Below are 72,089 nucleotides of genomic sequence, written 5' to 3'. Positions count from 1 at the left end.
ACAGGGTCTCGTTCTGTCACCCAGGCTGCAGTGCAATGGCATGATCTTGGCTCACCGCAACCTCCACCTCCCAGCTTCAAGCAATTCTCCTGCCTCAGCCTCCTGAATAGCTGGGATTACAAAAGCACGCCACCACTTCCAGCTAGTTTTTTAAATTTTTTAGTAGAGATGGGGTTTCACCATATTGGTCAGGCTGGTCTTGAACTCCTGACCTTGTGATCTGCCTGCCTCAGTCTCCCAAAGTACTGGGATTACAGGTGTGAGCCACTGTGCCCGGCCATCATTTTTAAATAAAACAAAGAAATAGGGTTGTTTAAAATTTCTTGTAAAGCTTATTCCAAAAGATAAAACACTTTAAAATTTTCTGGCATTTTGTCTTCCATTCTCTCTTACAAATTCATTACTTTTAGAATAGTCATAGAATGTACAGATATTTTCCCCACATATAATAAAGTTTATACTTTTATACATTCTGAATCAATTGTAGGTAATGCTTAGATGCTAAATTATGAGAGATTGGAATTCTAAAAAATGTCTGTACTGAAACCCTGAATAAAATACTAAGCACTTACATAAGTTATGTTAGCCAAATATAATAAAATTGCCCAGGAAAATGACCTGTTTCTACAAATGTTTGTCTTAATGTACTTGTCTTTAAAGACAAATCCTGCCTACCCAATTTTTCAACAAGTCTGTCTATTGATATTTTGAACAGTAGGGATCTGAAAGAATTAGGATCTATTTTACATGGACTCTATAAAACCGTGGCAGTTATATAACTGAAACTTACTTCACTCATTCCTAAAAACAACAACAAAAAAGGAATTTATTGTCTAGAAATCAATGGATGAAATTAGTCAATGTTAAATAGGAAATATGGATATGGATATGGATGTAGCTGTATGCCGCTTAAGGACAGACATACAGCTTCTCCATGGTGGAGAGCTGTACGGTGGAGAGCTGTATGGGTGCACTGGGGTGCAAGGCAAGGCTGTTTGGCTCAGGGAGCTGCGGGACAGATCCAGTAGTAAGTGTCCACTTACCTTTGCTTGTACCCCAGTGCACTCTCCACCATCTCCACTCTGCAGTATGCCCAAGGAAGCTGACCTGTATAGACAGTATTGATACAATCCTGTGCCTTTGGTGAGTTTTGGCCAATGGAGAGGTCAGATAGGATATGGGAGGGAAAGTATGGGGTCAGGACGTATATTTCCCAGTTCCCTCCCTTGGGCTGCCTGTGTCCTTAAACAGAAGGTCACTACTCCTCTCAAGATAGCCTGATCTTTCCAACTCTCTCCCCTTTTGGGCTCTGGTAAATTCTCCCTCGCCTCATCATTAACAGTCTATAGTTGCTGCTAGCCCTAGGTCGGTGTAGTTCCTCATGGTTTTCCTGTAATTTACCTACATTTTAATAATTAGTCATTTTTTATAGAACCATTCTTAAATTATCCTAATTTGTGTGGGCCGTGTGATTTCTGCTTAGGCCCTGACTGTTACATCTCCTTTTGAGAAAGTATTGCTCTCCTGAGAAATATCTCCAACCCATCTGAGTGCAAACACTTACCCACTGCCACAGTTAATTGGGTGCAGAACAAATACCAGAGAGCAAAGGAGAGTCTCTCCCTAGAAATTCAGAAATGAAACCAAGAAATTACAACTCAGTCTGGGTGTTCTTTGAACAAAAGAAATGACAGCCCCAAGCTTTTGGATGGCCAGAAAACAAACACTCAGCCCTTAGGGAATGAGAAGAAAGCCAATGTGTAGAGGAGTGAAACAGGATCTTGACAGTTTTCAAATTCCTGATTCAGTTGTTCCTGAGACCAAGCTTCAGTCTTGCCACTGGCTTCTGAGAGACATGCCAGTGCACTCTTACAATTCCTTCTCTTTGACTTCATCTGTTTTGAGATGAGCTGCTGCTTCTTGAAACAAAACAGTCCACATACAGTCAGCATATTAAACTCTCACTTGTAATGCCACAAAGGCCCTGAAGAGAAGATAAAAGGATTTTCATGTTTTTCTTTTAACAAGACAGAAGCTGAGCCTCAAAGAGGCTAAGTGACATATTCGAACCACACAGCTAGTAGTAAGTGATGGAGGTGAGATTTGAACCCCAAATTACAAAATCCAAGCTTTTTTTTTTTGCGAAACCCAAGCTACATTGTTGTATTAAACAGGGTTCCCTAGAGGGAAAGAACTAATAGGATAAATATAGATAGATATAGGTCTCATAATAGGCTGTCTGCAAGCTTGAGGAGCAAGAAGAGCCAGTCTGAGTCTCAAAATTGAAGAACTTGGAGACCGATGGATGTTCCAGGACAGAAACCATCCAGCACGGGAGACAAGATGCAGGCTGGGGGGCTAGGCCAGCCTCACCTTTCCACGTTTTATATTTGCTGGCAGCTGATTAGATTGTGCCCACCAGATTAAGGGTGGGTCTGCCTTCCCTAGCCCACTGACTCAAATGTTAATCTCCTTTGGCAACACCCTCACAGACACACCAAGAATCAATACTTTGCATCTTTCAATCCAATCAAGTTGACACCCAGTATTAACCATCACAATTGGATACATTCTTGGTTTTGGAGAGGCAAAAGTATTTCTACCATGCTTATGCAGAACCTGAGTTAGTTTTTTAATATGCAAACCTATCACACCACCCTTCCTTCCTTCATAAGCAGCTTTCAAGGGCTATTACCATTGCTCCAACATCAGTCAGACGGCCCAACATGATCCAGTACCTGTTTGTCCTTCCAGCTTCATCTCGTGCTACTACACCAGTGAACGTTGTACTCCAACCCACCTGAAGTGTTTTAGTTCTTTCAAAGCACGTGGTCTCTCTCAGTGTCATGCATACATTCTCATGCATACATCTTCCCCCACCACCTACCCCCGATTTTATCTGAGTCATTTCCTAAAGAAATTAGTTGCCTGTCCTACCTCTCATCAAGCCTGGGTCAGGCACCATTCCTGTGTGGTCCCACAGTACCCTGAGCTTCCCATGTCAGATTCCTAATTCACTGAAATGTATTCTAAACTCCTTGTGGGTAGGGCCACATCTCCCTATTGGATCCCCTATACTGAATCCAGTGCCTGGCATGGAACAGGTATTCAATAAGTACTTGATGAATTAATGAATTTACTATATTACTGTTTGAATGTTTTACTCTTCAATTTAGAAAATATATATATATATTTATATATATATATTTATATATATATAGGCGATGCGCAGTGGCTCACACTTGTAATTCCAGCACTTCGGGAGGCTGAAGTGGGCAAATGGCTTGAGCTCAGGAGTCTGAGACCAGCCTGGGCAACATAGCGAAACTTCATCTCTACAAAAATTAGTCGGGCCTGGTGGTGAGTGCCTGCAGTCCCAACTACTCAGGGAGGTGAGAGGACGGTTTGAGACCAGTACACAGAGTTTGCAGTGATCATGCCATTACACTCCAGCCTGGCCAACTCTCCTCTCTCTCTCCTCTCTCTCTCTCTCTCTCTATATATATATATATATACACACACACACACACATATGTGTGTATAAATATTTTTCAAACTCTAGAATTCAAAGTATGTCTAGTGCTAACACTATATAATCAATACATGATATATAGCTTATTTTTATCTCTATTTCCCTGCTCCACTCTTCTTATTCAAGCTGTCTAGAATTTTAATTGAGATTATTATTACATTTTTTACATTATATCTCTACATCTTTAGAAAAACTTTTTTAATAAGAGAATTACCTTCACTTCAAAAATGCGTTAATCTAGTTATTGAACTACAGGCTTTACAGATTTTGTTTCCTATGTTTTTCTCTTTCCTCCCTTCTCTGATGAGTGTCTGTTGATTGTTTGTAAATGATTAACTGAGTGATTTGGGCTTGGAAAACAAAATTTTACAAAGCTCATTGCTTGTTGAAAGCTCTCTCTTGTACTCTTACTTTGAATATTACATGGTATAGAATTCTAGGTTCAAAAGCATTTCCAGCTGGGTGCGGTGGCTCATGCCTGTAATGCCAGCATTTTGGGAAGTAGAGGCAGGAGGATCGCTTAAGCCCAGGAGTTCTAGATAAGTCTGGGCAACATAGTGAGACTCCTATCTCTCCCCCTACAACACCTCCCTGAAAAAATAGCTGAGCGTGGTGTTGTACCTGTAGTCCCAGCCACTAGGTGGGGGCTGAGGTGGGAGGATCTCTTGAGCCCAAGAGGTAGAGACTGCAGTGAGCCTGATAGTGCCATTGCACTCCAGCCTAGGTGACAGAGTGACACCCTGTCTCAACAACAACAAAGCATTTTCATTTAGGACTTTGAAGACTTTGTCCTATTTTGTTTCCTAGTATTCTAATCTGTATATAAGGCTGACACTGGTCTGATTCTCAATGTTGTAAATAATCTATCACTCTCTCCTAGAAACTTTTAAGATATTTTTTCTTTCTCCTTCAAGTTCACAACTTTTACCAAGATATATCCAGGTCTGGAACATTTTTCTTGGCACATTGTATGACCTTCACATCTGAATGTATGTGTGTGTGTGTGTGTGTGTGTGTGTTTGTGTTCAGTTCAAGAAAATGTTTTTATATTATTTGTTTTTTCCATTTTTATTCTTAATTATACTTTTGTATTTTTGTTCTTTTTACATCAATATCCTGGGAAATTTCCTTTTTTTTTTCTGATCATTAATACTCTTCGGTTCTATTTATTTCACAGTTTAGCTTTTCTCACATTTTATTTCAGTAATTATGTATGTAGCTTTCTGTATTCTTCTTGCCCTCTGATTACCTAATTTTCATGGCATTGATTCTTGGGACTATGAACACAGTGTCTTATCAAATTTCTCTGAATTTACTAATTTTTAAAAATTATCTTTTACTTTTCGTGGCTTTATTACAGTCTTTCTCTTTCAGGCTGTTAGTTTTTTTCCAGATATTTTATGATATGGGGTACCAAAATCTGTATTAGTCAGGGTTCTCTAGAGGGACAGAACTACTAGAATATATGTATGTAGGAAAGGGAGTTTATTAAGGAAAATTGACTCACATGATCACAAGGTGACGTCCCATGATAGGCTGTCTGAAAGCTGAGAAGCGAGGAAGCCAGCAGTGGTTCAGTCCGAGCCCCAACACCTCAAAAGTAGGCAAGCAGGCAGTGGACAAAGCAGCCTTCAGTCTGTGGCCGAAAGCCCAAGGGCCCCTGGTAAACCACTAGTGTAAGCCCAACAGCCCAAAAGCCGAAGAACTTGGAGTCTGATGTTTGAGGGCAGGAAACACCCAGCACGGGAGAAAGATGGAGGCCAGAAGACTCAGCAAATCTGCTCACTCCACCTTCTTCTGCCTGCTGTTTCTAGCTGCACTGGCAGTCAAGGGGATGGTGCCCACCCAGATTAAGGGTGCATCTGCCTCTGATTCACTGAGTCTGCTGACTCAAATGTTAAACTCCTTTGGCAACACCCTCACAGACACACCCAGGAACAGTACTTGGCATCCTTCAACCCAATTAAGTTAATACTCAGTATTAACCATCACAGTAGGCTAATTAGTTTAGCTAATCCGTATGAGTTTCCCAAGCATTTGTCTTCACCTTTTTTACAAAAGGACCATCCTTAGTTAAAAAACAAAACAAACAAACAAAAAACACCAATTGTGGGCTCTGGGCTCTATAAGTAAATCAGCTGGGCAAGGCACAATCATGCAGAATGATCTCAGTGTTAGTGGTAGGAGCAAGCCAGTGAGCCAGGGTGCCTTTTGATTGCCAAAGTAAGAAAGTCTTTATTGAAGGTTATAGGACTATTTTTGCTATTTATTTTCTCTTTCATTCCTTCTTCCTTCCCTTACTCTCTTTCTTCCTTCTATACTTCTTCGTGGGTTTTGCTTATTTTTTCTTGTTTTATTTCCCACAACTTGGTGGCGGTGTAGCTTGAGCATACGCTGGTCATTGTCTCCAGATGTATCTCATCTTGTCAGCAATTCTGCACAGGTGTTACTCAGTATGAAAGCAACCCCTCCACTCTTCCTCTATTGGCAACCAGAAATCAGCTCCCTGGCCTAGAACCCTGAGACGAGCCATAGTCTCTTTCTAATCCCACAGCTCATGGTCTACCCCTCTGCTTCTGTAACATTGTCACCTTCTTCTGGTAACCTATATTCTATAGTTGCTCTCTCAGCTAATTCTAACACCCACTGGGGGCTCATTAAGAGCAAAGGGAAATTTGAAGTCTCCTATCCACTCCTGCTCAGATGTAGAGCTGCTTTGTTGCACTACTCTGGGAGTTACCATTCTTATTATTTTTTACTGTAAATCATGTGTTTGAATGCTATGACACCAGCTCTACTGCTAGTGACCCTTCCGTTCTTGTGGTATGAGTAACCATCACAAGACCCCACTTTAAATTTTAGATAAAAGTGGCACACAAGCCTACACTACTGCCCGTAATGTTGAACCTTCCTGCTATTAGCATGATTTTTATGCTGAGTCCAGAAAGACACAACTTTAGAGATAGACAGAATCAAAGTGGATATTATATAAAAATTAAAGTTGACAGCACTTACGAACCTCTAAAAATTGTAGCTCTGCCAGGGAAGAAAGTACATAAGAAGAATCAGACTAGGATCAGGCAAGAAACAAGTTATCTAAATCTAATCAAGTAGTGATGCTGCTCAGGTGAGAGCTGCAGACTTAGAGTTGGTTAATACATTACATATGATTTGAGTCTAGCAGATGTGAGCTATGCAATAACTATGTTTGGGAATCATAGACTATTTTACATGAGGTCCCTAAGTATTATCACAAGAAAGATCACCTGAGATGTCTAATACCCCAAATTTCCTGCCTGGCCAAAAATCTCATATTAATATGCAACTTCAGCCAGTTGAGCATTTAACCCCAAAGCTATTTGAGAAGGCAACCTCAAATGTGTAGGATCATTTATTTTTATGTCACTAATGCCTTACCCTTGAAGTGCTTTAGAATTAAACATGCAATAGTTATTAGACTTAAGCATCATCAGAATCATCTGTAGGTCTTATTAAAACACAAATTGCTGGGCCCCATCCTAAGTTTCTGTTTCTGGAGGCCTGAGGTAGGGCCAGAGAATTTGCATTTCTAACAATTTCCCAGGTGATGTTGATACTGCAAGTTATGAGACCACATTTTGAGAAATTAAAAACTAGAAATAGAAATGAAAATAACACTGATAATAGAGATATTTTATGTTAGCTTTTGGAATAATCTTTATACATTATTGTTTTAATTGCTCTTAATATTTAAGATAATTTAGAATATTAGAACATCTAAAAGATCAGCCTTATGTTTCAGTTAAAATATCTGAATTACTGATTTAGACTTCCAGTTTTAAGTTGAAAGGATAAGAATGTTCAACCACATGTGAAAACTGTTTAGAATGTTTAAGAGATTTAAACATTATTATAATTAATTACTAAGTTCAATTCATTAGATTTACCAGATGTATTTTGGTACTTTGAGAAAATTTACTTATTGGACAAACTACTTAAAGAGAAAATTAAATATGCTAAATTTGTAAATGCTGTTTACAAAGCTTACGAGAATTTACCGCCCAGTGTGGTGGCTCATTCCTGTAATCCCAGGGCTTTGGGAGGCCAACGCAGGCAGATCACTTGAGGCCAGGAGTTCAAGACCAGTCTGGCCAACATGGCAAAACCCCCTTTCTATCAAAAGTACAAAAATTAGCCTGGTGAGCTGGTGCACACCTATAATCCCAGCTACTCAGGTGACTGAGCTACAAGAATCACTTGAACCCAGGAGGCCAAGGTTGTAGTGAGCCGAGATCATACCACTGAACTCCAGCTTGGGCAACAAAGTGAGACGCAGTCTCAAAAAAATTTAAACAAGTTGTAAAATCTCTCTTAAGAGTGATGTTAGAATTTGAGATATTAATAAACATATAAATAAATAAGATTTTTAATTTGAACTTCAAAGTTTAAGGAAGAACTAGGACTTAATTTGAAATATCAATGAAATAAGTAATAATTTTAAAATATAAAGAAGCCTCCAAGTTATATTTGCTGTGCACAAAAGCCACCCTCAAAAATGTCAAAGTTGCATTGAAATTCCCCAAATTATGGGGGAAATTTTTTGTGTTCCTCTCTATTCCAATACTATTTGTGGTGTTAGGGAAGATGTCATGCAAGGACGCCTGGTTCACATGCTTCTTGTACCAGTTTGTTTTTAACAACTTTCTCTTTTCTCTAGTTCAGGGATCAGGGAGGGAAGTACTGCTTCTGCTTGTTTAGCTCACCTGCCAATCCTATTTTCCTCACACCTGAAACCCTACGAAGCACTCTCTAACTCTGGTAAGTGAATCTTTGCTTGCCATTCTGTATCTAACATTCTGTTAGCTCCTGGGGTAAGTTTTAAGGACTGAGTTGGGGGAAAGTTCTAGGCAGGGCAGTTAATATATGCCACTTTGTCCTGTAAGCATAATTAGCATGTCCTGGGTTTTATCAGCTTATAATAACAATATGATATTTACATTAGTCCTTCGAAATCTTATGTTTCTGTCATCCTGTTTGACTAGCAGAAATTCTAATATGTTCTTACGGTTTCAATTTGTAACTGTTTCTGAGACTCCAAACCTATAAATCATGTCTGGTCACCCTTAGTACTCATTGGCAGAGTAGAAGCTTAGTTAAACTCCCCGAGGCTGGGCTCTAAAACAATTGCCTCAATGATAATTGCATGGGGAATAGTTCAGCTCTAGCTGACAACTGAGGATACCTGTAGAGCCTTTCCTCTGCTAAGCTCAAAGAGTATTGTTCACTAAGCTGCACAGGCCCCAAAGCGTTGTAGGTTACCTATGGATGCAAAAGCATGAAGACACACATGCACACACACTTGTGCATGCTTGTGCACACATTGCCCCTAAGGTGTATTCTTGCAGTCAGACTGACTAAATTTAGTCCTGGTGCCAGTTTTACATGGAATAGGGAACCACAGTTCCTTTCCAAACCTTAGGCTTTGCCTCCAAATCTTCACATAGGTTCAGACTCCCTATTTAGAAACTCTATTGTCTTTCTTGCAATATGTAAACAGTCAGCTGCCACTCTCATCCAGCAAATGTATATTTATATATAAAACTTATGGGGAGGGAGGTTGAGTTTCCAGTCCCTTTTTACTTCTGGAGAAACTTACCAGTCTTATGTGTAACCTACTGGATACAAAACAGCATTTAAAAGGAAGGACACAACAAGCTCTGCCTAGCAGTAGTATGTAAGCACCCAAATTCAACTGGATATCTGCAGGAAATGTGACACGCATCCCACCCAGAGCCAACAGAGGCTTTGCCCTGAAGCCTATCCCACAGCTAAAATGAGCATCATACATATGTGTGAATATTTTAATACAATATTTCATTTCATTTTTCCATGGGAAAATTCATTCTCATCTTTACAACTATAGACTAGAAATGTTGAATCCCTTAGCGTTTAGCCAGTTTTGTTTACTGAATTTACTTTCAAATATGCATACTTCTACATATTTATTAACTCATAATTTATTTTTTCACAGTCATTAATACCAAAGACATAAGAGTTGAAGATATTGATCCTGAAGTGGTATCCATCACATAATTGCAAAAAATTGACTGTTCTTTCCTGGATTCCAATGTATCATCAGAGAGAAATGAGGTAGACTAATAGCTTAGCATAATTTTACTTTATAATAGCAGAAAATTGGAAAATACTTTTCCTAGGTTTTTTTTCTAAAGTAAAGAAAAAAATCTTTGGAAAAAAAAATCACACTTAGGTGAAATTAGAAAGCTTCTAACAGCAAAGAAGAGGAAATACTTGCTTAACAAATAAGAAAACCACTTGTCACATAATAAAAGTCCAGGGGCAGTGCAGGATTTGGAGTTAGTTGATTGATGGCTCATTCTGTTATTAAGATTTCTGGTTCATTTTTTTTTCTGCTCTCACAAACACACACTTTCTTCATCCTAAAGCTAATTCTCCTCACTTTCATAACATGGCTGACACCAATAACTGGGGCTGTACGTGTCTTCTTTCAGGAAAAACAGTAGGAAGAAAATCCTCTCTCAAAAACCCTGAACTATAAGACTTTGCCATCAGTCAGCTTGGACAAATTTAAGTTACTAGCCCACTCCTGGACTGATACAATCTGCTATGGTTTGCCACGCATCAATGAGGCTACATCAGTACTTGTTACAACTTCCCTAATGAAAGGAGAGATTTGCAGTATTTGGTAGAAACACAGATTTCTGAGACCCAAACTTGGACCTAGTTTGTGGATTAGAATTTCAGAATAAAAATCTGTTCACCTATGTATTCAGCAAGCTTCTCAGGTAAGTCTTATAATCAGTGGAAATTTCAAAAACCTATAGATGAATCAGAATCCAAAACTAAAATTCTCTGAGTCATATAGAGGAAGTGTGGAAACGTCAGTAAATTGGAGTTCTGCTAGGATGGAAGACCGAATAGACACTGGATACCGACCAGCAGTTAACAACTAGAGCAGCAGATGTTGTCTGCTTTTCTTAGTTCTCCACTTTGAGCCCTCCCCCTTGGTGATACTTTTTCTGTTTGGCCTTCATAGACATTCCTTCCCTCCCAACAACAAAGCATGAAGCTCTCATACCTAATTCCAAATATGGATGCAAGACTGGTAATATCTAGTTAAAATATTGGAGCCTAAAAATCAGTGAGTGAGAGAAATCTTTCTCTAGACTTTCCCCACACTCTGAAAATATCAGCTCATACGTTGTGGTCTCATTGGTTTTCACGAAAAGTCAGTGCATCAGTGAATACAATCCTGCCGTGGAGACTCTTACTGAGTTATAGTGGTTCTTCCCATGGTCTGCATTAAGGGCATAGAACCTAGCACATTATCATTAGTAAAATAATAATATGTGAACTCTCCTTAGGTTGAACATCTATCGTATGTAAAAGGCATAGATTTGAGCATACACCCTGGAGACACAGGAAGAATAAAGTTCCCACAACCAGAAATAAACATCCTTTTACTCTCTGACACTAACAATTTTAAAGGCATTTGTCATTAGAGCAGATGCTGGTTACAGTGCCATTGGTTAGATGTTGTAAATATAACTAACTATATACTTACAGAAGAAACAATCATTAAGCCTGTGATTGCTTTCTAAATGTAGTTTAGGAGATGAAAATGGTGGCAAAACCAACTCCCAATTCACTGTTCCATCATAGCTTGCCATCATTTCACATCATCATTTTTTGTCATACTCAGACCCCACACATGTCCTTGTTGGAAACAAACTTCCTTTGCATCACTTGCTGGGAGAAGCCTCTCCTGGCTGCCTGAATGCGCAGCCAGACAAACACAAACGGCTGGCAAAGGTCAACGAGAAAGAGGGAATCAAATGTTCCTAATAAACTGAAATTCTCCTCATATTTTCCATAAAAGGACAAAAAAATCATCCAGCTTTTCTGTGAAAATGGCAACTTGACCCAGAGGAACAGTTTCATGTTTAATATCTATGATAGGAGCATCGTTTTATTATCCTTTGATATGTAACTCTTGTACAAGTCACTGTATGGTCACATTATTCATCCTGTACAAAATTAAGTCTCTGGCTGGGGCTCCAGACTACTCACATAGAAATATTATGTGTGCTTATATATGCTCATTATTTTATACACATTACATTGCGCAGAAAACACATTGTAACATGTTTATAGACCAAAAAAAAAAAAAAAAAAAAATGAGTCAATGTGTAATCCAGGACGTGCTCTCTAATTAATCTCATATTTTATTCACAATTCTTGACCAGCACTTGCCCACAAAGAATTTTTGTGAAAATACATATTTTCTATTCACCTTCCCATCCCAAAGTATTTGTCTTCTTTTCCCATTCAATAGGTAAATTTTGTATTTTAAATTTTCCTAGAATGAAAACTCTGTTTGGGCAAAAATTTTTGTCTCTTTTACTCACCACATATCCCCTGTGTCTAGCAGAGCACTTGGTATAATATAAGTCAAAACATGTATAATTAAGCCAACCAATTTTATCTCCTATCCAACCCCACTATTATTGCTTTAGTACAGTAACGGTCTATCATAGGAGTTGCCTAACTACAAACAGTGGTCCAAATTTAGCCTGCTGCCTGATTTTGTAAACAAAGTTATATTGAAACAGAGCCACACCCATTTATTTACATACCATCTATGGCAACTTTCACAATATAACATCAGAATTGAATAGTTGTGACAAAGACCATCTGGACCACAAAGCCTAAAATATTTACCATCGATTCTTTATAGAAAATGTTTGCTGACCCCTGGTCAATTGCAATAGTTTGTGAGTAATCTCCCTTAACCCAGTAACACTATCTGCCTTCTTACATACACTCCCACCCTAGTCCGTTCTTCACTGGGCCCAGAGAAATTCTCAATGCAAATATGATCTTGTTAATTCCTTGACTTCTTCCCTGAAATATTCATCAGCTGATCCTTTTCTGAAATGCATATATGAAGTTTTCCAAATGTTCAAATAAGACAAAAATTTCACAATGAAGATTCAAGCCTACTTGTCTCATATGCCCAGAAACATTCATCTACAACCACATTATAATTACACATTTTTTTCTATATAGAAACTCTTAAGCTGGTACTGCTAAGAAGAGAAAAGGATTAAAAGAATAAAAAGGAAAGTGCTACAAGAGTGAGTTTCTGGAAATGAGATGCAAGAAACAGAGTGGGAAGGGTGTCCAAATGGAATATCCCTGGAGGTCCAGGTGTCAAGGTCTTAAGCATTCATTTGAAAGGCTCACAACAGCTAGATTAGAAACGTCACGTGATCTGTTACCTCAACTTCCTCTATCTCTTCTGTACAACCATGACACCACGTGGTAGCCAGAATTCTAAGCTGACCCTCAAAATACTCATTCTCTAGTATCCACTCCTGGTACAATTCTTTGCCTTTGATTGCCGATGGAACCTGTGGATATGATGGAATAGTCACCCTCTTGACTAACTTACGTTGTGTGGAAAATGGCGAAGGGATAATCACTTCGTGATTACCTTCAATTGTATAAGATTCCTTCATAGTGGACTAGAAAGAAATGAGAAGTATGAGAGCTCCAAAGGAGTCTCCACGGCAAGGACCTGAGAGTGTCTAGGATCTAAGAGTGGTCTCTAGCTGACAGCCAGCAAACAACAGGGACCTCAGTAATGCAACTGCAAGGAAGTTAAATGTGCCAACAAAGTGAGAAAGCTTGGGATTGGATCTTTCCCTACTTCAGCCTCTGGAGGAGGACACAGATGGCCAACATATTCATTTCTCAGCCTTGTGAGATCCTGAGCAGACTACACAATGAAAACGTGCCAGAATCCTGATCCATAGAACCCGTGATGTAATCGATTTGCTTTGTCTAAGCTTCCAAATATGTGGTAGTATTTACACAGCAACAGAACATTAATATACTCTATTATTTGGAAAAAAGGAATTCTTTAAACTTTTCCTTATGGTTGGAAAGACATTATGTATTTGACATGGCAGTACCTATCTTTATCACTGTGATTGAAACAGCTTCTGAACAGTCCCCAGGCTGTCAAGTATCAGATCCTTTATGATGAGAATATTCCAAGAAACGGAGTTCATGCTAAGTTTTATAAGTGTAGAGCCATCAACTGTTTTTTGGAGGTTGGGAAGTGAGAATGAATTAGCATTTGTGTAGCCTAGATTATTGATTCTGCCTACATTCCTGTGTTCAAGTTTTCTTCAGAGACAACTGGACAATTAAGCAAGTGGTTCAGATGTTTGCGTGGGCCCAATTTAAATTCTTAGAATGCCAAGGTTTAAAATGGTATTAAGTACTATTGTAAAACCTAGGAGGAAAAGAAAATTCTGACCTTAAAAAGTACATTTAGAAGTAGTTGCATCAGGAAAATATAGGTTATATTGTAGCAACAATCTTCACATTATAGAGGTTTACAAAAATGAAGGTTTAATTCTCACCAAACTCTATGTCCATCATAGTTTTGCTGGGGTTCTGCTCTATAGGCTACATTTTTCTGCCTTTACATTTTCTGAGGCAGGACAAGTGAATGTGGCAAGTCATACACTGGCTCTTGAAGTTTCTACCTGGAACCAATACACATCACTTCTGTTCACACTTCATTGGCTAACACAAGTCATGTGGCCTACATTAGTCAAAGTTCCCCAGAGAAACAAAACCAATAGGGTGTGTGTGTGCATGTGCGTGTGCATGCATATGTGTGTGTGTGTGTGTGTGTGTGTAGACAGAGAGAGAGAGAGAAAGAAATTGATTATTTGAGGAAACTGGCTCATGATTATAGAGGGTGGTAAATTCAAAATCTACAAGCTTGGCTAGCAGGCTGGAGACCCAGGGAAGAGCCTATGCTGCAGCTTGACTACAAGGGCAGTCTGCTGACAGAATTCCCTCTTCCTCTGGGGAGATCAATCTTTTGCCTCCTAAGGCCATCAACTGATTAGATAAGGCCCACCCACATTATGGAGGGTTACCTATCTTACTCAAAATCTAGTGACTTAAATGTTAATTCATCTGGAAAATACATTCACAGAAACACCTAAAATGATGTTCGACCAACTGTCCGGGTACCATGACCTAGCCAAGTATGACATAAAATTAACCTTTGATGTAATAAATTTGTTTTGTCTAAGCTTCCAAATGTGTGGTAGTATGTATGCAGCAACAGAACATTAATATACCTTATTACTTGGAACAAAAAGAATTCTTTAAACTTTTCCTTATGGTTGGAAATGGGCATAACCTAAGTTCTTAGTAAGCAAGTAAAATGATGTTACCATAGATTTGGTAGGCGGAGAACCAGAAATATTTGGTGAATAGCACAAAAGCAAAATGAAACAAGACAAAGAAACTAGAGAGATCTGTTTTGCCATGGCATCTATTTCCCTGAGCAAGACAAAAACCAATGGAGACTTCTGAGTCTGTTATTGGCACTACAAAATAAATTAAGATTAGTTGATTAGTCTAATGAGAAGCTGGGGAGGTTTTTGGCATACTATATATATATCCAGCCACAAGGACAGATGCAGCCGTGAACTTTATGATTACCCAGATGTCTTAGTTCATTTGGGCTGTTATAACAATATCCCTTAGACTGGGTAGTTTATAAACAGCAATTTATTTCTTATACTTCTGGAAGTGAGGAAGTCCAAGATCAAGGTGCCAGCAGATTCAGGGTCTTCTGAGGGCTTACTCTCTTTTTTACAGATGGTGCCTTCTTGTGTCTTCGTATGGTGGAAGTGGCTAACAATCTCCCTTGGACCTCTTTTATAAGGGCACTAATCCCATTTGGGGGGCTGTACCTTCGTGACCCAATTACCTCCTGAAGCCCTACCTCTTAATACGATTGCATTAGAGATTAAGTTTTAACATATAAACTTTGAGGGGACATCAATACTCAGCACAAGATTTGTCTGAAGATGTCAAGCAGGTGACTGAACTGGGGAGAAAATGGGCAAACTAACTAGGATTCAGAAGAGTATACAGTACTTTCACTCAGAGATTTTAGGAGAAAAAAGACTGATTTCCCCAGAGGAAGAGGGAATTGTGTCAGCAGACTGCCCTTGGACTCAAGCTGCAACACAGACTCTTCTCCGGGTCTCCAGCCTGCTAGCTTGCCTTCATAGATCTATCCTAACAGACAAAACCCTGTCAACAAGCTCAGTAAATGCTAACATCTTTCCCTAAGAAATTATAAAGATCCTCAGCTAAGGAGATTACTCTGTTTTGAGATGGAAACAAATACCTTCTTGAACTTTTACTTTATAGAAGGAAAATAATGACCTGGCTCTTAAAGCATCTGTAACTTGTCTTTTTGTAGGTTTTTTTTTAGTATTTCATTTTTTTTCTTAGTGTAAAGTTTGAAGATGGTAAATTTAAGTTCTTCAAAAATCTCAAGACTTTTAAAAAACTTATTTAAGGAAGAAATGTATATAACACAAATTTAATTAGGTTATTTGTGAAATTTACAGAAAGTACTGTAATTGTGTTTGTCCATGTTATTTTATAGTAAAATGTAAAATGTAGTGTATATTTAGTTTATATATTATAAACATACATAAGTTATGTATTTAATGTGATGAATCACATTTTATATAAATATATAAATCACATATTATATAAATCATATATTATATAAACATAATTAATGTGATTAATTTAATGTAATTATGTTTAATGTTTTATGAAATATATTATAAAACATAGATAATATATTTCAAATAGGTAAAGGAAGCTTCACAATTATAGCTTTTTCCATTTAGTTGGAGGACATGTGGCTTTAAAATTATGATTTTCCTTTGCAAAGTAGTTTTAAAATAATTATTTTTTATACTAATATGAGTGTACTGAAAGCAACATAATCATTCTTCTAAACCAAATCTGTGAGTAAAGGGCACAGAAGCAAGACTCAACACTAAAAAAACACCTCCTGAATTTCTTACTGGTGGGAGTCACATAGCATTAAGTTCATATTCTATCATAAATTTTGAAAATTCATTTTATTCTTAAAGGAGATCATGGGGTTTAGAAAAAGGACTTGGTTTTAAAATCCCTATCACAGAGCTTTTTTATTTTCATCTTTCAAATCTGAAATGATAAATTAGAGAAACATTCTTCCATTTTCTAACAAAAGGCCTATTCACAATATTGCCGGTAGAAATATCTTACAATCTTGGTACATACCTTTAAATGTCTTTACAAGTGTTTAATCACAGCTATACTCAAGCCCTAAATAGAAGACACAATCATCACTAGCATGTCATCTGAGTAGCCGCATCGCTCGACTCTGACTGTACCCCCATCTACAGTGTGGAATGTACCACCATCCTCTTGCTCCTAGATTTCTGCAGTTGCTCCTTAACTCCTATTTCTGCTCCCTTGTCTCCCCAAGGCCAATACTCAAGAGAGCAGTCAGAGTGGTACTATTAAACATAAGAGAGATCATGTCACTCCTGTGCTCAAAACCTTCCAACCACCACCCATGTCCCTCAGAGTAAAAGCCCATGTTCTTAAAACCACCTACAAGTCTTTATATGACCCCACGTTCTTTAACCTCTCTAGTCCTTCTGCCTGGAGTGCTTTTCCCCCAATAAAAGAATGGCAAATTCCCTCACTGTCTTAAGTTGTTTGCTCACACTCTCAATAAAACCAAATCTCGCCACCCTGTTTAAAATTGCCCCCAATCCTGGCCCTCCCAATTCACCTTACCCTGTTCTACTTTTTCTTTTCTCTGTAGCAGCTTTCGCCATTGAATATGTTATACAATTTTCTTATTTACTGTATTTATCATCTTCCCCCCATCTTCAACCCCTTGCTAGGATGTAGGACCAATGAGGGCAAAAGTCTCTGCCTGTTCACCTTTTACGTTATCACAACTGCCTGGAACCATACATAAGTGGTCCATAGCAAGCATTCAAATGTGTGGATTGGATGAAAAATGACTACAGTAACTACTGAATGGGCAGAGATTCAGGGAGTCATTAGGAGAAATAAATCTCAATAAAACTATAACACAATATTAGTATATGATATGTAATTTTGATTGTGGCTTTCTGATTGTAACTGTAACCACTGACTAGCTATAGAATGTAAAAGGTCTTCTATAACTGTTTTTATTATGATGTAACGATGATATTTGGATGGATCTTTATCATTTCCAATGTGTTTTTATAAACACTATTATTCTTTATTTTTTTAACTTTAAATTCTGGGATACACGTGCAGAATGTGCAGTTTTGTTACATAGTTATACACATGCCCTGGTGGTCTGCTGCACCCATCAACCCGTCACCTGCATTAGGTATTTCTCCGAATATTATCCCTCCCCTAGCCCCCCACCCCCGATAAGCCCCATTGTGTGATGTTCCCCTCCCCGTGTCCATGTGTTCTCATTGTTCAATTCCCACTTACGAGTGAGAACATGCGGTGTTTGGTTTTCTGATCTTGAGATAGTTTGCTGAGAATGATGGTTTCCAGCTTCATCCATGTCCCTGCAAAAGACATGAACTCATTATTTTTTATGGCTGCATAGTAGTTCATGGTGTATATGTGCCACATTTTCTTAATCCAGTCTATCATTGATGGATATTTGGGTTGGTTCCAAGTCTTTGCTATTGTGAATAGTGTCGCAATAAGCATACGTGTGCATGTGTCTTTATAGCAGCGTGATTTATAATCCTTTGGGTATATACCCAGTAATGGGATTGCTGGGTTATAAACACTATTATTTTTAACTTGTGCAATAACTTTATAATAACTTGTGCAATAACCTTATAAATAAAAGAATAATGAAAATTATCATTTCATTTTGTGGAGTCAGATATTGAGTCTCAGAGAACTTAAGAAACTCGCCTAGGATCAGACAAGCCCAGGTATTTGCCTCTAGCCCAGTGCTCTCTCCAATGTACCCTCCACCAGGTGCCACTGTAGAAAACATTCTGTTTATACAAGCCAGTTCATAAACCTTCTACCATCACCAAGGCAAGGTGCATGGGACTTTTTGTTGCACATCCATATTTCACAAACTTCAAATGGACCTCCGGGCATTCTTTCATTCTTTAAGATTTCCCAATGTTAATTTTTTTAGTTTATCCTGATGGCTTCAAAGTATCAAGTGTGTGTAACGGGGTCCCATGTGATTGGTGCACCATGAGATTGAGTCTAGACCTTGAGCTTGTTTGAAATTAACCCCCAGTGTGGAGTCAGTGATGTGAGGCAGAGGGCCTGTCCATGAAGCCTTTACCTCGTACAAGCTTTCCATTCCCCAGCTCCACCTCCCTACTGGTACCCCTGCTACTTGTATGTAAATTTCCACTTGGGCAGAGCAAGAGAAACATGAACAAACCAACACTGATGAGCATATTCAAATTCAAAATGTATACCTCCCAGTATATAATTCAAATATCAGCAGGGGACTGTAGCTCTCAAATTGGCTGTGCTGAAAATAAATGCTGTACAAATTAGTAACAGGGAAGACACAGTCTGAGTCAGTTTTATATGGAGACTCTTATGCAAGTATTAGCAAATTAACAACTCTATGCATGTAGGCAGTGATTAGAGCCAGTGTCCCTTAGAGCATATGATGAACTGTATTGACAGGAGCTATGTTTCCTAGGACAGAATTCTGTGGCAGATCTAACTCACTTTCTTATAGCCAAGATTTCTCATTGTTTCCATGAGGAAATGGCCGTGAGCCCTGTGTGAGGAGCTACTTCTATTCTCTCCAAGTAGACCCCAGGCTCCATCTCAATTTTCTTTTCATCAATCAACCCCAGTGTATAACAGGGGTGGAGAAAAGTGTCAGTATATCGAAACAGAGAAATCTGCAGTCAGTCCTCCTGGGTTTCTGGGCTTCAATTGTATCATGGAAAACAGCCTGGCCTAGAAGTTAGGAGGCTGGATTGTACTCCTGGCTTTGCAATTAGCCCACCCAATGGCCTTAGCAAGTCACCTAAATTGATGTTCCTCCTGTTCTTTCCTTTGTAAAATGAGAGGATGGACTGGAAGATTGCAAAAGTCCCTTCAAACTCTAAAATCCAATTAATCTGTGCTCTGGCTAATGAATTCATGGTTAATCCTTTTTAGTAGGTTGCTAGAAGTTCTCATAAAAGCTTTTCCAGGCATAAGAATGTTCCATAGGCGTAAAATCCTGACAATGAGCTAAATGCCTGGCACCAAACTAAACGCTTTAGCCAGTCCTCATCACTAATCATGTGAGGCCAGCATGACTCTCTCCCTTAGAGCTGAGGGAAGTCATCTCATGAGATGCTGCCTGAGGAATGTCTAACTCTAAGGCAGGTTCACTGTATTTCTTCTACACCACATAGCCTCTCATAATTAACCAGTTTTTATAACCACTAGATCTTTGAGGAGCCAAATGAGAAAACACTGCTACCATTTGTTTGGATTAATGAGTTAATTGGAGAATGTGAAGCTAAGGTAAAGTTAGAGGTCATATTTCAAGCTCCAACTTTACAGATGTGGAAAATGACAACAGGGAAGGTTGACTAAGAAGTGACAAAGCAAAGACTAGGGTCTATATTTTCCCTTTCTCTTCCCCTCGCCTCCCCTTTCGCTCCCCTCTCTTCCTTCTCCCCCTCCTTCCTTCCACTCATTCCACAAATCCCAAAGTTACTATATGATATGATGTGACTATTAGAAGGAATTTTTATATGCTATAAATATTCATTTCCTCCCATGGGCTACCTGACGATTCTTTTTAACACTGCTCTAGCATGCCTTCTTTCTTCTTTCCTTAGACACTACTATCAACACATGCTATGCAAACTAAAAAGATGGAGCGTTTTATGAGGTGCTTTTAATTATACCATCTCACTTCCAACAAATCATCTCTTGGTACACATGGATAAAGGGAATAATTGAAATTTAAAGCCTTTAACACATACAAATTACAGTTTGGGCTACAGTTTAAGAGTTGTATTGAGTGACTTTTTATTCCTATAAGTAAAAATAAACATTTGTCTGCATCTTAAACAGCTCTGAATGTCTCCAGGGCAGCAAATTCAGTGGTTGCTAATAATGTATAAATTTAATAATAATATTTGATACCTACGCTTCTAAAGAAAAGAAAAATACCTCGAGGCTTTAAGCAGTGAAAATGAAACTCCTTTACAACAAAGTTAGTCAAAACAAAATCAAAACAAAGCAACTGACACAAATGCAATCACCAGAAGCCCAGCTGCCAGGACCCTGAGTCAGGGAGTGGAGGAACATTCTAAATAAAAGAACCCATTGGTGGATATTTTTAAAAATGTATAATCTAGTTGTGTGTGTTTGTGTGTGGGTATTACACCTGCTGCAAACTCCTACTCTGTCTTATTGTTTAAGTTGATCATGCTGGAATAAGCATAACGTTGTATATTATTTAAATCTGCTCAGAGACCAAATATTATAACTAGATCTTCATAGAGTCTCACATCACTTTGCTTTCTCATTGTCTTAGAAAAAAAATGTGGCTGCCTTTCAGGAATTGTCTTTCATTTCTTCTCTTTCCAATATGTGTTTTTACTTTTTAGCTTCTAGAATAAAACACCAGAGCTAAATGCTATGAGGCAATGCTCCATAAAATCATTTTCCTTTTCTAAATCATAATTTCTGTGACTAGATTGTCAACAATGAAATGTTTGGGGAGAGAAGGACGGTTTATTTTTACAAGTTTAGTAGCACTGCAAAGCTGAGCTAGTTACTTGACATTATTATTATGTTTTAACTAAAGCTTTCAAGGCTTGGGTAGAAAGGAAGGGCATTGCCTCACATATTCGTGGTTCTAGGCAAAGTCAGCAGTTGTTCAGAGGACTGGATCTAAATTTATGTCTCCTAGAGACCTGGCCAGTGATCCTTTTGGGGATAAAGTACTATATCCAATTGGAAGTGAAATTGTACTATGTAGGCATGGAAGGAGATGCATACCTTACTGACCTGGCCCCCATGCCTTGTCAGCAGTGATTGATTTAACAGTTTCCAAGCGGAGAGTAAAGTTGGAGCAAATGGGATAGAACATACGCCTTCTTCCTTCTCCCTGGGTGACTTTTACCACGTGGAATGTTGCTCTGTGGCCCAGCTCAGATCCCTCATCCACCACAAAGCCACAATTGCCAGGTCATTTCCAAAGCTCACAAAGTCAGCAGAAGTTAGCACTTTGCCAATTTGTTTGGGTCTGTTTTTTTTCTCTGTTGTGTTGTCTTTTTGTTTTTTGAAAGCTCTTTTTACCCATCTGTATGTAATGACTCTCAAGATGATGCTTTTACTAGACCCTGTATAATAGTATCAATTATTTAATTCCCTCAAAATTGCTCATTTCTTTTAATGTAGTTCCCCACTTAACTGCAAAGAGAAAGCCTTACAAATGAACCATCCAATTAAAATGGCCCTTAATTCAAGTCAACTAGTTTAAGATTGATTTTCTTCTGCTTATTTAAGATAAAAGTTCAGTGATTTCTTGTCACATCAATTCAGCAGTAGTTATTCAAATCTCCTAAAAATCTTGCATATGTGGAACATGAAATACTCAATTTAGAGCTTTCTACAAAAAAAAAAAACAAAAAAAAACAAAAAAACAAATCTCTTAAGGGAAAATAGGACAGTTATTTTGACATTGATTCTTAAGAAAATAAAATTCCCAGAGGCAAGAAATTTTATCATGGTACAGAAACTCAAAAAGTCCAGAAAAGTGGATTTTCAAGTGGATTTTCTGGACTTTATTTCCATATGATAGGATATACTTTACCTACTCTATCTTTATTTTCCCACATCCAGAGGAAATTTTATTTAATTTTAATTTTTATTTTTAGTGGGTACATAGTAGCATATATACTTATGGGTTAAAGGAGATGTTTTAATACAGGCATGCAATTTGTAATAATCACATCATGGAGAACGGGGTGTCCATCTCCTCAAGCATTTATCCTTTGTATTACAAAAAAATCCAATAATGTTCTTTTAGTTATTTTTAAATGCACAATTAAATTGTTGTTGTCTATAATCACTCTGTTTTGCTATCAAGTAGGTCTTATTAATTCTTATTCATTCTTTCTAGTTTATTTTGTACCCATTAACCATCTCCAGCTCTCCCCAACCTTTCACTACCCTTCCCAGCCCCTGGTAGCCATCCTTCTACTCTCTATCTCCATGAGTTCAATTATTTTGATTTTTAGATTCCACAAATAAGTGAGAACATGTGATGTTTGTCTTTCTGTGCCTGGTTTATTTCAGCTAACGTAATGATCTCCATTTCCATCCATGTTGTTGCAAATGATGGGATCTCATTCTTCTTAGGGCTGAATAGTACTCCATTGAATATATGTACCACATTTTCTTTATCCATTCATCTGTTGATGGACACTTAGGTTGTTTCCGCATTTAGTTATTGTTAACAGTGCTGCAACAAGCATGGGAGTGCAGATATCTGTTTGATATACTTATTTCCTCTCTTTCGGGTATATACCCAGCAGTGGGATTGCTGGATCATATGGTAGCTCACTTTTTAATTTTTTTGAGGAACCTCCAAACTATTCTACGTAGTGGTTGCACTAATTTACATTCCTACCAACAGTGTATGAGGGTTCCCTTTTCTCTACATCCTCACTAGAGTCAATTTTAAATAGGTTATTTTTTCACTGAAGCTAAAAAAAATCTGTAGTGAAAGGAACAACATGAACACTGGCGATCCATTTCATGATTTTAGTTTGGTATGTATGGGCTTCTTTCTCCCCTACAGTTCTTCAAAATCCGTAGTCATCTTTATTTAGTTTTTCATGTACCTGACAGTACCTAGGACATTGCTGTGCCTAAATTGTATATTTAATAACTAGCTTTTGAATTAATTTGAAAAAAAGAGATTTTTGTTTCTCCTCAATATATGTAAAAATCCGAAGCAAAAATGTCATTATGCACATAGTTTTGTTTTGAGTGGGACATTGTTTTTTAAATTTTTGAAAGACTTGCTTCTGAAAATCAAGATTTTCACATAAATTTCAGATTTCCTTCTTGCCTTTAAAAATTGGAAGATCTGGCAAGACTGGACCTTAATTTCCAAATGACAACAATCAGTCGGAATGAGTGGCAGGCATCTCCTTTGAATAGGGACAGCTTTTCCAACTTTATGCAGTCCACAGCCTCCTGCTGTCCCATTAAAGCACCCAGCTAGCTTTACTCATTGATATGATTTAATCGAAGAGTCACTGCTTCTAAGGGTAGTCCCTTTCTTCATCACTTGAAAAACATGGAGTTTTAAAAATGATATTTGTTTTCAATATTTGTCAGAGAGAGCCTTTAAGAATGAAGATTTACAGAGAAATAGTAAGTCTTCAGATTTCATTTGCTCATGGTAACTAGGTCACGGTAATTAATCACCCACCTGTTTGATGACACAATCAGTTCCACAATAACCAACTAAGATCTTGTAAACAGAGAATTATCACAAGGAATAAACACTGTTTCGCAGGGAGGAGTGGAGAGAGAACTCATTGAATTTGACACTTTCCCCTTCTCACAAAAATGTGGTTGGTAATTTAAAAATGGAAGAATAGAAAATGGGTGTTTGCTATCTAAAGTCTTTCATAATCAACTTATTTTCAAAGTTCTCCTGATGCAAATTCAAAACTTCTGCCCCAAGGTCAATATCTTATCTTATCTTTCATGTTAGCTCACTTCTACTCTTTTAATCCACCATGCTTCAAATAGACCATCAAAATACATCTTGTAGCTCTTTCTCCATGAGTCTTAACATCCTTCTGTCTTATGCAGGTTGGTAGTCAGTTTGATTTTTCTGCCACTCATCCTGGGCTCATAATAGGTTTGGACAAAGTATCTTGATAATGCCCATTTCCCACTGATACTGTGGTGTCTCTTGTAAACTGGAGAATCTACTGAACAATCAATCAATGAACAAATTTAGTTTTAGGGTATATGTGTTATCGTGACAATTTAGATGAATTAATTAAAAACAAGCTAATTAAGTACCTTTAAGAAGGCAAAGTAGAAAGCCAATGATAAATCTGAAAATATACCTGTTTTTCTTTCTTCAACCCCAATATAAGCTGCTTCCCTACCAAAATACTGTTTAGGTTGCTTTCAGGTACCAACTTAACTCTCATGGCATAAAGCAACTTTCAGTCTGATTCACACTTATACCTTTACATAATTAACTTTGGTTAATTTTCAAAACATTCTCAAAACCAATGAAATATGAATTTTCATTTAGGGAATGAGGCTGTGTGTGATCCATTACATGTGTTCGTAAGTTCAACAGATAGGCCCTCTGAATTGTTAACTCCATGCTATGTGGATGCTGAGAAACTGGTTTCTTTAGCAATGGTTACTAAGCACTTGGGAGATGTTGAAATTTTCTTCTCTCTTTTTGTAATATGTGCTGTATTTTTCACCCAGAAATCTGCCTGATTATTTTTACAAGGTAAAATTATTTAATTCAAATTTGCTTTAAAGCAAGGCACAGTGTCCAGTTGGTGAATTCACTACTAAAAGAAACTGAACATATGAACACATTCCTTAATTATATGAAAGTATGAATGGATAAAGAAATGAATTTTTAAAAAAGAATTATTTAAATATTCCTGTAATTGCAATATTTATATAATGATATTGTTTAGTGCTTTCAAAAAGAAAATACGTTTTATAAGATTAAATAGAAAATTCAGCTAAATTCACTTGGAATTGTAACAATTCCTCTTTATTAATAATCTATTATACTTCAGATTTTTAACTGACCATTGATTGATTTTTCAATTTGTCACATAATTATATTATGCAGAATTTTGTCATACAGTGAGAAAAAGTTAAATTTAGATTTATATAACAGTTTAAATACCTTTACGTCTATCATTTCAGATTTACCCCTAATTTATGTATTTCATATTCAGACCTCAATATAATACTTCAGTTACATAACCAGCAAATAATAAAAAACTTGAAGCAAATAACAAGTAAAAAATTACTCTATTGCTAAGCAAAAATGATTTGCTCCTCATGGAATCAATCTAGGTGCCCATTAATAGTGGACTGAATAAAGAAAATTTAGTACATATACACTATGGAATACTACACAGCCATAAAAAAGAATGATATCATGTCTTTTGCAGCAACATGGATGGAGCTGGAGGACATAATCCTAGGCAAATTAATACAGCAACAGAAAACCCAATGCCACATGTCACTTATAAGTGGGAGCTAAACATTGGGTACTCATGAACATAAAGATGGCAACAATAAACCCTGAGGACAACTAGAGAGCTGAGGGAAGGAGGGGACCATTGGTTGAAAAATGACCTATTGGGTACTATGCTCACTACTTGGGTTCAATATACCCATGTAGCAAACCTGCACATGTACCCCCTGCATCTAAAATAAAAGTTAAAAAATTTTAAAAAAAGGTCCTGAAGCAGATAGATAACATAAAGAAGGTTTGGATTAGGGAGGAAATTGATTATCACAACAGACCATCCTTGGCAGATCTAATTCTTCATTAATCATGCTGAGAATCCTCTCAAGGTGTTCAGAAGCTGTTCAGTCTTGGTTATCAGCATTGCTTGTTTCTGAATTACCTGCTGTATCACATTGAGTTTTTAATTTTTTGCCATTAGCTATATGGCATTATTTTCCTGCACACTACAATCTCACTGGAATGAAATGATTCCAGTGCAAATGATTAGAAAGCCCTTTGTGTAACAGTGCTTTGTTTCTGCCAGGAAGACAACCTCACCGATGACTGTATAAATGCAAGTGATTGTCTGGTTCAATATTTAATACTGGCTTCAAGTGGGTGCCTACAAAGTTTAGATAACTCTTTAATCAAACGTCAATTTCTAAAATTCAGATCTTCTTAGACATTTTTAAGGTTAACTGGGCTTCTGTGTGTACCAGATCATCTTTTTTTTCTTTTCTGTCCAAGATTTGGACACATATTTTCTCTGCAATCTGACCTCACTGATCTCATCATTGCCTGTTCATTCAGATTCCATATGAATATAGATGAAAATCAGCCTTACCTCTAATGTCACTCAGTTTCAGACCCTTATTTCTAGCTATATTATATATATATAGGTACCTGAAATCTATAGGCAATGTATCCATTATTAAATTTACTTCTTCCTTCTTTCTTGTTCCCTCTATCTGGTTAATGACATCGTTTAAAAGAATTCTGTGGTAAATATTCATGATGTTCACCAATATTTCTGGTTCTCTTCTCCATTTGGGCACACAAGAGGATGCCACTTCTACCAACCCTTAAAATTAGGCACAGCCATGTGACATAATGAGAAAAAAAGGCTTTGTTCCTTTCAACTATTGAAATTTGGGGGTTGTCTGTTATTAAAACATAACCGAGGCTGAGAGCAGTGGCTAATGCCTGTAATCTCAGCACTTCGGGAGGACAAGGAGGACAGATGGCTTGAGCCCAGGAGTTTGACACCAGCCTGGGAAACATGGTGACACCTTGTCTCTACAAAAAATACAAATATTAGCTGGGCCTGGTGGTGCACCTGCAGTCCCAGCTACTGGGGAGGTATAACAGTGATATATAATGGGAGAATCACTTGAGCCCATGATGTTGAGGCTGCAGTGAGCTGAGATGGCACCACTGCACTCCAGCCTGGGTGACAGTGAGACCCTGTCTCAAAAACAAAAAAACAAAACAGGAAACACACACACAAAAAAAACCCAAATTGACTAAATGCTACATAATTTCTCAGATATGAAACCTGATGTCACTGAATTAGTCAGGATTAAGCCTGACATATACATTTTAAAACTTAAAATACAATATATAACATAAAAATTTAAAATACAAATGACAAAAATACATTTTTATCTTGATTTCTATGTCATGTGAAAGGTGTCCAGAGGCAAGCATTCCTGGGTGGCAGCATGGCCCCGAAATCATCAGTGACTCCACGCTCCTACTTCCCTGCTTCTGATGCACAACAGCCTCCTCTGCAGCATTTGGCATCCACTTCCTCATACCCAGTGGTCGGTAGTGCTCTAGTGCATCCCATCCGCATCTTACCAACTGGAAGGAAGAAACGGAAGAACGAAACACTTTTTTTTGAATGAGAATTTCATATTCATATGGCCACATATAGTCATGGCAGCTATAAAATACAGTCTTTTAGCTGGGTGGCAATGTGCCCAGCTAATAAAATTCTAGACAATATTATTTTCATATTATTATTTTTTTGAGACCGAGTCTTGCTCTGTCATCCAGGCTGGAGTGCAGTTTTGCGATCTTGGCTCACCGCAACCTCCATCTCCCAAGTTTAAGCAATTATCCTGCCTCAGCCTCCCAAGTAACTGGGATTACAGGCACGTGCCACCTCGCCTGGCTAATTTTTGCATTTTTAGTAGAGTCGCGGTTTCACCGTGTTGGTCAGGCTGGTCTCAAACTCCTGACCTCAAGTGATCCACTCACCTCGGCCTCCCAAACTGCTGGAATTACAGGCATGAGCCACCACGCCCAGCCAATTCTGGACAATATTATTAAATAAAATGGGAAGAATAAATATTGAAAGGTAACTGGCAGTGTCAGCCACAAACATTTGACTTGAATGTTTATCTCATCCTCCACATCATCCAATTTTATTAACCACACTTTCAAAATGTGTCATAATTCTGATTCTTTCACCTTGTCCCAATAATAGAGCACAAATAGTCTTCACTGGGACTACCGCAATCACTTGATAAGTGCTTTTCCTTTATCCTTTTCCTTGAGAAGTAGAACTTCTCAAAGTTCAATGCTTACTGTAGCCATAAGAGTTGCCAGTCTATATAATGATTATTCTCTATAATATTTTACTGCCTTGTTGCACATTCTTCAGTGATTCCCCATTAACCATAAAATGGAGTTTAAATTCCTTAACATGAAATTCAAGACCTTCAGTTGTAAATTTGGTCATAATATACTTTTACACCATTTTCCACTATACTCTGTACATTCACATAGAGTTGTTCCTTGCTATCCCTAGGCTATTGTTTCCAGGACCCCCGACCCCCATACCAAAACCCACAGTATCAAGTCCCTTATATAATAAAATGCTGTAGTATTTGCATATAACCTAGCACATCGTCCCATATACTTTATTATTATTATTATTTAAAGAGAGGGTCTTGCTGTGTTGCCCAGGATGGAGTGCAGTTGTGCATTCATAGCTCACTGTAGTCTCAAATTCTTGTGCTTAAGCAATCTTCTGCCTCAACCTCCTGAACAGTAGGAATACAGGCATGCACTACCATGCCCAGCCTTCTCATATATTTTAAATAATCTCTAGATTACTTATCGTGCCTAACACAATGTAAATGATATGTAAATTGTTCTTAGAGTGTACTGTTTATGGAATCTTGACAGGAAAAATAGTCTGTCATGTTTAGTACAGGTGCAACCATCCATTTCTCCCCCAAATATTTTCAATCAATGATTGTTGAATCTACATACGTGGAGGCCATGAATATGGAAGGCCAACTGTATGCTCCTTTGTGGCATCACTGTTTCTACATGGGAGAGAGAGTTCTGCTCTACCTCCACTTATCACTGTTCTCATCTCTCAAGTACCAATTGAAATATTGCTTCCTCTAGAAAGACTTTCCCATCTTCCAGGACAATTGTTCTTTTTTCCTTTTTTTTACCAGAATATTATTTATATTTCTTTTTCAGTACTTAGATTTATATTCTTCATGGATATCTCTATCCGATTGGATCATAAGATATTTGAAAATAAAAACTATATCTTTCTTAATTTTTTACATTTAAAAGTTGCATATGCATAATGGCTATTCAGGAAATCATTATTGAATGAGTGTATATAAAAGATTCTGTGCCCCAGAAATAATACTGTATCCATGCAATAAATATTAAAGTATGACTATAAACAATATCTCATTCAGTTCTTTTGTGGTATTAAACACAGTTAAATAATACAAATTGGCTCTAAATCAGATTCCCAACTTCTTCCTAGACCTGTCATCATTTATCCTAAATATCCTTGATGTCCTAATAGAGAATCCTAATCAGAGTAAATGAAACGTTGTTGTCACATTAACTGCATTATTTTGAAGACAAAGAAGTCTGATTGCTGCCTAATCAGTTAGATCAGAACCTAATAAAATTAATTTCTCTAAAGGAGCCTTGTAAGTATTGATTTTTAATTGCCTAATTTCTACATTAAATCAACTGGCAGGTTTTTAGAAAACATAGGGTCACTTATATGGTCTCCAACTCTTTTTAAAATAAGCACAGTAGTACTGGTGTTAAGAATTTAAAAACCTTCTCTGTCGTCGACTTGCTTGGTTATTATGAGCCAGATGGAATACACATTACTAGGTTTTTGTTATTTTAAAAGCAACATTATTTGGCTAATATTAGAATCAACTTCATGAACAAGCAAAATATTTCAAAATGAGCTTTGCTCATTTTATTTAAAATTAAGAAAGAAAGTCTTAGTGCGTAATCACATCTAAAGATAGAAGAGCCTTACAGGATCTCCTCCCCTTGGGCTACTACTAGGAACATTCCCCACTCCAGGATCTAAGGTTGGGTCCTATCTGATCACAATTCTCTCAGTGAGATGAGGACCTGCTGTAGCACTTTTCAGCCCTTGAGGGAATATGGTCAACAAGCTTAAGAGAAACACCAAAAAGATCTCTGAAAGATGAAATAGAAACCCAATTAATTAGTGCCTATAGTCTGCCAACACTCTGGACATTTCAGCATGTGCACTAGCAAATTCTTTTTATTATTTAAGCCAGTACAAGTTGGCTTCCAAACTAACGCATTACACAAACCAAAGGCCTGGGGTCAGAAAAGACTGTCCCATGTCTGCAACTGAGCCATTATTATATTTTTCAAGAGCTTAAAGGGGAAATCCAGATGCTACTAAAACATAGTCTAACTGATGATTCTTAAAAAGTAAATTCACCAGTAGGAAAATACATTTCTTAACTCTTGGCCTCCGGAAACACTTTAAAATGGACACTGTTGTCCAATTTGCATACACTCTAGAAGAAAGGAAGTGGTTGGGAAAAAATACCATGAATTTAAGTGACCTACAGAGGCCAGCCCCTTGACTTCTTGACCATGATTGATCCAGTATTATCAGTTCAAAAGATCTAGTCAAATTATAGCTGCAAAAAAATTATTTTCTCTTCAGAGCTATGTTTTCATATTGATATCACAAACTGTGTGTTCCAAACACATTTAAGTACAAGTTTATTTCCTAGTAATAATTTATTAAAGGCTGAAGAACTAGCATTTACTAAAAATATAAATATAAATATATGTGTGTGTGTGTGTGTGTGTGTGTGTATATATATATATATAAAATGTTCTAAACTCTTGTTATTTGCCCTTCCGGGAACATTGGCTCTGTATAATACATTAAGAATAAAGCTGTAAAAAAATGGCTTATAAATGAAAGGTCAACTTGCTTAAGCATATCACTTATTTACTCCATGTCACAGAATAAGAAATATTTTATTTTCCATACTTTATCCCTGAATTTGAATTATTTTGAGACTCTAAAGAATAATACAAATTTCATCTGTCACCAAAGAAAATGGCAAAGATAATAAAGTGATTCAAACTTGCAAAAGTTATAGGAATAAATTATACCCTTTGCTGAAAGAATACAGTCCAATCTATTATTGAACTTACGTATTTAATTACTTTCTGAAAAATGTTTAAGAAAAGTAATTTGCATGCATCTTTCTTGGCTGGTTCTTGATCTCTATTGTTAATCTGTTTGCTCTGTATGGATGTAAATGCACATTTTAATTATTGGGCACTGTTTTCGTTTGCTAGGGCTGTGTCTTAGTCCATTTTTGGTTGTGATGAAGGAATACCTGAGGCTGAGTAATTTATAAAGAAAATAGCTTTATTTGACTCATGGTTCTGCAAGCTGTACAACAAGCATGATATCAGCATCTGGTTATCTTCTGGTGAGGGTCTCAGGCTGCTTCTGTTAGTGGCAGACGTCAAAGGCAAGCCGAGGTGTGCAGGGATCACATGGCAAGAGAGCACAGCGGAGAGCTACCAGGCTTTAACAACTCCCTTGCTCAGAAACTAACAACTCCCTTGCTCTCTGCTAGTGAGAAACTAGCAGAGTGAGACTCAACCCCTAGCAAGGGTCTCAATCTATTCCTAAGAGATCCAACCCCATGACAAAATCCCTCTCACTAGGCCCCACCCCCCAGCACCACCACCCTATGAATTAAATTTCAAGATGAGATTTGGTGGGGACAAACAAACCGTACCCAAATCACAGCAGCCTGCCATAATAAAATACCACAGACTGGCTTCAATAACAGAAATTTATTTCTCACAGTCCTAGAAGGGAAGTCCAAGATCAAGGTGCCAGGAAGATTGATTTCTCTCAGGCCTTTATCCTTGTCTTACAGATAACCATCCTCTTGCTGCCTCTCCCCATAGTCTTTCTTCTGTGCATGCACATCCCTAGTGTCTCTTCCTTTTCTTATAAGGACATCAGTTACACTGAATTAGGGCCCCATCCTGATGGCTTCAGTTAGCTTAATCACTCTTTAAAGACTTTATCTCCAAATACGGAGGTACTATGGATTGGAAATTTAATATATGAATTTGAAGGGAATACAATTCATCCTATAATAGTCACCTTGCTTTTTGTAGATGCAAAACGTATCAAGTACTTATATACATTCACCATCCTGTGTCAATTGCCACAACAGGGCAGGAAGCATATCCTAATGTATGTCCATCAAGAATTTATCTGAGATGGAGAAAATATTTAATCAGTATTTGTTGAATAAATAAATGAATGCATGGACCTAATACATAGATATATTAAGTAAATTAATATGCATGTATTTCATAGGCTTCTCAAATGCAAACTCACTGTAATTGAACTCATCTCCTTCCTCTCACAAATCCCTTCCCTCACCCACTGTTCAGCAAGATTTTTTAACCTCTCACTCTCCTTTCTTTTTTCTGGCAGCCAGTCACCAAATTTTGCAGATTTTACCCTGTTTGTATGTGTTCAACCCATGCATTCCTCTTTATTCATATAACAAAGTTTATCTCCCATATTATTACAACACGCTTATATCAGACACTTTAACCACAAGGATACATTCTCTGTGTCAGCAAGTTGCTCTTCTAAAATCCTGCAGTTTCTTCCATTGTTTTTAGCGTAAATCCTCATCTCTTTCTTTGAAAGGCACTAAGTGAACTCAGCCTTTCTTATCCTTCATGTCTCACAGCTCCCCATTTCATAGCCCATTGCCATGTGATACTGAATGATGTTTATGTTCTCACATCAACCACAGGCTTTATTCCTTCTAACCAATATCATATCTTCCTTCCTTAAGCTAGAACATTCTTCTCATATTCCTCTCAGTTTTACCTAAAATTATCAAGATCCAAATTTGTTATAGTTTGGATATTTGAGCCTCCAAAGCTCTTGTTGAAATTTAATCCCCAGTGGTTGGAGCAGGACCTAGTTGGGGGTGTTTGGGTCACAGGGACAGATCCTTCACGAATAGATTAATGCTCTCCCTGTGAGTGGGCAGGGATGACTGAATTCTGTTAGTTCCCCTGAGAGCTGGTTGTAAAAAGAGTCTGGAACCTCCCCCAAGCCAGCCCCAGTATCAGCTCTCCTTCATCTTCCTCCATGCGTGGAAGCAACCTGAAGCCCTCACCAGAAGCAGACATTGGCACCACGCATCTCGTACAGCTTGCAGAACCATGAGTCAAATAAACCTCTTTACAAATTACTCAGCCTTAGGTATTCCCTTTAGAAACGCCTACGGACAAAAATGGACTAAGACAGACTTGAAACTGGGGGCTCAGCTAAGGGATCAACTCCTACTTGAAGCTTTTACTGACCACCGAGTCTGAATGCCTCTTCTATGTTCTGTTATCAGAGGCTAGCTAAAAGGAAAATCAGAAAAGTTTAAACTGCTAGAAACAAAAAGATAATTCAGTAAAGTGGCGGGGTCCAAAATTAAATAACAATATCAAGAATCACCAGGCTTTGTATATGCAAATAAAAACCTTTTACAAGTTATAATGAAAGAAAACAACATTTACAGTAACAACTTTGGTAAAATACCTGAGGTAACAGGAACTGTAAAAGATCTCTGCAAAGAGTAATCAGCAAAACTAGTGAGAAAAACAAATAAATAACTGAATGAAAAAGAATATTGCCTTCATGACGAAGTAGTCTTCTAAAGATGCCATTTATCTGTAAGTGAATTTATAAATTATATATTTGTCAAAAAAAGTATTTTTTAAATTTGATAAGCAGATTCCAAAAGTCAAACACAAAATAAATAAACAAAAATGGCCATAAAAAAGTGTAGGAAAAATATAAGTAATACTTCATTTCTAATATCACAAGAAAATCCAGATGGATCATAGATTTAAATGTAAAGATTGAAGCCATAAAAGTAGTAAAAGGAAACATGGGATATTTTATTTATAAAATATTTGCATCACAATAGTCTTTTAAAGTAGGCCAAACTCCAGAAGTTAGTAAATAATGATAAACTAAAATTTTCTACATATCAAATCCACCATAGTCACTGTCCCAGGTAGAAAAATACCGTATGTGTGATTTGAGGAGTGTTGAATGAAAGGATTATTTACAAAGCTAAGTGTAGTATATAAGGAAAACACTGGCATTACTGCAGTATCTGAGAACTGGTAATAGCAGCAGCACATTATCCCCCTTAATGCTGAAGAGGTGAGGGAAAAAGCAATTACTGGACACAGAGAAAGAAATGTGTGTTAGAGAGTACCTGGCAGAACTTGGTCCTGCAAAAATATGAATGCTCTCCAGGGATGGAGGGAGGATATTAGGGTAATAAATAGCCTGCCCTCAGTCTCCTTCCCTCCTTTAATCTCCTGTCAGTATTTCTGATTGGTAGAATTTACCAGTATCTATCAGTCAGTCTAGGGTTCATTCTCTTATAGCATAAAAGCTGAAAAATATAGTAATCAAAATTAAATGTTTAATAGATAGATTTATTAGATTGAACACAGCAAAGAGAATTGTGAACTACAATATAAGTCAGTGTAAAATATCAGATTGAATATTTTCAAGGCACAAATCTGATAACAAGTTCAATATCCAAAATACATAAAGAATTCCTAAAATTCAACAAAAAAACTTGGTTTAAAAAATAAAAAAAGACTTGAATAGGTATTTCTCTAAAGAATATATATCAATGGCTAATAAGTACATGAAAAGATGCTCAACATTACTAATCATTAGGAAAATGAAAATTAAAACCAAACCACAATGAGATATAACTTCATACTTGTTTGGATGGCTAACAGGTAACAAGTGTTGGCAAGAATGTGAAGAAATAGGAATTACTGTGTACTACTGGTGGCAATTAAAAATGATACAGCTGCAATGCAAAATGGTATGGCAATTCTTCAAAAAATTAAAAATACAATTACCAGATGAGTCAGCAATTCTACTTCCAAAAGAGTTGAAAGCACAGTCTTGAACAAATATTTGCACACCAATGTTTTAAACAGTGTTATTCACAACTGCCAAAAGGAAGAAGCAAGCCAAGTATACATCGATGGATATTTGAATAAACAAAATGTGATATATACATACAATAAAATATTATTCAATCTTTAAAAAGAAATTTTGGCACATGCAGCAACGTCCATGAAACTTGAAGACATAACGTTAAGTAAAATAAGCCAATCACAGAAAGACAAATGGACAAATGCTATATTATTTCATTTATTGGAGGTCCCTAGATTAATCAAATTCATAAAGACAGAAAGTAGAAAGTAGAGAAAAAGACAGAAAGTAGAATCATGGTTGCCATCGTTAAGGGGAAGAGGGAAATGGGGAGTTATTCTTTAATGGGTATGCAGTTTCATTTTGAGAAGATGAAGAATATTCTGAAGATGAATGGTGGTTAATGATCACCCAACACTGGGAATATACTTAGTGCCACTAAACCGTACACTTAAAAGTGGGTGAAGTGGTAAATGTTTTTAGTTTGAAAAATACAGCTTTGCAAATGTATGCATTTTCTAAAAACTGGTTTATAGATTCAATACAACCCCAATCAAAATTGTATACAGGGATCCTCAGGTCAGAAGCAACACAAACAACTGAAGCCAGGTTGGGTAGATGGGCAGGCACAGGAATTATATTTGATACTGTGATAAAAATAAAAGCTCAGCTTTCCAAGTTTTCACATCTTAGCATTGTGTATAATATAGGGTGGGAATTTCATACATATTTTTTAATAATTAAAATATTTTAGTAAATACACTTTGTTTTTCTTAGTCAAAAGTGAAGTCATGCTTCTGTGACTTACAGTCCAACTTTCTTTTCTCTTCCAATTACTTTTATTTCCCAGGAAGTAATGATTGCCTACAAATAGTAAAGTGGATGTGTGCATGAACACACACACACACACACACACACACACACACACAAAGCAACAGAATGGACAAAGGCTATAAACTGAGATTTCACAAAAGAAAAAGAGAATGACCAATAATCATGTAAAAATCATATCAACCTCAGACATTAAATGGCTTGAGTTAAAATAATCATTTATCTCTACTGTCTTATGCAACTCTACAAAAATGGCAGTAAATGGATGTCAATAGAAAACAAGTCAATAGTCAATGAATGATGTCCATAAATATTTTTAAGATAGAGAACAAAGGCATGGTTATTGACATAAAAGAGAAAAGATAGTTCAAGCATCAATACCAGCATGATGGTGCCAACACAAGGCACACTAACGTGTTAAGCAAAACCCATATGATGCTCAGGATAGAGGCAACGTTTACTTCCAAAGGAGATGAAGGATGAAATAGAAAGTGTGGTGGTCAATTTAAAGTGAGCATCAGAGAGAGTGTTAAAATCAGGTCTCTTTCTTTCTCTTTCTCTTTCTTTCTTTTCTCTTTTCTTTTCTTTCGTTCTCTTTCTTTCATTCTTTCTTTCTTCTTACTTCTTTTCTCTTTCTTTCTTTTCTTTTCTTTTGTTTCCTTTCCTTTCCTTTTGTTTTCTATTCTTTCTTCCTTTCTTTTCATTCATTCGTTCTTTTTTTTTTTGAGACAGAGTCTCGCTCTCTCACCAGGTTGGAGTGCAGTGGCACGATCTCGGCTCACTGCAACCTCTGCCTCCCGGGTTCAAGCGATTCTCCTGCCTCAGCCTTCCGAGCAGCTGGGACTACAGGTGTGCACCACCATGCCCAGCTAATATTTGTATTTTTAGTAGAGACAGGATTTCACCATGTTCACCAGGATGGTCTCAATCTCTTGACCTCGTGATCCACCTGCCTTGGCTTCCCAAAGTGCTGGGATTATAGGCGTGAGCCACCAAGCCTGGCCTCTTCTGCTTTCTTGACAGCTATATGTTTATTCCTTTCTGTGGGAAGACTAGAAGCTTTTTTCCTAGAAAAATGGAATCATAGAACTTCTGGACTCAGAGAAACCAGTCAATAGAAACTGCGGATGATAAACTGCAATAAATATAAGAAGTTAAGTAAAATTTTACCCATTAAATACTAAACCACACGCCGCCCCCACCCCCCACCCCAATTCTTTTCCCCAGCTCACCTGAATAGAATATCGACAGCTGGACATATTTCAATACACACTAAGTCAGAAAGAGAGAATATTGACAACAGGGCATGTTTCGACACTCACTAAATCAGAAACATCATGGTTCCTCACAGGAGAAAGTAAGCAACCCCAGAGAAAAGCCAGGTAAATACTGGGCCTTCCAAGAAAACGCAGAAGCACTGCTCTATCATTCCAAGTGAAGCCCACTAATGAACAAGCCTCATCAAAACACACAAAGCTTTCAGTGGGCTTTTTAGAGCCTAAGTCTTGAGTTTTAAAAAGTGTCCAAAGATCACCGGGTATTTGAGGAAAGATGAATTTTAGAATTGGCTTTTTAATATCTACAAAAACCCCGCTAGAATTTTGATTGGGATTTCTTAGAATTAATTTTTCAATCAAATTAAGGATAACTGACACTTTAACTCTATTGAGCCTTCTAATCCAGGAACACGGTGTATCTCTCAATTTAAGTTATTGTTATTTCTCCTATCAGTCTTTTGCAGTTTTCATACAGATACAACATAGTTTTTCTTTAGATTTACATCAACATGTTTAATTTGTTATGGTATCATAAATGGCACTGTTTTTATAATTGCATATTTCAAATTTATTATATAAAGGATTTTTGAGTTTTGACATTGTACCTTACAATCTGTATAAACTCTTTTCTTAGTGCTATAAACTTTTTTGTACATTTTTTGAGACTTTCTACGCAAACAACCATGTCATATGCAAATAGTTTGATTTTCTTTTTTCTGATCTGCATCCTTTTTATTACCTTTCTTAACTTATTATATTGGATTTTGTAGGACAATATTAAATATGAGTAGTGGAAAATGACACTCATGACTTGTTCTAGAACTTAGAGGGAAAACGTCTAGTGTTTTACTACTACATATGATGTTTTATGTAGGCTTTTGGAGATGACCCGTATTAGGATAAGTCCCTTTCCATTCCTAGTTTTCTAGAAGTTTATATCATAAATGGATGTTAAATTTTGTTAAATGCTTTTTTTTTGGTCTTGGTGAAAAATATATATTTAGATTCAACCAACTGAACTCAGTTTTAATAATTCCAATTGTGTTGGCTATATCCAAGGCCTCATAGTCAGGAGCAAGTCAAATGAATGTCTTCTTCTCTCCATCAGGCCTGATCAAGGTGTTGGCACTGGTCATGTCAATGTCATAGAACTTTTTCACAGCCTGTTTGATCTGGTACTTGTTGGCCTTGACATCCAAAATAAACACAAGTGTGTTGTTGTTGTTGTCCTTCTTCTTCATGGCCAACTCAGTGGTCAAGGAAAATTTCTGATGGCATAGTGGTCAAGCTTCTTTCTCCTGGGGACAAACTTCCAAAAATATGTGGGCTGCCTCCAAATCCAAAGTATTTTGGGTGACTGGAAGATGGGTGACATGTGGACCTTCTCTTTTTGTGTGTCTATAGACACCTTTCAGTACTGCCTTCTTGGCTTTCAAAGCCTTTGGTTTGGCTCTGTCCACTGGGATCTCTGACCTTGAGGGACACCAATCTGATGCCAGTAGGAGTGCTCCTGTATAGGGTATCTGACAACCCCTGTTGGAGGGTCTTACCCAGTTGGGTGGCAAAGGGAACAGAACCCATTTAACAGCACACTTTGGCTGTCCCTTGGTGGAGGAGGTGTGCTATGCTGGGGGGAATCCCATTCGTCTGGGCTGCCCAGATTCCTCAGAACTAGCAGGAGGAAAGACTAAGTCTGCTGGTCCACGGAGATTATGGCCACCCCTTCCCCTAGGGGCTCAGGGAGATCAGAGTTCTGTCCCTGAGCCCCTGGCTGGAGTTGTTGGAGTTCCTGCAGGGAGGCCCCACCTGGTGAGGAGAGATGGGTAAGGGTCAGGCCTGAAGAGGCACTCTGGCTGAAGTCTGCCACAGCTGGTGTGTTGGGCTGTGGGGAATACCACTTGAGACCAAACTGTCCAGCCTCCCTGGCTCCAGCAGAGGAAAAGTGCAGCCTAGAGCTATAGAGATGGCTGCTGCCCTTCCCCTGCTCTTGGATCTTAGTGTGTTAGGAAGCTAACAGTCCCAGTGTTGGCTGCCACCCCTCCCCCAAGGAGTTCAGAGAGCTTAGACATCAGCTTAAGCAGATTCTAGCTGAGTGGCTATTGAGAATCTGCGTGGCTCTGTGGTTTGGACCCCAGGCCTCAGTGGTGTGAGCTCATGAGTGGAATCTTCCAATCCGTGGGTTGCACAGTTCCATGGAAACAGCACGGTTTCCCGGGATGGGTAGCATGCTCACTCACCACCTCCCTTGGCTGGGGAATGGGGGCTCCCCTGCCCCATGTGGCTTTCAGGTGGGCTGTCATACCACACTGCTCTTCCTTCTCCGTGGGTTATGCCAGCCGCCTAGTCGGTCCTGATAACAGAAACCTGGACACTTCGGTTGCCAGTGCAGGATTCGCCCACTGTTTGGGTTCTTTTGGATGGGAGCCTCCTATCACTGCTGCTTCTAGCCGACCATCTTGGCCCACAGCTGTTGTCCTTGCTTCAAATTCACTGATGCTTCTTCCCTCCAGGCTGAACCTATAATGAGGCTTTTGAAGGAATTATTCATTTCTGTCTCATATTTTTCATTACTAGTGTTTCTTTTTCTGGGGGGGCGGAACGGAGTCTGGCTCTGTCACCCAGGCTGGAGTGCAGTGGCGCTATCTCGGCTCGCTGCAAGCTCCGCCTCCCAGGTTCACGCCATTCTCCTGCCTCTCCTCCCGTGTAGCTAGGACTACAGGCGCCCGCCACCACGCCCGGCTAACTTTTTTTTTTTTTTTTTTTTTTTGTATTTTTAGTAGAGACGGGGTTTCACCGTGTTAGCCAGGATGGTCTTGATCTCCTGACCTCGTGATCCTCCCGTCTGGGCTCCCAAAGTGCTGGGATTACAAGTGTGAGCCACCGCGCCCGGCTAGTGTTTCAATTTGACTCATTTTTATAGTTTCTACCTCTTTGCTGATATTACCCATACAATCTTGCATGTTGTCCACATTTTTCCATTAGCATCTTTACTATATGAATCACAGTTAAATTCCCTGTCAAATACTTTCAACATCTGTGTCATATCTGAGTTTTATTCTAATTAATCCTTGCGCATCTTATTGTGTTACTTCCTGCCTTCTCATATGTCACATGGTTTTTTTGCTGAAAGCTGGATTTTGGTGTCCCATTTGTGTCCAACTCAAGTGAGTGCTCACATCTTCACTCTCTCTGTAGGCACCGTCTCTCTTTATATTTTCAGCCAATTGCTTGTCCTGCATCCAATGGATTTTAAAAGAAAGTTGCAAACTTGAAGTCTGACTGCTTTTCCTTGTTGTACTCAAGTGTGTATAGATATTTTACTTTATTAAAATTTAAATAAAAAGATTCTTATTATTACTAATTTCCATGAAATATACATCACTTTGACAAAAATTAAAAAGTGTTGCTTAGTCTATGAATTAACAAGATTCTTATTCACTGTAAATGGGAGTATGATTTGGTAAAATAACTCTGGAGAGCAATTGGCTATATTCATTAAAGTTGCAAAAGCATATACCCTTTGATCTGGCAATTCCAGTTCTATATAAACTTCACTACTTCTTACATGTGCAAAAGAATGCATTTATCATTTTGTAAAAGCCATTGAATGCATTTATCATTTTGTAAAAGTCATTGATAATGACCATCAACAAAGAAATCAAGTTTTTTTAATATAATGGAATACTATACATAAATTACAATGAACGAACTAATTTACATGCATTAAAATAGATAAATCGTAAAAACAATGTTCAGTGAAATTAGCAGGTTGTGAAAGGATTTGTATAATATACCATATTTATAAAATAGGAAAGCATCCAAAATAATTTTTTGTATTATTATTATCTCATGCCTATGTTTTAAAAAGTATAGAGACATGCCTGATGATGTGTCCTACCAGCTACAGGACAGTGATAACCTCTGGTGAGAAACAAAGGGAGGGAGGGGAAAATTAGGAGGAGTGATTTATTTATATCTGAATGTTTTACTTTTTAAAAATTTGATATAAAGAAACATCAGGTAAATATGGATTATTGGCACATGGATATGTCCTATATAGTTTTATGTATATTTACAATACTTCATAATTAAACATTTTAAAGGAATTCATTTTATATTATTTCTACATGAATTGTTCTGGCCTAATTAGAGATAGTTTCTTTCAAACCACTTGGACCTACCTCAGGAAAAAAAATCCATACCAGCTATTTTTCAAACAGGTTAGTAAGAATAAAAGGGGAAAATATAAAAGTCTCACTAGCGTACAAAATTCTTCATTGGGGCAGGTGCCTCCCATCAGGTACCAATTATCTGGGAGGTAACGTTAGTCCTCAGCTTTTGTGAAGTTCACTATCAGGTGTCTCCCCTGTGAATGTTTGCAATTGTTACTCTAAGTGGTGGAGTGACAGTTTTGGTTCTACATTACCTTCTGCTAGTGACGTCCTTAGGCATCTATAACTTTTAAGTTGCTATTGCATCCAGGTAAATTTGGAGAGATTTAAAGTTGATAAAGACATACATACTGGATTTATATTTTAATTATGCTATTTTTCAAACATCTCATCATAGTGCATGTTCCTAACACTGGACTTTAGGTAACAGTATATTTTGGGATATGATGAAATGCAAAGATGCAATGGGAATCAAGAGTTATATTTAAAAGGCTTTTGCACAGGACTTTTTTTTTTTTTTTTTTTTTTAAATTATTATTATTATACTTTAAGTTGTAGGGTACATGTGCATAACGTGCAGGTTTGTTACATATGTATACTTGTGCCTTGTTGGTGTGCTGCACCCATCAACTCGTCATTTACATCAGGTATAACTCCCAATGCAATCCCTCCCCCCTCCCCCCTCCCCCCTCCCCCCTCCCCATGATAGGCCCCGGTGTGTGATGTTCCCCTTCCTGAGTCCAAGTGATCTCATTGTTCAGTTCCCACCTATGAGTGAGAACATGCGGTGTTTGGTTTTCTGTTCTTGTGATAGTTTGCTAAGAATGATGGTTTCCAGCTGCATCCATGTCCCTACAAAGGACACAAACTCATCCTTTTTGATGGCTGCATAGTATTCCATGGTGTATATGTGCCACATTTTCTTAATCCAATCTGTCACTGATGGACATTTGGGTTGATTCCAAGTCTTTGCTATTGTGAATAGTTGCACAGGACTTTTAAGTAGCCTGCAGAACTGCAAGCACATGGGTAAATTTCCTTTCATATGTGAAAACCTCATTTCTCAGTTCATATGAATCCTTAACATCTCTGTTTGATCATATGGGTATGCAGTTCCATCATAAACTAGCTACATGTCCCTAAATGCCTCTTGGGAGGATATACAGTGACATTACATTATAGGGATTTAACATGAGAGTATAAAATGATGTAAATTAGTGCTGTGGCTAAGATGTATTCCCATTAAAATCATTACAAAAAAGAGATATTTAGAATTAATATTTGTTCCTTTCAAATGCATGAATTTAATGAATATGCTTACAAATATACAATGTCTTTTTGATAACTATTGGTACAAATAAGGGTCAGGGTAATAAACCTGAGTGAGGATGGAGAATTAGGCATGGAATGGCTATGTACAGCTGAAGATTCCACTTCCATCTCCTTATTTCCATATTTACATAGAGGAATCTTAAAAGTTTCTAGGCAAGCTTTACAACTGTCTCAAGAAAAACAAAAAAACATCAGAACAGTTTATGGCCCCAAATTGCTTCTGATCATCTTAATTTTGAAATCTTATATTCCATTACTTAGTACACAGGCAAGTAGAACTTCTTGTAAATATTTCAATCTTGCTGATTTGGGAAAATCAAAAAATTTAATATAATCTTTTATTAACATAGAAAGTTAGCATTTTAATCAGTATAAAACAGTAATGCAATGTAATAAAGAAAAATCAAGTTGAAATAAACACCTTCAGTATTCAGTTTTTACTCAAAGTACTTGCTGAGGTATAGTGCTGAAGTCTGAATGATTTTTTCATTAAATGTGTTCCCAATTCTGAGTGAACATGAAACAGAAAGTATACAATTAAAACTATTATCTATTGTTGCGTGTATCAAATTCCAACACAGTAGAGATATGCCTATACAGAAAAAGAAGTATTTATTATCTACAATAATCAAATTAATTGAAAATTTCCAGATCTCTATTTCTTTGTCTCTCCTCTCTGTATATACAATTTGAGGAGTGATAGAGCACCCCATAAACAGGCTCTCAACAAGTCTATTTTTATCTAGGGAATTGATTCATACATTAATTTTGAATGTATTTTACAGGAAGAAAGCTAGACTGAGCTATAACACTATAAGCTTTTACCTGCTTTTAGCATGTTAGTGCATTTGGCATATTGTGCATTCTCTCATTTCTGCAGCCCTAGGTGATAAAACAAAAATTGGCCAGTCATTGATGAAGTTTTTTATGGATTTTCTGCTAGTGTGTCTCTCACTAAGAGAGACACTTTGGAAGATAGTTATCAGACACAGTCCTGATGCCCCAAGGCTTACTACATTGACACAAAAGTGACCTTTCTATGCCATTCAAAGACTTTTCCAGAAAGATCAAACCACCTGAACAAGTGGGGAGAATAGTTCTGACCTTGAACAATGTCAAGTTGTAATCATTACTCTCAGCACTACTACATATCAATGGAAGGTTTTATTATCCGTGGTCATCAAATCTACTTTTTCTGAATTTCTTTGGGGTGACTGATACATAATTTCTGCACTGCAAAGCTAACTTTATCTACTTATTGAGTCAACTAAATGGAAAGTGAATCATATATTGTGTTACTACACTTCTTTAGGTACTTTGCAAGTATTATTCATTTAATTCTCACAACAAATATGAATTAATTTGAATATCCTTATTCTGTGAAATACTTAGAGAAGCCTAAGACCCCTTCTGACTGCTAAAAAGTGGGATTCAAAGCCAGGTATCTTAATGCCAAAGTTCATTCATATTCTAATTCTTTTATATTCCCATATAAGGGCCAAGTCATAATTTGGAAGAATTGTGATCATTGACTTTTAATTTTGAAAAAAAATATGTGTTTATAACATTTACTGAGCACTTGTTACAAGTCACACAGTCTTCTGAAAACTCTGGATGAGTCCCCTCATTTGATCCTCATGAAAACCTTGTAAGCATTGCAATTGCTCTCACACTGCATATCAAGAAACTAACAGTTAAAGAGGACCAGTAAATCACCCAGGGTCGAGAGTTAAAGAAGGCTTCAAGTTTACATGCTGTTGGATTAAGGAGCCCAAATTCTTAGTAACTGGATGAAACTGAAATCAGGAATGATATTACAAAACCATCACACTTTTGATCCATTGTTTTCATATTCATATATTTACCTATTTTATAATTATCACTTTATACAAGACATTATGCCATGGTCTGGGTTCACAAAGAGAAATAACTGAAATATCTATGTTCTAAGAATCTGTGTTCTACCAAAAGAAATAGTAAATACTGATTACAATGTTCTTTGACAGACATATACAGAGATTAATTATGGGAGGGCATCTAATACAGAATGAGGGAATATAGAAATATGATCTGAGTCAGAGACATAGCAGGCATTTATTCATAACACCTCTTTGTAAAAATGTAATACATATTACATGCTTATAATATTCATATTATCTTTCTTCTAGACTTTTGATTTAATATTAAGAAAGAAAACATTTGCAATATAAGCTTTGTCTAGATATACTGACAAATCTAGCTAAATTATTAGCCTGTTCTCACACTCCTCATGAAAAAATCATTAAAGTTTTCTTTTACTCTATTGAATAATGTGATATTTTATTCTGAGCTGGATGAGAGGGAGCTGTCAGTTTGTTCTTCTCTAGAGAATGCACTTGATTTGATGCCCTAGATTGGGAATTGAGAAATCCAATATACTTGGACATTTCAGTTCAGAAAATACCTGGCTAAACAGTTCTCTTTGCTCCTGTTGCAATGATTGAAACATTGGCCTTTATTATGAGCATTAACCTGGGCAACGTGGCAAAAGGGTGCATCAATGCATTAGGATAACAACCTTTTGGCATCTTGAACTGTCAGGTTTAATCCTTAAGGAGAATGATATAGGGAAGAAAAATAGGCCTTTTATTAAATAATACAAACCGAAGTGGTTGACCTCTTAGTGATTAACTGGGTTTACACACAGGAGTAGTATGGGACTGGACCAAAAAATACTGGGTTGGTCTGATTTTCCTGGGGCAGGTAGATGGTGAACAAGCTCTGTGTCTGCCAGCCTTACCCAGAGTGACTCATAACTACTGACTCTTAGTTTCTTCCTTATCAGTTATGGTCATGTAGCATCCTTTATAAAGTTTCCCACATACTTGGCATATTTCTGTACTACTACCTTTTAGAGCCTTGCTGTTATCTTACTGTGTGCATGTTTTCTTCCCTTCATTCACTGAATCCTTCCCTTCAGTCAGTTACTGGGACACAGAATAATGTTTCACTATGAATTAAAAGGGCAGTTTTCTGCTGGCATAACAATAAATCAGTTTAACATTTTTCCACCCTAGTAAGATGGTCCAGCATTAAAGACAGGTCATTACAGTGAGTATAAAGAGAAAATGATCTCCACTTCTTTGAGAACTTACCACTTACGTGTTGTTTGCTCAAACTCTGGCACTTCAGGAATGATAGTCAAAGTGTTTCTGAAACCATAAGATATAAAAATGTCTAGGACTTTATTTTTTTATCTGTTGCATTAAAAAATTAATTAAATGGAATCAATTCCTTGACAGATGCAATCTGCCAAAACTCACACAAAAAGCAATAGACACTCTGAATAGGCCTATATTTGTTAAATAAATTGAATCAATCACTAATAGCCTTCCAAAACAGAAAGTACCAGGCCCAGATAAGTTTGCTGATAATTCTATCAAAATGTAAGAAATAAATGATATCAATTTTCTACTCTATTTTCCAGAAATTATAAGCTGAAGGAATACTCTATAGCCCATTCTATCAGGCAGGCATTACACTACTACCAAAGCTTGACAAAGACATTACAAGAAAACAAAATGACTAGCAAATCAAATCCAAAGATATATCAAAAGAATTATACACCACAACTAAGTAGAATTTATTCCAGGTATGTAAGACTTGCTCAACATTTGAAAATCAATTAATGTAATTCCTTACATCAACAGGGTACAGAAAAAATATCACATGACCCCATCAATGGATGCAGAAAAACATTTGACAAAAACCAACATCCACTCATGATAAAAACTCCCAGTAAATTAGGAGTAGAGGAGAAGTTCTTTAACTTGATAAAGGAATATCCACAAAAAAATCTATAGCAAACGCCATGCTTAAGAGTGAACAACTCAAAGCTTTACCACTAAGATCAGGAATAAGGCAAGCATGGGGCATCTCACCACTCCTTTTCAACATTGTATTGGAAGTCCAGCTAAGAAAACAAGACAAAAAAGAAAACAAAAGGTAAATAGATTATAAAGGAGGAAATTAAACTGTCTTCGTTCACAGACGACATGATTGTCTATGTAGGAAATATGAAAGAGTTGACAAAAAATACTTTGAAACTAATAAGAGATTATAGCAAGTTTGCAGAATCCATGACTAGTGTGTAAAACCCAATCACTTTCCTATATGCCAGTAATGAACAAGCGAAATTTGAAATAAAAAAAAATTACATTAGCATCCCCAAAACATGAAAACTTAAGTAGAAATCTAACAAAATATGAATATGATCTATATAAGAAAAACCACAAAACATTGATGACAGAACCCAAAGAACTACTAAATAAATGGAGAGATGTTCCACTTATGGATCATGTATAGAAAGACTCAATATTGTCAAGATGTTAGTTCTTCCTAAGTTGATCTATAGAATCAATACATCCCAATCAAAATCCCAGCAAGTTATTTTGTGGATATCAACAAATTGATTCTAAAGTTTATATAGAGAGGCAAAAGATCCAGAATAGCCAGTACAATATTGAAAGAGAAGAACAAAGTTGGCAGATTGACATTCTTCAACTTCAAGACGTACTACAAAGCTACAGTCATTAAAACAATGTAGTACTGATGAAAGAACAGGCAAAAAGATCAATGGAACAGAATAAAGAGCTCAGAAATAGACTGTTGTAAATATAGTCAACAGGTCTTTGACAGAGTAAAGGCAATACAATGAAGAGAAGATAGAATTTTCAACAAATGGTGCTGGGACAACTGAACATTTACATGCAAATATATGATTTTAGATGCAGACCTTACAACCTTTACAAAAATTAACTCAAAGGATCACAGAACTAAATGTAAAATGAAAAACTAAATGTAAAATGTAAAATGAAAAACTATTAAACTGCTAGAAGATAACACAGAAGAAAATCTAAATGACTTTGGGATTGGTGATGACAATGATTCTTAGAATAACACTGAAGACATAATCCATGAGAGAAAGGATTATGAGATGGAGCCTTATTAAAATTAAGATTTTCTGCTGTGTAAAAGACATGGTCAAAAGAATAAAAACAGGCAAACTGGAAGAAAATATCTGGAAAAGACATAAACTGATAAAGAAGCATTATCCAAAATATACAGAGAACTCTTAAAACTCAACAATAAGAAAACAAAGAACTCAATTAAAAAAATAAGCTAAAGGCTTTAACAGGCACCTCACTTAAGAAGATATGGCCGGGTGCGGTGGCTCACACCTGTAATCCCAGCACTTTGGGAGGCTGAGCGGGGGTGGATCATGAGGTCACGAAATCAAGACCATCCTGGCTAACACTGTGAAACCCTGTCTCTACTAAAAATACAAAAAATTAGCGGGGCGTGGTGGCAGGTGCCTGTGGTCAGCTACTCGGGAGGCTGAGGGGGAATGGCGTGAACCCGGGAGGCGGAGCTCGCAGTGAGCTGAGATCACACCACTGCACTCCAGCCTGGGCGACAGAGCGAGGCTCTGTCTCAAAAAAAAAAAAGAAAAAAAAAGAAAAAGAAGATATACAAATGGCAAATAAGCATATCAAGAAAAGTTTTAACATTATATGTCATCAGGGAAATGCAAATAAAAACAGTAATAAGATATTGTTATATACCTATTAGAATAGCCATAATCCAGAACGCTAATACAAACAAATATTGCTAAGAATGTGGAACAACCGGAACTCTCATTCTTTACTGGTAGTAATGCAAAGTGTTATAGCTGCCTTAAAAGACAGTTTGGCAGCTTCTTAAAAAACTAAACATACTCTTATCATATGATGCAGTAATCACACTCCTTAGTATTTACTGAAAAAAGTTGAAAACTGATGTGCACACAAAATCTTGCCCATGATATTTATGACAGCTTTATTTATAATTGCCCAAACTTAAGAGGCAACCAAGATATCCTTCAGTAGGTGAATGGATAAACTGTGGTACATTCAGACAATGGAATACTATTCAGCACTAAAAAGAAATGACCTATCAAGCCATGAAAAGACAGGGAGGAAACTTAAATGTATATTACTAAGTGAACAAGGCCAATTTGAAAAGGCTACATGCTGTGTGATCCAACTATCTGACATTCTTGAAAGGTAATGCTTTGGAGGCAATGAAAAGATTAGTGGTTGTCAAGGGCTGGGGGAGAGAAAGATAAATAGGCAGAACATAGAGGACTTTTAGGGCAGTAAAACAACTCTCTATGATTTTAAAATAGTAGATTTGTGTCATTAGACATTTGTCTAAACCCACAGACTGTACAAAACCAAGAGTGAACCCTAATGTAAACTATCGACTCTGATTGGTGATGATGTGTCAATGTAGGTTCATCAATTATAACAAATATATTACTCTGTTGGGAAATGTTGATCTGGGAGAGGCTATGCATGTTCTAGGGCAGGGGGTATAATGGAAATCTTTATACATTCTGCCTAATTTTGCTGAGGACATAAAGCTGCTCTAGAAAATGGTCTAATAAAAAATTCAGATGGAACTTAGCCTTTTCCTTATTGTGTAGTTCATAATCACTTGTTTTCTAGACAAATTAACTCAAAAATGAGAGTAAAAAACATACATGCTACTTACTTCAAGTAGCTCTAGTAACTAAAGGTGCACATACCAACTAACCATTTTAAATTTATTCAGAATGTTTTCTATTTCCTCATTCTAAGATTATAGATACACTAACATTACATAGAGCTTACTCAGTTTTTCTGAGAAAATTTTCTTAAGAGAATAAAGTCTATCTTCCATAAAACCTACAAATCATCAGAAATACTTAATTTTCTGTTAATTTTTAACAGAAGATTGCAAAATTGGAGCAGTACTTTTTGCCATAGGACTATCTTTTTCCTTGATATTAGGAAAATTAAATCAGAATATTTTCTCATTCTGCTTCAGAATGTAAATGGGAACTTAAAAAGTGAGGTATATGAATAGGTCATTTCTTCTTAACTTGCGTGGCATAATCATCATTAATATCAACCCTCTTGTTCATGTACATTGAGGCTTGCACTATTTTTGTTGGATATACTTCCTCAGGCCAACCAGCTCCACCATGGTTGAGGTAATATTAATTAGAAACTTGACAATGCATAGCCAGGCACAGTGGCTCACATCTGTAATCCTTGAACTTTGGGAAGCCAAGGTGGGTGGATCACCTGAAGTCAGGAGTCTCTACTAGAGACTCTACTAAAACCCCGTCTCTACTAGAAATACAAAAACCAGCTGGATGTGGTGGCAGATGCCTGTAATCCCAGCTACTAGAGGGGTTGAGATAGGAGAATCACTTGAACCCAGGAGATGGAGGTTGCAGTGAGCCGAAAGCATACCACTGTACTCCAGCCTGGGCAACAGACCGCAACTCCATCTCAAAAAAAAAAAAAAAAAAAAAAAAAAAAAAAGAAAGAAAAAAACTGACAATGCATAAATAAAATTGAATGATACTATGATACATGCAGCTATAAAAGCACTTACACGTTTCTGAAAAGATATCTTGTAATTCTGGTACAAGAAAGCAAGCTTCCAACACTTATTTTATATATCTCTTAATTTTGATCCTTTCCATTTATTTTTAAAATAAACTTTTTTGACTCTCAAAGAAATGCATGGTAATAATGGAAAAGTTGGATGACAATTAGAAGAAAATAAGTATGATTCAACCACTCCTAGACTACATGTGCTAATAACCAGAGAAGCGAGAGGAAAGACTATACCTCGGGAAGAGTGAGGCGAGGAAGAGAATGCCAGTACAACAGTACAGAAAGGACCTTCAGCCCAGTGCTAGAGTGCTCATGAAGCAATTGGGCTTTAAATTTTTTGAGATGATTGTTTTTCAGTTAAATGTTTTGTCCAAATCTCTTATATTTCAAAAGAAGAATTGGCCGGGCACGGTGGCTCAAGCCTGTAATCCCAGCACTTTGGGAGGCCGAGACGGGCGGATCACGAGGTCAGGAGATCGAGACCATCCTGGCTAACACAGTGAAACCCTGTCTCTACTAAAAATACAAAAACTTAGCCGGGCGAGGTGGCAGGCGCCTGTAGTCCCAGCTACTCGGGAGGCTGAGGCAGGAGAATGGCGTGAACCCGAGAAGGAGCTTGCAGTGAGCTGAGATCCGGCCACTGCACTCCAGCCTGGGTGACAGAGCGAGATTCCGTCTCAAAAAAAAAAAAAAAAAAAAAAAAAAAAAAAAAAAAAAAGAAGAATTAGGGATTTTTAGTTCTTTTATTTAATTGGACTCTGTGGTTAATCACCTCCCTCCAGTGCTGAAGGGAGATGGTTTGCATGGGATTCGAGCCAAGGAAGTTGGTAAAAAGAGAAATGCCCTGCATCTACAGAGTGCTTCTTTGACAAGACTTACTGGGTTTTCTTTGTGTGGAGCACTGTGACAGGTAAAACTTCCTTACCTAGGAGTTGGATTAAGGCAAATTTAGAAGTGATTCCACATTGGCAGTATACAAGAGCAAAGAGCTCTGAGTGTTTTCTCAGAAATGCAGCCTGATTCTCAACATCATTTCTGGAACTCCGCCACCATCTTTAAGAGCTGTCATTTAAAACTTATCTTCCTCTTCCTGTAGGCAGGATAAATGACAGCTACTAATTCCAAGCACTGTCTTGAATACTCTCTCTGTTGAAGCCATCATGATGCAAATTTCTCTAGTCAATGGATTATTTTGAAATCTGTAGACATATTGTCTTAATAACACCAGGCACTGTAGGATAGAAAAAAACGATAAAGTTGAGTGATTGCATCAACAAAGCTTGCATGCCCATCATGTAATCAAATGCATCCTTTATCCTCTCTGACTAATTGGAGGCATCTTTATTCAGATTTTTTCAAAAGAGAATTCACAGTTCACAGAACTTAGGCTTTGGGTTTTGTTTTTTTTTTTTTCCCACTCTCACTCTGAAGTGATACTCTTAAGAAGGGATAAGCTACTGTTAGGAAGTCAACAACCTATAAATGCTTGACCCATGAAGCTCCATCTTTTTCCTGACAGTCCATTAGGTGGAATCTAAGACACAGGAGTTTAAAATGTACTTGTCATAGTTAATGCACTGTCTGTAATGGTGGCCTGAAACACTTGTAGTTTTAAGATAATGTTTTGTCATTCTCTAGAAATAACTATAATACATTTATTGGAGCCATACACAATGGAAGCTTCAAAAGGATGTCAGACTGTCTCAGATCCCTGTCCTCAGAGGCAGGCTCAAATCCCCCAAGCTCTGTGATGCTGGCTCTCACCTGATGTGGAAGATTGCCATGTGCTGGGGACAGGGCAACAATTAAATCCCAATGCTTTTAGCTGCAGTGATTTGTTCAGAAATTAAGAGTGCTTTTACTTCTATTTTGTTAAAATGAGCTTTACATATATGAATTTTAATGAATTTCTTCCAAAATCTCAAAACACACAGACTCCATCCATTGCATTTCTAAGGCAGGCACCTGTGAGAACTGGGAGATTCTATATGCTTTGGAAAAATATATTATTTTCTATCAATAATTTTCTATATCATGCTTTGGTTAGAAACATTTATCCTACAGAATTAATGTGCCACATTGTTAAAAACAAACTTTTCAAGAGGAACAAAGCTTGTCATTATCTAAAGAGAAAATGGGGAAGCTTTATGAATACAAATTAATTTCTGGGTGCAACTGCTCTCAAAATGAAATGAATTCACAAAGTATGCCTTAGAATTCATCATCTGAAGGTACCTAGGTTGGTTTACATATTAATCCACTTCCCTGCATCTCCCTTTGTGACCTAGCAGGCTTTAGTTATGCACAATGGCATAGAGACAGGCTGCTGAAAGGTCTGTTCTTTTAAAATGTCACTCCACACTGTGGAATATGTTTTATTAAGGGTAATGGGAAACGTGCACGTCCGGTGGTGAATTTGCTTTTCTTTCCTCAGATGAAATTTGAACACAGGCATAATAGGGAAATTTGTTGTTAAATTATAAGAGCAGAGTGAGCTGGAGCTGGGAGTCAGCCTCCACTCTAAACAGAGGACACCCTCCTTTCCAAATTCACAGGGAGGTTGACCATTACACTCTAGGGTGGCCACTGTCTGTGACCAAGAATCACAGGGTCAAGATTGAGCACTGCTTCAGAAAAACCGAATTAACAAGCTAGGGAGGAAAGTTTCCAAGTTACCAAAAAGAAAACCCCTTTTTAAAAGCAATAATAATGATGCATTAACATGACTAATTTTACATGCTTTCATATAGATAATAATATGCAGGCAAAATCATTTGATTGAAAGCATAATGATTACTAAGAGTAAAACCCTGAAATAGCATGGATTACCTAAAAGGTGGGTGCTAGACTTTCTACCCAGCATTAGACCGTATAATGATTCTTCTTATCTTAGTAAAAGCCTTAATTTCACTAAGTAGTTTTTGATACCTAATGAACATGTATGACTTCTATTTCCTCTACTAAATTACCATGATTTCTAGAATACTAGGCTTTGGCATCCTACATAACTGTGATGGATTCCACACTCTGTTGTTAGTACTAAAGTGCCACCTTCATGGGTGTATGGCTTTATGTAATTTCATAAACTTCAGTTTTTTTAAATGAACCCCTCTGAAGGCATGGCTCAGAAGAGGATCCTGTGTTTGGGTTTTAATGTTTTACAGTTGCTGTCTTGAAATTCATCATAAAGTTATCTTTGGATTTGTGACTTAAGTGAAGTCTGATAAGACAATGGCACGTGCACCAAAGATTTGGAGCCTCAGTGCAGGTGTAGTCCTACCTCCCACAATCTCCACATCTCCCTAGAACTGATTCTCAGCTGCCTGTTCCCTCTTCCCCTGCTAACCAAATCTTACCTAGGTTTTCCCTCCTATCCCTGCCTTGTGGCCACTGCTATTTTCTGCCCCTGGAGAGGCTTGGGCAGGCTAAGGCCAGTTTGGGCTTTTATGTCCAATGCAATAAGCTTTAGGGCAGGGCTCCAGGTTCTGGGCACCTATTAGAGTATACATGTATCACTTGAGTATCCTTATGCCCAAGCCCGGGCAATATTCAACAGCAAATAAAAACACTATGACAACTTGAGAGAAAGACACTGATAAAGAAAAGGAAAAGATGCTGTTTGCTTTTTGAGTAAGGGGGGGGTCCACATTTTTTATCTCGCACGTGACCCCACAAATTATGTAGCCAGCCCTATTGGTATGATCTTGTACAAATTATGAAACCTTTATAAGTCTCAGTTTCCTCATCTGGAAAACGGGAATTATAATGACACCTATGACGTAGAATTATAATGGGAATTCAATTTTTTTAAAAATGCATATAAACAGTTTAACATAGAACCTGGTACACTGTAGAGGACTGAAAACATTTATTATTCATTTCAAAAGTTATGAAATAAATAAGAATATACTTTGATTTCACATACTTATGTAGACAACAGAGAAGAAACTTGTAATTTAGTGTATCTCAGGAAATCCAGGGTCTATATTAAGAACACTTTGGATCATAATTTCTCAAAGTTAAACATACCAAATTAAAATGAATGTTTTCAGGTAAGACCTTGGCATGTAAAGAAAAACCAAGAGAATCTTCCATTTAAAAAAAAATTGTAAAATGTTGAAAACATCCACATGGAGAGAACTTTTGGCACAAAGTCTATGGATTTAGGGTGTTCAACCCCAAAGACTGTCTGTGCAGCCCTTGGTTACAATGACTACTTCATTATCTACGATTAGAAGACACCAAAGGAAGGTGTTCCAGCCTGTACTGTAACTAGTCTCTAAAAGCAATTTATACAGAGAAAATGAACAGTGGAGGAGAGGTTAAAGAAAAAGAAGGCCATACAAGATTTGGTAACTTCCACGTAGAAAAGCAAAGTGTTCACTTTAAAGTTTTGTGGGAGGCTGGGCATTATGATTCATGCTGTAATCTCAGCACTTTGGGAGACTGAAGGAGCAAATCGCTGGAGCTCTGGAGTTCAAGACCAAGATGGACAACATGGCAAAACCCAAAAAATTAAAATTAAAATAAAAAAATTAGCCTGGCTTGGGGAGGCGGAGGTTGCAGTGAGCCGAGATCGCGCCACTGCACTCCAGCCTGGGCGACAGAGCAAAACTCCGTCTCACAAAACAAACATACAAACAAACAAACAAATTAGCTGGGCTTCGTGGTGCATTGCCTATAGTCCCAGCTACTCAGGAGGCTGAGGTGAGAGGATCACCTGAGCCCAGGAAGTTGAAGCTGCAGTGAGCTGTGATTGTGCCACTGCACTCCAGCCTGAGCCACAAGGCAAAACCCTGTCTCAAAAAAAAAAAAAAAAAAAAAAAAAAAAAAAAAACAGACAGAAATGGGAGGGCACATGGGGGTAAGGGGCAGGGTATGGAATTAATCTGTTAAGTCTAAGTATGCCCCCTACTGAATCTCAGAAGTCATTTCATACTCTATCTCATCCTGAGTATTTCCTTATTTAAAACAAAACTACTTTGCCCCTCAAGAGAACACATACTCTTCAGAGGCATTCAGAATAAACCAGACCCTCAGGCAAGACATTCTTCTGCAGCAAAATCAGGGCAACCACTGGTTGGTGGAGCTCTAGGTTCTCCCTGCTTCTTGGCCAGCTGCCCCTTAAGGATACTCTACAGGCAAACTCAAGATGCAATAAGGTTGTGACTCCTTTTTCATTCTCATTCCCACTGTTGCTAGACTACAATAGTCAGAGGATGGAATCAACAATTTCATAATCTCAATTTATACATGAAGTTCATAAAAAATACCTAGTGTGATAAAAGCAAGAAAAACAGAAAGGACTTTGCCCTAGAACACATCTGAGATAAAAAAGAATAAACGTAATATTCAGAAATTATTTTCCCTGAAGTCAAATGAATGTCTTGTTGAAATTCATATCTCCCAGTGTGATGCTTTCAGATGTATTGATTTTATTTCTGTTATATTTCTGTGCTCTGCCTACTAATTGTAAACACATATCTCTCTTTTAGATTTTTAAGGTCTTGAAATATAAGTATCATTTTTCGTCTCCAGCTTTATTGAGATATGCTTAAGAAATTCAAATTGTATACATTTAGTGTGTATAACTTGATGCTTTGATACATGCATAAATAGTGAAATGACTACCACAAGTGAGCTAATTAGCATACCCATCACCTCATACTGTTACCATGTTTTGTGTATGGTGAGAACACTTAAGATACACTCTCTTATTAAATTTCAAGTATATAATACACTATTATTATCTATAGTCACATGCTGTACATTTGATCTTCATAGCTTATTCATCCTATATAACTTTTTACTCTTTGACTAACATCTTTCTATTTTCCTCAGCCCCCGGCACCTGACAAACACCAGTATCATCTGCTTTTATGAATTTAACTTTTTGAGATTCCATATATACCCTTCTGTGCCTCACTTGTTTTACTTGGCATAATATCATCGGGATTCATCCATGTTGTCTCAATGGTAGGATTTCCTTTTTTAAAGCTGAATAATATTGTACATATACATACCACATTTTCTTTATGCATTCATCTATCGACAGAGACTTAGGTTGTTTTTATATCTTGGCTATTGTGAATAATGCTGCAATGAACATGGCAGTACAAATATCTCTTTGACATACTGATTTCATTTTCTTTGGATATATACCCAGAAGTGGGATTACTGAATCATATGGTAGTTCTATTTTTTATGAAGAATTTCCATACTGCTTTCCTTAAGTCTATACCCATTTACATCCCCATTAACAGTGCACAAGAGTTCCCTCTTCTCCATATCCTTTCCAACACTGGTTATCTTTTGCCTTTTTGATAATAGTCATTCCAGCAGTGTAAGGTGATCTCTCATTGTGGTTTTTATTTGCATTTCTCTGATGGCTAGTGATGTTGAACATATACCCGTCAACCATTTGCATGTCTTTAGAGAAATGTCTCCTCAGGTCCTTCACTCATTCATTCATTCAGATTTACTAATTGTTAAATTTTTGCTACATTTGATCTCTCTCTCCCTCTCTATCTTCACATACCTCTAAATAATTTAGCACGTATGACACAGAATGAGAGCATTCTTATTTCTTACTTTCATACTTAAGCACATGGCATTACCGTTAGAAAATGTATCATTAAATCAAAAATATGATCTAACATATCTTCCATTTTTAACACCCCCCAATTTTATAATGTCAAGATTTGTATTTTAAACTTTTCTACTGTATTGTGTTCTTTGCAGTAACACATTGCTTTCTATAATCATGAAAAAAGCTGGGAGATGCTTATCTAATATAAAAAAGGTTAAAGAAATTATAGTACAGACATGTGATGGCATACTGTGCCTCAGGAAAGGGGGGGGAAGTTCTGAAGAAATTTAATGACATGAGATAATACTTCTATATATGTTAAGTGAAAAAGGTTGGATAGAGAATTACATTTGAAGTAACTTATACATTGTTCTTTTAACAATCCTGGGTATAATTTTGTAGATGCAGGGTGTTTGGTGTTAGAGACACAAAGAGGAATTAGACATGATTTCTTAGATTTCACTTAGAAATCTTATTGGGAGGGGTGGACAAACCTTTAAACAGATTTTAGAGTAAGATGAGTTAAGTAAGTGGGGAAAATGTGGATATCATGGGAGAGGAAGCTGGCCTAAACAGGATAAGCAGGATAGGAAGGCTCCACAGAGGAAACACGATGTCCATTATTTTAAAAATATGGAAATGTTATGCAAGAATGAGCTAAATATCCAATCTGTTAGAGGCTATTTTTAGGTGTGGAATTCTATGTATTTTTTACCTTTTATTTTATCTATTTTCTAAGTTTTTAACAATAAACATATTTTTTATAAGCAGAAAAATAATTTCTTGAAGATTTATAACAAATTATTATTTAGGATTTATCTAATATGCATGGTAAGTTGGTTAGTATGCAGAGCACTGAGATAAAACTCTTCTTGATTTTAAAAAACATAGTAATTTTTAAATAACATAATAGCTATTAATTTGTATCACCTTCTTCCATTGTTCAATAATATTTCAGTTAAGAATGTTTTAAAAACGTCACCTCTCTGTATGTCCATTTTAACTCACCTTGGTAGATAGATGGTAATATAGAAAAGCACTAGCTCACAACATAATGGGTCTTATTTGGATGCCTTATAATCATACATGGCCATTTTTCTGTAATCATAGTTATGGTGCACCAACAGGCAACTAAGTAGTCTAACAAGACCTAAAGTCATTCATCACTCATATTCAACAAATATTGTAGGGACGAACGTTACACATTTTGGAAGGAAACTTTTCATGGAGTTATGTGATCATACACTATGTAGCATGTAGATTTTACTTGCTTTTCGTATTGGTGATTTTTTTTTAGTCTTTCCTCTTTTGCCTTTTCCTTGACATATGTGTAAGACTAATTTTCATAGTTATTAAACCACATATTACCAAGAAGTCATGTTTAAAGTATTTACAGTCTTCTATGTGTAATGGTGATGTGCAAGTTCAAGGTAATGGAGTGATCTGGGTTATCTGTGAAATCAAAACTGCCAGAGGCAGACTAGGACCTTAGGCAAAAACCAGGGTGAGCATGAAGATGAGACATCTATAATGCTGTCAGTTTAAAAGCAACTAAATCAGAAGATGGAGGGAAGAGAAGGAGGAGGAGGAGGGAGAAAACTGGAAACTTTAATTAATTTCCTCTCCAGTCACTTCTTTACCACCTGTAATGAGTCTGACTCCTCCCCCATATCTTTGTAATGTGTTTGATAAAGTCAAATTGTAATGTGTTTGATAAAGTCAAATAGCTCCTTTAAAAATAATATAATTCCATTGAGTTAAGGAGACCTATTTTAATAGCTAGCACTTTGATTCATGTGGTGCTTACAGCTCCCAACATATTGAACACCACTGCTCATTAAGAAACTCTTTAAATTAAAGTCATTTCGTGCAGACAGTGTCTTCTGTTTAGCAAATGCAAACCTATAATTCAGGCTCAACATAATTATAATATTATTCACAAACTAAAAAAAAATGGTAAACATCCAAAAACGTTAAGCTTATATGTGTCAGATCACTGGACACATAGACCAGAAGAGATATTTTAAATAGATGACAGTCGCCATTTTCATGTGCCTTGCTTTTATTAGGAATGTATGCACTGGCGAGAACCTAGCATTATCTAGAGGCTAATAAGTCAATGCTTCATTGTGTCTGCTCTGCAAATGGCTTTAGGTTTAAACATTTATTTTATTGATAAAAACAAAAGTCTAAACTCCAGAAGTCTAAATTAAATTTAATGACGTATTCTCTTTGCTGAGCCTTTATCTTACCCAGACAGGTTAAAGTGCAAAGGGGAATGATTTGATCTCATTACCTTGCTGCTGCTGGCTGCTGGTGGTTATCACAGATGGTGAGGGTTTTTTTGTATCACAGAGCCCTGCAACCTGAGACCCTGAGCAAGTGCTCCCCACCACCCCGCCCAGCCTCCAGGTGGTCATTTGGGGTAATTAATACCCTGGGGAAAATTCAGCTCCTTAAAAATATAATAGCCTGGTAAGCCTGTCAGGGAAGTGGCCCTTTCCATAACAATTATATTTTTTACCTTTTTCCTGTCAGTATTATAGCACAGTAGGCAAGAGATTTGTTTTCTAACAGAGGGGCCAATTAGAAGGCAAGCATTCTGTGCAGTTTTTCCTACTGGTCATGCTGACAAAACCCAGGTATTCTTTATTGAGAGCGTTCAATTTTATTTATCACTTACCACTTTGTGGATTTCCCTGAGAATGGCTTATGCACTTTAAGTGCCTAATTTGCACCATACACAAAAGCTAGCAAGGCTAATCATTGATATGCTGTAAGGAGGAGAATTTGCTTAGTACTTAACAAACAGACTGTAATAGATTCTCCAGTTGCAAAGAGCTAATTGTATCAGGGACACCATTTCCAAATTAGAAAGCCGTTATTTTTGAATCCCAACTTGGCATAATATATTAGCCACTGAAGTGTCTTATGAGATGTGAGTAAGGCGTATTAGACATTTGTGAAGGACTATTAGCTAGATCTTTCAGAATGAACCATCCTATGGCAGTAACTCCCATTTATTAAGTGCTCACTACTCCTAGCAAATATTATATAATCTTTATAGAAAATCCATGCAATAGTTATTATTATCCTTAACTTTGTAAAGAAAGAAATGGAAGATTAAATAATTTGCACAAATTTACAAAGCTGGGTGTGGAATGCAACTAAAACTCAGGTCTTTTCGACAAAATGTTTCTTTCTTTACACTAGTAGTTCTTAAACTTTAGCATGCATGACAGTCACATAGAGGGCTTATTAAGACCCAGATTTCTGAATCAGACCTCAGAGCTTGTGATTCAGTAGGTCTTGGCTAGAACCCAAGAATTTGCATTTCTAACTTGTCATATCTGGATAATGCTGATGTTGCTGATAGAGAACCACACTTTGAGATCCAGCGTTCTCTATCATCCTGTCTCTCCTAAAAAGTACACTGAATTCAGGGAAATTGGCTAATAGATGTCAAAGTTTCAAATGCATTACATTTTAAGAAGGATTCAGTTATAATGAATAGTAGTTAGTAATTTAAAGTGGAGCTGTTTATTATTAAGTCACAAAGACAGACAGTAAGAGAAAAAAGAAAGAAAGGATCTATAAAAGAGTCAGAAAACAATGAACAAAATGGCAATAGTAGGTCCTTATCCCTCAATAATTACTTTAAATATAAATGAATAAACTTCTCCAATTAAAGACATAATATAGAATTAAGTGAAAAAGAGAATAGAAAAATAATATTAAAAAATCAATAAAACCAAGAGTTGTTTTTCTGAAAGTAGAAACAAAATTAACCAAGAAAAAAGAAGAGAAAATGCAAGTAAATAAAATAATAAATGAATAGAAGACGTTACAACTGATGCCATACAAATACAGAGGATCATAAAAGACTACTATGAACATCTATACTCCAGCAAAGTGAACAACCTAGAAAAAAATGGTTAAATTTCTAGAAACATACAACCTACAGAGACTGAATAATGAAGAAATAGAAAATTTGAACAGACTTATTACTGGTAATGAGACTGAATCAATAATTTAAAAATCCCAAGAAAGGAAAGGACCATATGGCATTTTCTTTCTTATAGACCAAAGCCACAGGACCATATGGCTTCACTGGTGAATTCTATCAAATATTTAAAGAAAAATAAATGCTAATCCTTCTCAAACTCTTCCAAAAAATGAAAGAGAAGGAAATATTTCCAAAACTCATTTTTAAAGTATTACCCTGATACTAAAGTCAGATAAGAACACTGGAAGAAAGGAAATTACTGACCAATATCCATGATGAATATAGATGCAAAAATTCTCAAAAAAATACTAGCAAACTAAATTTAACAGCACATTAAAAGGATTATACACTATGATCAAGTAGAACTTATCTCCGAGATGGAAGAATTATTTAAATATGCAAATCAATAAAAATGAAGAGTGAAGAATAAAAATCCTATGATCATCTCAACAGATGCAGAAAAAGAATTTGAAACAATTTAACATCTTCCTGTGATAAAAACTCTAAACAAACTAGATATGAAAGAATAAAATAAATGTATCACAATGTTCATATTCAATGGTAAAATCTGAAAACTTTTCCTCTAAGTTCAGGGACAAAACTAGTATGCTCTCACTGTCTCACCCCTTCTTTTTTTTTTTTTTTTTTTCTGAGACGGAGTCTTGCTCTGTCACCCAGGCTGGGGTTCATTGGCGCAATCTCGGCTCACTGCAATCTCTGCCTCCCAGGTTCAAGCAATTCTCCTGCCTCAGCCTCCTGAGTAGCTGGGATTACAGGCACACACGACTGCACTCAGCTAATTTTTGTATTTTTGGTAGAGAGGGGGTTTCATCATGTTGGCCAGGCTGGTCTCAAACTCCTGACCTTGTGATCCACTTGCCTCTGCCTCCCTAAAGTGCTGAGCCACCTTGTCCGGCCAACTCTCACCACTTCTATTTAATATAGTACTAGAAGTCCTATCCAGAGAAATTAGGCAAAAATAAATAAATAAATAAATAAATAAAGATAAAAAAGGTTTGTAAATCAGAAAAGAAGAAAATGAAGAAGATACCCTGTTCGTGGATTATAATAATTAATATTGTAAAAATGTTTATACTACCCAAAGTAGTCCCTACCAAAAGCAATCCCTACCAAATCACAATGACCTTTTTCACAGATACAGAAAAAAAAATCCTGAAATTTGAATAAAACTACAAAGGACCCAAAATAGCTAAAGCGATCTTGAGCAAGAAGAACAAAGCTTCAGACACCATATATCCTCTTTCAAATTATATTATAAAACTACAATGATAAAGATAGTGTGTTACAGGTGTAAAAACAGGCATATAGAACAATGAAATGGAACAAAGAGCCCAGAAATAAATATATACATTTATGGTTAACAGATCTTTGATAAGGATACAAGAACACAAAATGGGGAAGAATAGTCTCTTCAATAACTGGTACTGGAAAAACTGGATATTTACATGCAAAAAATAAAATTAGACCTTTATTTTACAATGTATTCAAAAACATAACTAAAAATAAAGCTTCTTGACGTTGAGTTAGGCAATGATTTTTTTGGATATTACCTCAAAAAATAGGCAACTAACTCAAAAATAGACAAGTGGATTGCTTCAAACTAAAACACCTCTATACAGCAATGCAAACAATCAACGGAGTAAAAAAACAACTTACAGAATAGAAGAATATATTCGTAAACCACACGTCTAATATACAGTTAATATCCAAAATATTTAAGGAACTCAAGCAACTCAATAGTAAGAAAACAAATAACTCAATTTTAAAATTAACAAAGACATGAATAGATATTTCTCCAAAGAAGACACACAAATGATCAACAATTATAAGAAAAAATGCTCAACATCAGTAATCATTAGGTAAATCCAGATTAAAACCACAACGAGATATTGTCTCATACCTGTTAGAATGGCTGTTATCAAAAAGGTAAATGATAAGTGTTGGCAAGAATGTGAAGAAAAGGGAACCCTTGTACGCTGCTGGTGGGAATGTAAATTAGCGCAGTCATTGCAGAAAACAGGATGGAAGTTCATCAAAACGTTAAAATTAGAACTATGAGACCCACCAATCCCATTACTGGATATATATCCAAAGGATATGAAATTAGTATGTCAAAGACATATCTGCGTTCTCATGCTTATTCAGCATTATTCAACACAGCCAAGATCAACCTAAGTGTCCATAAACAGATGAATAAAGAAAATGTGGTATACATACAGAGTGGAATGGTATCCAGCCTTAAAAAATGAAATTCTGTCATTTGGAGTTCACGTGGATGAACTTGGAGGACACTATGTTAAGTGAAATCAGCCAGGCACAGAAAGACAGATATCACATCATTTTACTTATTTGTGGAATCTAGGAAAGTCAACTTATAGAAACTGAGAGTAAAATAAAATGATAATTACCAGAGGCTGAGGGCGAGGGGCAGGATTAAGGAGATGTTGGTCAAAGGACAAAACATTTCAGTTAGACAAGAGAAATAAGTTCAAGAGATCTATTGTACCTTGTGGTGACTGTAGTTAATAACAACATATCATATACTTGAAAATTGCTAAGAGAGTAGATTTCAAGTGTTCTTCCGACCATAAAAAAAAATCTTAAATATGTGAGGTAATGCATATGTTCAGTAGCCTAATTTAGCTATTCCACAATGTCTGTTTATATCAAAACATCATATTGTACATCATAAGTATATATCATTTCTGATTGTCAATTAAAATTAAAATAATTGCAGACTTTTTAAAAAATACTTTCAAAATGTGAAAAATGTATGAATTCTGAATTTCCACATACTAAGTTTTAATCCCAGTTTTATCACTTATTAGTTGTATAATCATCAATTAATTTTACTGTTCTATTTTTGTTTTATCTTTTAATTTATATTTTTATATTTTTGTTTTTTAATATATGTTTAGAAACAGGGTCTTGATCTGTCACCCAGGCTGGAGTGCAGTAACATGATCATAGCTCACTGCAGCGTCAATCTTTTGGGCTCAGTTGATCCTCCCTCCTCATCCTCCAGAGTAGCTAGGACTACCGCTGTTTGCCACCATGACGGGCTAATTTTTTTTTTTTTTTTTTGGAGAGATGGGGCCTCAATAAATTGCACAGGGTGGTCTTGAACTCCTGACCTGAAGTGATCCTCCTAAAGTACTGAGATCATAGGTAGTAATAGTAAATATCTCAGAATTGTTTTGATAATGATTGTATGGTATGATCCATTTGAAATATCACAGTTGCTGTTCTATAATAAGTACTTTATAATGGTCAGCCATTATTAATATTATGCATGAAGTTTATCTGCATTTTGTATTATTTAGAATACTATAATTATTTTGTTAGATTAGAATCTCAAAGAATATCCATATTTGAGGTCTCTGACTATTATTAATAAATTGCTTTCCAACTAGGTTAGATCAACTTACATTGCAGCAGCTCTTTCTGCTCAGTCCTGAGGAGGTGTGGGTCACAATGGACAGGGCTGGACCAGGTCTCCCATCACTGTGAATTTTTATTTTGTAAAATTAAGAATAGTGAATTACAGGCTGCATCAATTGATTATCTCATTATGCCTTAACTATACTTACTGTCAAATAAATATTTTTATAGTTTACTGTCATCCCAAAATCTAAGAAACAATGCCAACATTCATTGCACTTGTTGAAAAACAAAAAACAGTAGGATGAGGATTGTCAATTCTTAAATATCCCGTATTTAACAGATTCTGAGTGTTATAGATTTTATATACTGTTTTCCTTGCCTTTTCTGTCTTACTGGTTTTCTGCTTTGGGACAAATACTATTTATTATAATCATTAGTAAAAGGAAAGGAAATTTACTTTTCCCAAAGCAATTTAAAAAAGCATTTAGTAGAGGAGGAGGCAGCTAGAAAAGAATGAGCAATGGTAGAGTTGCTACTTCTTAAGATTCCCACTCATTCTAAGTAAACTATAAATTTCAAGAAATTATATTTCTCAGGCTATTTGTAAATTATGATATCTCAAATAAGCCTATCTTGTCTTAATCACAAATTCTTATTCCTATCCTCATATTTCATATACTTGCTGTATTAGTCCATTTTCATGCTGCTGATAAAGACATACCCAAAACCGGGAAGAAAAAGAGGTTTAATTGCACTTACAGTTCCACATGGCTGGGGAGACCTCAGAATCACGACGGGAGGTGAAAGGCACTTCTTACATAGTGGCAAGAAAAAAATGAGAAAGAAACAAGAGTGGAAACCCCCAATAAACCCATCAGATCTCACGACACTTAATCGCTACCACAAGAATAGCATGGGAAAGTCTGGCCTCTATGATTCAATTACCTCCCCCTGGGTCCCTCCCACAATATGTGGGAATTCTGGGAGATAAAATTCAAGTTGAGATTTGGGTGGAGACACAGCCAAACCATTTCATTCTACCCCTGGCCCCTTCAAATCTCATGTCCTTGCATTTTAAAAACCGATCATGCCTTCCCAACGGTCCCCCAAAGTCTTAACTCATTTCAGCATTAACTCAAAAATCCACAGTCCAAAGTATCATTTGAGACAAGGCAAGTCTCTTCTGCTTAGGAGCCCATAAAATCAAAAGCAAGCTAGTTACTTCCTAGATACAATGAGGGTACAGATATTGAGTAAATACAGTGGTTCCAAATGGGAGAAATTGGCCAACATGAAGGGGTTACAGGGCCCATGCAAATCCAAAATCCAGTGGGGCAGTCAAATTTTAAAGCTCCAAAATGATCTCCTTCAACTCCAGGTCTCATATCCAGGTCACGCTGATGCAAGAGGTGGGTTCCCATGGTCTCGGGCAGCTCTGCCCCTGTGGCTTTGCAGGGTACAGCCTCCCTCCTGGCTACTTTCATGGGCTGGCAGTGAGCATCTGCAGCTTTTCCAGGTGCAAAGTGCAAGCTGTTGGTAGATCTACCATTTTGGGGTCTAGAGGAAGATGGCCCTCTTCTCACAGCTCCACTAGGCAGTACCCCAGTAGGAACTTTGTGTGGGGGCTCCCCATCCTACATTTCCCTTCTGCACTGCCCTAGCAGAGGTTCCCCAGGAGGCCCCCACCCCTGCAGCAAACTTTTGCCTGGGCATCCAGGCATTATCATACATCTTCTGAAATCTAGGTGGAGGCTCCCAAATCTCAATCCTTGATGTCTGTGCACCTGAAGGCTCAAGATCATATGAAAGATGCCAAGACTTGGGGCTTCCACCCTCTGAAGCCATAGCCCAAGCTCTACATTGGCCCCTTTCAGCCATGGCTGGCACAGCTGGGACATAGGGCACAAATTCCCTAGGCTGCCCACAGCACAGTGACCCTGGAGCCCATGAAACCACTTTTTCCTCCTGGGCCTCCAGGTCTGTGATAGGAGGGGCTGCTGTGAAGTTCTCTGATATGCCCTGAAACATTTTCCCCATGGTCTTGGAGATTAACATTAGGCTCCTTGCTACTTATGCAAATTTCTGCCACCGGCTTGAATTTCTCCCCAGAAAATGGGATTTTCTTTTCTATTGCATAGTTAGGCTGCAAATTTTCCAAACTTTTATGCTTTGCTTCCTTTATAAAACTGAATGCCTTTAACAGCACCCAAGTCACCTCTTGAATGCTTTGCTGCTTAGAAATTTCTTCCACCGGATATCCTAAATCATCTCTCTCAAGATCAGATCTCTAGGGCAGGGCCAAAATGCCGCCACTCTCTGCTAAAACATAACAAGAGTCACCTTTGTTCCAGTTCCCAACAATCTCATCTCCATCTGAGACCATCTCAGCCTGAATTTTATTGTCCATATCATGACAGAATTTTGGGCAAAGTCATTCAACGAGTCTCTACAAAGTTTCAAACTTTCCCACGTTTTCCTATCTTTTTTGGGCTCTTCAAACTGTTCCAATCTCTGCCTGTTATCCAGTTCCTAAGTTGCTTCCACATTTTTGGGTATCTATTCAACAATGCCCCACTCTACTGGTACCAACTTACTGCACTAGTCAATTTTCATGCTCCTGATAAAGATATACTCAAGACTGGGAAGAAAAAGAGGTTTCATTGGGCTTACAGTTCCAAATGGCTGGGGAATCATGGTGGGAGACAAAAGACACTTCTTACATGGCAGCAGAAAGAAAAAATGAGGAAGAAGCAAAAACGGAAACCCCTGATAAACCCATCAGATCTCATGAGACTTATTCACTATCATGAGAATAGCATGGGAAAGACCAGCCCCATGATTCAATTATCTCTCCCTGGGTCCCTCCTACAACACGTCAGAATTCTGGGAGATACAATTTAAGTTGAGATTTGGGTGGGGACAGAGCCAAACCATAACACTTGTCATGCTCAGAGCAAGCTTAATTATTTAGAGGATAGTCCTCAAGCATGGAGACTATAAGAAATAAACACTGTATTTAAAGAAAAAAGAAGAAAAATACTTCAGAAAAATATGTAATCAAAATATTTCAGACAGACTATCACATTTTAATAACATGTCAAGTTACTTCATCCATAATTCACAGTGGTAGAACATAAAGAAATAATTCATATTTTAAAGGCAAGTAAACTCTGAAAAAACACCTAAAATTTTGGTTTGGTTCTAAGATTTCCATTTTGGTTCAGACATGAGTGGTTTGCCAAAATAAAAAAAAAAAACTTTATCATTTTGTTTATACAGGTGGAATGCTGGAGTACAAGCAATCAATAAGTAAAAGCTCTTAACTTTAATTAGCTTTCTTTTATCTATTTCAGAGATAACCAAAGAAAGCTTCTGCTGACCTAACTTTACTGGTTCAAGTGGAATGAGTCCTGTTGTACTATATATAAACCTTCATTGGGAGCACAGCCTCTATTCCTAGACTGATAAATTCTCATTAAATGAATATTTTTCTTGCCTTTGACACAATGATCTATATCAACAAATATCAGAGCTTCTCTAAGTTGAGACTGCAGACATCTCAATATTGCCCATTGTATTTTTCCATTCAATCCAGTGAAAATTATTATCCCTATAAGTCACATAGGCTTACTTGAGGTCATCAAGGCCTCTTTTTCTCATTTCTTTTTTTGTTAATGTCTTCAGTATATCAGATCTTCCAAGTTTCTGCCACTTTTCCTGAAACACTGTGCTGTATTTAATGTATGCATATGTGTATACTTACATATTCGCTATGTTTTTTCTTCTAACAAACAGCTGCCTTTTAAGATTATATCTGAGTCCTTTAGAATGACTGTTTCCAAAGAAAAGACTCAGGGAAAAGCTGTGTTCATCCTAGGGTTCAGGAAATGGCAGTAAAAATACAAGGCTATTGAGAATTCTCACTTACACTTAGTTTAATACAATTATTTTGGAGACACCTCACATAGTAGAACAAATGCATTAAAAAGCATCTAAGCATCTACATGCAATAATAAATATAATTTTTGCTATACAAATATTTGAAGACTTTTCATAATTTTGCTTTTGAAATTATTTGGCTATGAGTAACTTTCTTAAGCTTGGTTATAATGTTTCTGGCAACCAATATGGACAGTAGGAAATTTTTGTGATGTGGAAAATATCTCATCTTCCAAGAGTTATGTGATGCCACAGACCATGAATTTAAAATTTGATATGACAGTTTTTTTTCAAGATGGTAGATTAGAGGCTTTTAGCATGCCTCAACCACTTGGAAATAGCAAGACAGTGCATAAAGACCAACTCTGCGAACTTTAATTCAAGAAGGAAAACAGAAATTTCCTTCACAGAATTGTGAAGGACACCATTGACCCAAAAAATGAGAATGCCAGCAAACAGCCCTTGTGATGGCATATGGCTAAGAAAATGAGTAAAGTCCTAATACATGAGAAAGGCAGAGCACGTCGCTCTGTGACTCACCCTTCCAGTTGGGATCCAAGGGCCCAGGCCGAGGGAAAGCACTTTATTTTCCCCAAACCCTGGAGCTGTCTTGGGAAAAGGCTTGAACAACATTCTGTGAGGGAAAAACACTGGGTAAAGCTTCAGATACTTTTCCCAATCCGGGACTGAGAGCAGAATATTATTTTTACTCTAGGTGCATACAGTCAGCCACTCTGTGTCAATCTGGCAGCGTGGCCACACAGGCATTTTAATCTCTGGACAGGGACTGGAGCACCTGCTCTGGAGCAGGGTAGGGACCTCCATAGCCCTAACTGTGGAAAGCATCTTAGCACTAGAGGCAGGAATTGTGCTCTTCCCTATTACAAGCCTGGGGTGGGAGGAGAACTGCTGTAGCTGCAGTGTCTCCTAGGCAGTGAGACAACCAGAGCCAATTTAGTGACCTGGAACCAGCCTGCATGTGCCATTGATGGGTGTCCCAGCCTGTTCCCCTTTGATTGTGGTACATCAGGGCTGTCTTTGCTTCACCCTAAAGCAGATCTCCAGACATTCCGAGCACCCATGCATTGGGTTCAGCAGCCTGAGGTGCCCCACTCTTACTGGATATAGATCATTGTGCAACAAAGCCCTCTCCACTCCATGCCCAGGCAGATTTCTAGATCTCACACCACCAGCTCACCTGGATCAGCAGCCTGAGTCATCACATCTTACCTTCCAACAGAAGTGCATAGGAATATAGAAGCAAAGCCTTACTCAGCATTCCCAATTGTTGCACACCTGAAGGAAGGGGGAAAGGGAAAGAAAAGAAAAAAAAACACAATACTCTCAGGCCACAGTAGGATGAAAATAGAAATCAATATCAAGAATAACCCCATAAACACACAAATACATAGGAATTAAACAACTAGCTCCTGAATGATTTTTGGGGAAAAAAAATTAACCAGAAATAAAGAAATTCTTTGAAATAAGTGAAAACCAATATACAGCATATTACAATATCTGGGATGCAGAAAAATCAGTGTTAAGAGGAAAGTTTATAGTGCTAAAGGCCTACCTCAAAAAGTTAGATCTTATTTTAGCCATCTAACATCACATCTAGAGGAAGCAGAAAAACAAGAACAAGCTAACCCCAAAGCTAGCAGAAGAAAATAAATAACTAAAATCAGAGCAGAACTGAATGAAATTGAGATCCAAAGTTTCATACAAAGAATCAATGCAAAAAAAAATTTAAAGGACAAACAAGATTAACAAAGAAAAAACAGACAGAAAATCCAAACAAACACAAGCAGTAATGGCAAAAGTGACATTACAACCAAACCCACAGAAATATAGAAATATGAAACCTTCTCAGAGACTATTATGAACACTTCTATGCACACAAACTATAAAAATTTAGAGTAAATAGATAAATTCCTGGAAACACATAATCTCCCAAGATTGAAACAGGAAGAAATCGAAATACTAAACAGGCCAATATTGAGTACTGAAATTGAATCAGTAATAAAAATACTGTGATGTTTAATACTGAGTGTCAATTTGATTAGATTGAAGGATACAGAGTATTGATCCTGGGTGTGTCTGTGAGGGTGTTGCCAAAAGAGATTAACATTTGAGACCATGGGCTGGGGAAGGTAGATCCACCCTTAATCTGGTGGGTGCAGTCTAATCAGCTGCCAGGAAATATAAAGCAGGCAAAAAAAACGTGAAAAGGAAAGACTGGCCTAGCATCCCAGACTACGTCTTTCTCCTGTGCTGGATGCTTCCTGCCCTCAAACATCGGACCCCAAGTTCTCCAGTTTCGGGGCTCAGACTAGCTCTCCTTGCTCCTCAGTCTGCAGACAGTCTATTGTGGGACCTTGTGATCATGTAAGTTAATAAATACATACATATATACACACACACACACACACACACACACACATATATATATGTGTGTATATAGCCTAATAGTTCTGTCCCTCTAGAGAACCCTATTACACCTACCAATCAAGAAAATTCCCAGACCAGATGAACTCACAGGTGAATTCTACTAGGTGTACAATGAGGAGCTGGTACCAGTTCTACTGAAAGTATCCCAAAAATCAAGGAGGTGGTACTCCTCCCTAATTCATTCTATGAAGCCAGCATTAATCTAATACCAAAACTTGGCAAAGGTAAGTTTTGAAAAAAAAAACTATAGGCCAATATCCCTGATGAACATAGATATAAAAATCTTCAACAAAATATTAGCACACTGAATTTAACAGCAATTTGAAAAGCTATTTCAACATGATCATGTAGGGTTCACTTCTGGGGTGCAAAGTTGGTTCAATATATGCAAATCAATAAATGTGATTCAACATATAGAGTTAAAAACCAAAACCCTATTATCATCTCCATAGACATGGAAAAAGCTTTCACTATAACTGAATATTCCTGAATGATAAAAACCATCAACAAACTAGTCATTGAAGGAACATATCTCAAAATAATAAGAGCCATCTATGACAAACCCACAGCCAACATCATACTTAATAGGCAAAAGTTGAAAGCATTCCCTTGAGAACTGGAAGAAGACAAGAACGCCCACTATCACTACTGTTATCCAACATAGTACTGGAAGGGCTAGGCAGAGCAATCAGTTAAGAGAAACAAATAAAAGGCATACATATGGGAAATGAAGATGTCAAACAATCTCTCCTTGTGAATGATATGATTCTACACCTAGAAAACTCCCAAAGACTCCACTGAAAGGCTCTTGGGATTGATAAACAACTTCGATAAAGAAAGTTTCAGGATAAAAAAAAAATCAATGTACAAAAATCAGTAGCATTTCTATATATTAATAATGTTCAAGCTTAGAGTCAAAACAAGAATGCAATCCCATTTAAAACACACAAAAAATTAAAATATCTAGGAATACATCTGACCTAGGAGGTGATAGATCTTTACAAGGAGAACTACAAAACACTGCTGAAAAGAAATCAGAGATGACACAAACAAATGGAGGATATTTGATTGGAAGAATTAATATCATGAAAATGGCCATACTGCCCAAATAAGTCTACAAATCCAATGCTATTCCTGTCAAACTACCAATATCATTTTTCACAGAACTAGAAAAAGCTATTCTAAAACTCATATGGAACCAAAAAAGAGCCTGAGTAGCCAAAGCAATCCTAAGCAAAAGGAACAAAGCCAGAGACATCACATTACCTGACTTCAAACTATACTATAAGGCTACAGTAACCAAAAATGGCAGTTGGCAGGTACAAACAGACACATAGGTGAATGGGACAGAATAGAAAAAACAGAATTAAAGCTTCACACCTACAACCATCTGAACTTTGACAAAGCAACAAAAGTAAGCAGTGGGGAAAGGATATTCTATTCAATAAATGGTGCTGGGATAGCTAGCCAGCGATATGCAGAAGAATGAAACTGGACACTGCTTTTCACTATACAGAAAAATTATCTCAAGATAAATTAAACATT

General features: G+C 37.1%; 1 long non-coding RNA gene across 1 annotated transcript; it reads right to left on the bottom strand.

Moving 5' to 3' along the window:
• Positions 1-43,513: 43,513 nt before the first annotated feature.
• LOC105492652 (uncharacterized) lies at positions 43,514-68,521 on the bottom strand. The gene is made up of 6 exons (XR_011609558.1): positions 67,921-68,521; positions 64,917-64,970; positions 64,202-64,277; positions 51,083-51,388; positions 45,823-45,879; positions 43,514-43,570 (listed from the first exon to the last, which is right to left on the bottom strand). It is a non-coding gene; the product is annotated as an uncharacterized lncRNA (long non-coding RNA).
• Between the last annotated feature and the right edge of the window lie 3,568 nt (positions 68,522-72,089).

Source organism: Macaca nemestrina, chromosome 11 (genome assembly GCF_043159975.1).
Source record: "Macaca nemestrina isolate mMacNem1 chromosome 11, mMacNem.hap1, whole genome shotgun sequence".
NCBI lineage: Eukaryota > Metazoa > Chordata > Mammalia > Primates > Cercopithecidae > Macaca > Macaca nemestrina.
This window is presented reverse-complemented; position numbering and strand designations above follow the sequence as displayed.